A 72,089-nucleotide genomic window follows, 5' to 3' on the forward strand; every position below is an offset into this window, starting at 1 on the left:
GAAGCCTAACCCAGTGCAGTGAATAAGAACAACAGGTTGAGCTAGCCTAATAAAATCTTTAAAAAACTCTGTATAATTCTGAGGCTCAGTATGTCTCACTACATTGTTGGTTTGAGACAAAACTGTGCATTGATTTCTTGTAATCTGACAGAGGTTTATGGCTTATTCTTTTGTCCTTCTTCAAAACTTCAGTCTTCCTGAATGATATTATAAAAGCATATGTATCAGCCAATTCTAACCTCTTAACATGCTTTTAATAGCTGCCAGAGGTAGCATGTCTCTTCCACTACTTGTCATTTCTTGTTTCTACTTACTGTTGTTGCCAATTTCCAGCTGACAGGATGGCTAAGAGGAGAATTTGCTACCCTTGCTTCCTATTTTGTTTCAATTTTTTCTGGTTTTCTCACTCATTGCTTTTTAAGCATTTTTGCTGTGGAACACAGCTATTTTTAATTGTTGAAGAAATATTCAATCAGTAAACACTTTGACCAGGAATCCATAAACCATTTTGGTTCTGTGTTCTAATTCAGAAGATGATCTGTCAGACTTAATTGAGAATGTCTTAATGTAATCAAGTCCAGTTCATTAGGCAAACACTTAAATTATTAATTTAAATACTGGGTAGTTCAACAGCATTTATGACAGTAACAAACACCAACGTATTTTAATTTTTAAATTCCTCCTCTGTACAGAAGTTGATGTTCTGTTATATCTATTGCTGTTAGACATAAATAGTTTTCACCTTGCAAATATTTAAGCTTTTTGGAGTTTGTTAAAGTATTCTGTTCAGAAAAGGTTTATGAAACAAAAATGTAGCTTTTTAAGCATAAGATGCTTAAAATAAATCAAGTCTAGAGTGTCACTTTCATTCTTGTAACTCTATTTTGGATCAAGTAGCATTACACCAGAAATGAACCTGAACAAGGAATTTTAGTGTCACACCATTTCGTTAATTTATAGAACACTTAAATTAATGTATAATTTTTTTAGCATAAATCTAGTATTTTAGAACTAACCATTCCCATTTCTTCAGTGCTGAGAAAAACATTTTTTTCATAAAATGAACTAGACCTTCTCCCATTTTTATTTGCCTTCTACCTCTATATTGTAGAACACAGAGATACCTGAAAAAGAAATAAATATGGAGAGGAAAGGGGAATAAAAGATGAGGGAAATTGTTTAAAAGGAGAGGAGAAGAGGTAAAATGAATAGTGGTGGCTGTGATCTGATGACATAGCAAGTCTTGAAATGGTTGCATTCATTCAACACGTTTCATAGAATCACAGAATACTTTGGGTTGCAAGGGAGCTTTAAAGGTCCTCTAGTCCAAGCCCCCTGCAATAATCAGGGACATTTTCAACTGGATCAGATTGCTCAGAGTCCCATCCAACCTGGCCTTGAATGTCTCCAGGGATGGGGCATCTACCACCTCTCTAGGAAGCCTGTTTCTGTGTTACATCACCCTCACTGTAAAATTTCGTCCTTGTGTCTCATCTGAATCTACCCTCTTTCAGTTGTCAGTGTTCAGTTTAACATGCCCTACTCAGAAGTCTGTCCCCATATTTCTTATGAGAACGCTTCGGGTACTTTAAGGCCACAATAAGGTCACCCTGTAGCCTTAATTTCTTCAGGCTGAACAACCCCAAAATTCTCAGCCTGTCCTTGTAGCAGAGATGCTCCAGCCCTCTGATCATCTTCGTGGCCCTCCTCTGGTCCTTCCTGTTCTGAAGACCTTGAAGCTTGATGCAGCACTCCAGGTGGGGTCTCACCAGAGCAGAGTAGAGGGGCAGAATCTCCCTTGACCTGCTGCCCACACTGATTTTGGATGCATCTCAGGATACAGTTGGCTCTCTGGGCTGTGAGTGCATGTTGCCAGCGAATGTCCAGCCTTTCATCCACAAGCATCCCAAAGTCCTTCTCTGTGGTGCTGCTCTTAGCCCGTCTTGATACCAGGTATTGCCCTGAACCAGGTGCAAGACCTTCCACTTGGCTTTTTCTGAACCTCATGAGGTTCCCATGGGCTCACTTCCAGGTTTGTTTGGGTCCCTCTCCATGACATCCCATCCCTCAGGTGCATCAACTGCACTCCTCAGCTTGTAAATCTGTAAATTTGCTAAGAGTGCACTTGATTCCACCGTCTCTGTCACTGATGAATATATTAAACTATTAAACAGTACTGGTCTCAATTCCTACTTTCTGCTCTCTGAGTTGCCTCTCTCAACAACCTTAGCAACGTTTGTGGTACAGAGTTTTGAGTGATTATTTTGGTTATGTGCACCTTAAAACCATTCCTGCCTCTGTGGAAGTGAGAGTAGAGCATCTGGGGCAGATGTATCTATTTGTGAAAACAAAGGTACAGTGAGTAAAGAAGTGACAAGTAGCTTTACCTGGTATTCCAGGGCCATGTGCCATACCAGGTTCAGAACTGACAAAGGGTATTCTCTTCACATAAAACAAATGGAAGCTGAGAGGTGTGCTGCAGTAATTTCTAAAGTATGTTAACTGATGGGCTCAAAGGACCTGTTGTAAAGCTATTGTCTTGCCATATGTCACCTTTACTGCACTTTGTTTCTGAAATTATTTTTATTGCAAGACCTTAACTTTGCATTCAGTTATAAACCTTTGTCCTCGGTTTCTCTTATCCTTTAAATATATTTACGTTGTATGTCCAGTTTCTAGTCTTCATTTTACTAATTTCAAAAATTCCTAGGTTTGTTTGATCTAGTTTTTATTTTTTAGACAATTATAGCTTAGTCAAGTATGGCATAGCCTATGGTTAGCATCCTTAATTATTGAGTGTGGCTCACGTTTTTTCTCTATTCTCTGTCTGGAATATTAAAAATATTTGTTTAGTAGTAAGTCTTTGCTATTTTTCAAATTGTAGGTTGTTTATATAAACATTTTATTACAAGAAACAGGGTCTTTGCTCCCATTGTATTCTCCATTATTGGAAGAAAAATAACCATCTGAAAAGAGAAAGCTTCACTTAATAAATAGTATTTGCCGAATTAAAGAAAAAATCTTTCAGGCTGAATGTTGCATTTCAAGTAGCTCAAGATCAGTAAGAAATACTGAAGAGACGGATTTTAAAAATCCTTCCAAACAGAAATTTATGCCATTGGAGAAGGCAGAGAAATGGAGAGTAGTTTCACAGATACCTGAGAAAGCATTGAAAGTAGAAAGGTCTAACCAACTGGGCAAAAGCAGCAGCTCAGCATTTGATTGAAAAACAGGCAAACTGGGTCCCACCCTATTAGTGTGAGCATCACTCGCACTAAGCCAGCTGGCTTCTGGCTTGCACTCCTTCCTTTGGATCCAGTCTCACATGCACTGCCTGAACAACTTGCTGATTTCTGCATACCTGAAGAATCCACGTGCCAGGGCTGGTCAGGAGTACATGATGTGAGGCCCAGCAGCAAGACACAGGTGGCAGGGCTTTGCCACTCTGAGAGATGCCTCTCTTAGCAGGATGCACACAGAACAAAGCTTGGCAAAAAGGTTTGCTCCCCAAGAGGGCTTACACTGCAAAGTCCTCTCCTGTCACTTGATCCAGCTCACACACATACAAACATGCATGGAAGCACCCTTGACCACATGGCTCAGCACAAGTGGTCAGCTATTAACTGACCTGCCAAGCATGTAATTTTTGCCTTTTTATTTTCATCATTTTATGTGAGTCACATATTTAGATTAAAATTTACAATATTGTCCTTCATCTGGTAAAAATAATTAAGGGGAGGGGAATTGAACAAAAAAATACTGTGAGATTTCTGGCTTTTTGATCAACTGATTTGTATGATTCCGTTACTGGAAATGGGATCTAAAGCCACCGTAGAAGCCTTCTTAGACGAAGTGTTTTTATTTAAGCCTTATATTACTAGTATAATAATGCCATGTTTTATATGCCTACTTCATACTTTTGCAATTCTCTGATAAGATTTCTGCCAAAGAAATGCAAATATTTTTCTTTTATGGCCTTTTAGTCTGTATAGCAAAAGCAGTTCATAGCTACATCTGTAATTTCTGTTTTCTCTTGTCTTTCTTAAAAGCTAAGTGTTTAATGGGGAGAGGGCTAAAGAGACTTTATTTCCTATCTTTCCACCATTAAGCCTTCCTTCCATTTCCTTTTGACAATGGTGTTATTTGACCTTCGGATGTAATATGGCTTCCCTTCAAAATCTGAATGAAGACAAAGTCAGTAAGGTGGTAGTGGGAGCTTAACCATCTATCTCACGTGTTTCATACTTCTGAACAAAGAGGACAAATTTAACTGCATAACTTCAATGAGTGGTAAAAACATTAGCACTGAACAGCAAATAGACTAAACATTATGAACAATCCGTGGTTCAAATGTTATTTGTGCTTTTCAGGGTGTGTGGGCTCTGTATTTGAGTTGAAAAGCACATAAAGTATGACAAAACTAACTCATTAAAAGAAACAGTTTTCAATTTTTTTGGTCTCAAAAAATTTCCTAAGAAAGATTTCCCCCCACAATCAAAGGAAGTAAAGAACATGGGTTGCACTAGAATTTATGTATTCACAAATTCCATTGCTGTTTGAAAACATCTAGCATTTGATATTATTTTTAGTTCTAATTTAAAAAATAAAAAAAGGTTTTTTTTCTTATTATATTACTACAGTTCTATTAGAATTTTTGACGGTTACAAGACCTACAATTTCAGTGATGAAGTCTGAAAATTTGAATATCCTCATCTAAACTTTGCATCTTCCCCTTCAGACTGTTTGTAGCGTAGAACAAGATAAGCTCATTATCACAGCAGCTTTGTCTCGCAGCAGTCTGCAAATATTAGATGACCATCACAAGAAATGTATAAAAAAGTTGTTGTTATGTATTATTAGCTTTGCAGATGAATAGATGTAAGTGGAGGGAGGGCAGTTAATTACTTTGCTGTGTTTACAGAGCACATCAGTGTCAGTCTTAGGAACAGAACTGAAAGGTCCTTGGTCTTAAGCACAGTACCTACCACTTTCTTGAGTGTTTCTTGAGGCACTACTGTACATGCTATTACTGCTTTATATCACTTCAGTTCTGAGTTGTCTGATGTACTGAATAATAAAATTAAGGCTTGTGTAGAATGGCTGAACCACAAAATATCCCCTGGGGTGAGTTTACCTTTAATAGGGTTTTTTTCAGGGGTGGAGGGGCAGAGGAAAAGAAAAGAAAGACCTCCACCTTTAAAAAAAAAATAAATTTCTGCAATAGAGCCAAGATCATCCTTTTCTCCCTCTCACTTCCACTTCCTCCTCTCTCCCCATCCCCCCCCCCCCCGTTTACCAGTATTTTTCTTGTGTGATTGAAAAGCCCTTAGTTTTGCTCAGGGGAAAAGCCTCATGCTGAGAAGTAAGGGATCCCAGTTGTACACTTAATCAAAGTGGCATGCTCCACACTTTGTTTCTGAGTAATTTCCGTAACAAACGCATGTGATCTCTGTGTTTCACTTGCATGAATCGAGTATAAAGTTTGCAACTGACTCAGTTGTTATTCCTGCTGACAGGCAAAAGGTTCTTTTGGGGGAGGCGGGGGGATGAGGTTCAACTCAATTCAGGTTGCTGAAAGGAAATGAAAAGGACAATTTGAAAACCACAAATACAGGGATGAAAGATTACAGATACCGAACAATAACTGTTCATGGTAAATTGTTGATTGGAGTATCTGTACTAGGTGATGTTTGTAGTCTCTACATGTAGTATGATGGAAAACACAGATTATGGCAGTGAAAGTAGAACAACAATAGCGTCTGATTCTTTGTTTTCACTTTTCAAAGGCTTTTTTTCGCTTCTTTCCTTCTTTTTTTTTTCCTTTTCTTTTTCTTTCTTTCTTCTTTTTTTTTTTTTTTGATAAGGCCCAGGAAATTGTTAGCAACATGCTGGTGGGAACCTATGGAAAAGAATACACGCTGTATCAATGGTGTGGTTCTTATCCCAAGAGCTGTGTTGGTGGGTGTGGGAATAGTGCGTTTTCAATGTGAGCTGCTGCAATGAGATAGCATTGAGAAACCAGGGCAGAGAACAGCACAGATTTAGTCTAGGGAACCAAGGGCTTTATCCAACAGTAATGTGTGTAAGGACAGACAATGTAACACTATATTTGGTTTAACAACAAAGAACTGTAAAAGGATTTGATAGTAAGGGATTGGCAGAAAAGCTGAATGTATTTGCACAGTACAGTAAAAGTATTTTTTTTTAAAAGGTATTTAACTGATATAACTTAAAAGGCAATATTTAAAGTTTTCATAACAGACATTATTTTAGAGTAGGGTCATTTAACAACAGAGAAGGCTTATTGAGTAAAGGACCCAAGAGGGTATTTTGTTGTAATATGGAAATAAGAAGCAAGAAGAGGCACATGTGGAAAAGTAGAACTGACAGATCTTTTTTACAAAGGTCTGTTTGTTTATTGCATTTGATTTCTGAATACATTTATGGCCAACATCACTGGCAATCCACTAACAATTTTTCAGCTCTATCACCCAGTCTGTATATGGCTGTTTTGTTTTGATGTTTGAATGGTAGCAAGTTTTGGCTGCAACTTACAGCAAGACCCCACATTTTCCTTGGAGCTACTTGGGCTTAAAATGAGCATATGGCTTTATGAACCCTATATGGTTACAGGGTGACTATTGAAACAGCACGTGCATGCTGGCTGTCCTTTGGAATGAAATAGCGTTTCTTTGTTTGCATAGCAGATGTCATGACCAGTGAAACTTAAAATTAGCTTTGTAAATTCTCAGTGTGCCACTGCTGGTATATTTGGCTAAAGGTGTTAGTGATCAAGGGATCCTGTGTGTCAGTAGCAGTTCTGCTGCGGGACAGGTTACTGAGCAGGAAACTCAGGATGGAACTGTCTTTTGCACTTTCATCAGGAGAATTTTCTAGCACAGGAAAATATTCTGGCAAGACAGGTAAAAAAATCAATTAGGGATGTGGGCAAATTTTCATGTTTGGTATTTGGTAGATACTGGACAGAGCTTTGTGAGGATCCCAGCAAAGACATCTCTGACTAAAAAGTCACACAAATGGTTGCTTAGGGTAGAAGTATGTAGATCTCTGCTGCATAGATGGTAAAAATTTCTGTTTAACTGAGAGTGATGTGTAGCTAACCTTCTCTGCAGTGTGTGGACCTATCTCTGAACTTAAAAAAACAACTGTATTTTATGGGGTTTTGACCTGCATGTCTTCCATTAGGGAGTGAACAGGAGCATCTAAATCCATTGCAAACTCTTAAACGGAAAGATGCCCTTAGGAATCCCTCCTGTACAATTATGTGGTTAACATTTTGAAATCTAAGTGAATGGCTGCCACTCTGTCAGTACTTTTAGATTAATATTGTATAAAATGCTAGCCGCATTGTCAGTCTCCAGAACAGTGCATTTTGCACATCTGATGTTCCAGAATAATACGGCATCTTTCTGACCCCAAAATAGCCTATAGAGGTCTTCAGTCAGCTTGCCCAACATTGAATGTTATATCATTTATCAGGTAAAATACTTAAAAACAAGAAATAGAGAGATTCTGAAGGTTCATTACAAACTTAAAAGACAAAGATCACAAATTTTAAAAAAGCAAATGTGATTAATAAAACTGCTTTTGCCTACATTTGCACAGCAAAACTGAAGAGTATTAAGTTTTCACATTGTCTTGTGTGCATTTTTAAATGCACCTTATAGAAGTATTCTGTTAATTCTCTGTGAATAAACAGACTACATGATGTATGTCTACATTTCCATAGCTTCTTGTTGGACATTTACTGCTTGTCAGCAGACAGCAGAGAGGCTAAATAAAATTAATGAAAGAAAATGCTTTTGAATGGAGGAGAGGAAGGGTTAGAGGCAAGATTAGGGTGAGTAGTCTTCTTAACAACATGTTTCCATTTATTTCACTGTAATATCTTTTTTTTTTCTGACTGCATACACTTCAAAGATAATACAAAATTGGAATTACGAATATCACTGCTTTGTAGTGAATGTATTGCAAGATTCTTAAATAATTAAATTATTCCAGTTCTTAAAATGGAGTGTAATTAGTCATTAATGAGCAAAATCTGTTGCTGTGCAGAGTTGATATACTCCATGCAGACCATCCTTAAGTTTTACACGATTTGGTTTAATTTCTAAATGCATATGTGTGGTAAAAATCAACTGTTGTATATCTCATAAGATAATCACTAAATTAGCTAGTAAATTACATAACATATCAAATATTTAATTTTTGTATAATAAATTATAGATTTGTCAGTGACTCAGTTTTCTGCTTCTGTTTAATGAGAAGCTTGGCTTAGAAGCATGGTAAGGAAAGGTTTGATACTAACTGGGATTAATACATTTAAAAATGATAGGCCTGGCACATGAAGATGACAGCTTTTCACTCATAAACTCACAGTTCAAATTCACACCACACCAGATCTGCATGAACAACATGGTTGTCTAACCACTGGATATACAAATACATTTAGCTGCATCTTGTTCTAGTGGGATAATACTGAGTATCAGGGGCTATTTTCTCAAGTAAAACTAGCAACTAAAAACTTACCTTTGAAAGTGTATGGAAGGAGTGGAATATGATGTGCAGGGAGGAGGTCAAGGCAGATGCATGTTGGAGACACTGCTAGAAATTTACATTTCTGCTCTTTGAATAGATGCCCTAGCACTGAACTAAGCAGGTGTCTCATTAGAATGAATGAACAACTCCCACCCCTAAAAATCTTTAGGGTTATGTACCTTGCAGGATTAAGCCAAGCAGTAATGGAAGCTTCTTTCAGTTGTTAAAAACAATCTTTAATAAGCAACAGCAGCAAAATAGGAATAGGATCATAAACCATTTCATTAGGAAAACACACATTTTCCTAGTGTTGGCACTTCTGCAAAATACAGTTAATCTTAGCTAAATAAATACCATGTGTTTAAAACTGTGGTTAACCTGAATAAATTGTAGGAGTTTTCTCCACAAGCCAGTCATTAAAAGCTCTATGCTGTACAGCACAGACTTCACTGAGCTAATTAAGACTGTTGCAAAGATGAAGAACTTTTTAGACTGGTGCCCTACGTTTTGTTATTTTTCATCTCATTTTCTTTATTGTCAGTGGGTCAAATCCTTTTCCTAGTGAAGTGCTGAACTTTTCCTTTAGTCAGTCACACAAATTAGTTACAGAAGTGAAATGCTTAAGACTACACCATTTAATTGTTACAGGGGCTCTCTGACTCTTTAGAGAAATACGTAGTATATACTATAAAAATAGAAATACTTCATACTCAGATGACTTTGTTTGATGTAATAATATGCTCTCTTTGTAGTTCCTTAGGTCATGATTCAATCTCAGTGACAGTAGGCAGGGAATGATGCTAATGCTGCTAAAATATTCTTTATTTTATATTGAAATTGGCATAACAGTAGTGGCTAGTGCACAGCAAATGTTTCTCATCAGAGGTAAAGGAGAAAAAAAGTGTGATCATTTTCCTTTGTTTCTCTTTCCTGAAATACAGGAAATTTAATTTAAAGGCAAGACTTTTACATCGTTTGATTGGTTGTTTGGAGTTTTTTGTTTTAAACTGAGAGAGTGGTCACACACTTGCACAGGTTACCTAGAGAGGTAGTGGAGTCCCTGTCCTTGGAGATGTTCAAAACAGATTTGGAGATAGATCTGCTATAGTTTACTCTGCTCTGCACAGGGTGGTATAGAGGTGACTTCCAATCTCAACTGTTCTCTGATTCTCCAGTTAGAATGAACATCTGTGAAATTATTGAAGATAGAATTGATTAGGAAGTATTTTTTTCTGTTAAAGGCACCAGCCTGCATAAGGGACTGAACATTTTAAAATGTAAACATAAATTCAGCTTTATCAGTGAAGAAGAGAGAATAATAACCAACATTTCATCATTCCAAAATATCCTTGGCGGGATGTGCTGACCAGGCACACTGTGATTGGTTCATGCACTTCAACATAAGCAGACAAATGAGGAAAAATTCAGAAAGATTATGAAAGAGAAGAACATGTAAACTTCTACAACAAAAAATATTAAAATTTCCAAAATAAGTTTTAGACCAGATAACAGAAAAATTATTTGATATGTAAAAATTGTGGACAGAATTATAGGACTGATGTGGGAAAATTCAGGAATTTGCAAAAATAGGAGTTAGGCAATGTAATGAAATGCTAAAAATACAGGTGAATGATTGTTTCTATAAATGAATAATTCACTTTGGCAAAGAGAGACTCAGGATTCCAAGATAGCTTTTGTGTTCTATTTTTCTCTAGTATTATTTAGATTGCTAATAATAAACACATAGACAATATATGAATATCAAAGGTCTGATCTGTGAGTGCAGAATAATCCTCAGTATGTGCTTTATGATTCTTAACTTCCATAATCTTCATGCAGGAACTTTCCTGCTGTAAAAGAGGGTAATATAGTCTCCTTGCACTAGAGGATCTTTTTTTTTGATTGGAAGGTGCTACCAAGTCCATCCTTGCTCTAAGAATTTGAGATCTCATGTAAGGGATAAAAGTATATGGTGGCCACATATTTGCTGGATAAATTCCTTCTTTGTTCAGTCGAGGTAAAACTGCTGTGCTGTTTGTTTTGCCTGTATTGTGTTTTTGTTTCAACTACAGTCAAAGTCACGTAGAACAGCAAATGGAATTCCTTTCAATATGTTTGTTATTGGACATAATTATTGTTAATTAATCAATTCAGTTTTAAAACTTTTCCAAAGGCTCCGGTGAAAGTCACTGTAAAAGTGTAAAGCATTATCATTCAAGTATTTAGTAATGATTGTAACTTCAGTAAAAAAATCTTCAAACTCTGAGAAACTGGCAAATTAGCTGTTTTCTGGGCAGTGTTTGCAAAACACACATACTATAAAATGACTTGTTTTTAAATTTATGTTAAACTGGTAGTAAAAATACATATGGTTGCTTTCACTGCTGAAGATGTGCTGCTGTGTGTTGATCATCCTTTAGTGCATTTTGAATGATAGTTAGTCTGTGGGGACCAGTGAAGACCTCCAATTAATTATTACTGGAGAACATGAAATCATAAACAAAATTCCTTGTAATAAATTTTTAAAATGAGATTGCATGTTTTATTTACGGTACTGGTCCATTTTGGGGCTTTAAATCTATGAACGAAAACAAACATGCTTTTTATCAAACTGAAATAAAAAATATCAATAGTATTTCTTTCTTATCAAAGTAGGACACAATATATGAACTGGACTTCTAAATAACTGCAGGGAGAAAAGCAAGGAAAGAAGATGAAAAGATTTACTTTTCTCTAATTCATAGAAAGAGATTGAGAATACATATAAACAATATGGAAAATAACAAATGCTTCCAAATATAGTGAAGTTTATTAATCTTTCAGGTAGCTGATATGATGGAATTATTTTATAGGAGGTATTTATTAAAGGCATAGCAAATAACTTAGAACTCTTGTAATTGTCACATGCTTGCAGCAGAAATTGGTTTTAGTTTAGACAGAGGGGCAGCAATGCTGAGGATATGCAATAGTTTCAAATAGGTTTGGTGACAAAATCTGACCCAAACACACAGCTAAATGTAGTTTTTATCCTATAGGGATCACAGTTGAAATTATAAAACAAAGAAGGAAATGTAATCAAGTAATAAAATAAGAGCTAGTAATCACCCATATCTTTCACTAGAGTCCTGTATATCCCTTATTTTTAATTTTTTTTTTTATTCTCACTCTCAATTGTGTTTTAGATTTAGTTTCTGTCTGGACATTGCAAAGTACACAACAGATATGCTGCAGTTTAATGGGCAAATATTAGTAGATGAGATTAAGGTCTTCTTTCATTTGAAAGGTATGGAAATTCTATAGTCTGTTGGTCTTTTCCCTTGCCATTTTCCTCCTGCCTTCCTACTACAAACAATATGTCTTCTTTCCTATGTTCCATCAAGAGAATTTACTTCTCCCTTCAAGCAATCAAACTGTTCACTTTCTTCACAACTCTGACTATCCACTTAACCTATATCTTCATAAGACATGGATATTTCAACACAGTTTCTGGCTCTGGGAGTTGTGTAATGACACCGTGATTTCAAAACGTGTTTTAAGCAAAAAAACTTTATCAGAATGATAATTGCCTACTGAAGCCTGCAGACATTTTGAAGAGCTTAATCCAAATCTACAGGTCTTGCAGCTGGGAAATTGCTGGTCCAAGTGGATCCAGTAATTCTTCATCAAAGGGTTATTTGGGCTCTTTTTCTAATGACATCAGTTTCTGCACCAGCCATATAGACAGCCACGTCCATGACCTATATTGCTGCCTCTCTCTTTATTCATATGGAATTATAAAGTTGTAGCATAGTGCCAGGGCAATGCTGTGTCTCAGTTGAGTTTTCTTAAATTCTTAATTCCTTTAATGTCCCTGTGATACAATTCTGTCTAATTTATGCAATCCTTTTGCCCTCATTAGAAAGGATATCATCAAATCATTCCCAAGTTTCCCATAACTTTCTTCTAGGTGCTGCCTTGCCTTACTCTCATGCGTGCATCTGTGATTACCTATGTCACTATCTTATTTTAGTCTCTTAGTTCCTGAATCACAACCAGAAGAAGAGCACAGTGTAGAAGCAAAATTTTGTCAGCTCTCTCTGATGATGGGATAAGCATTACTGGAACCTCTCCTATGAAATCTTTACTCATCACTGCAAATGTCTTCCTCCTCCTCTATGTCATGATTTTATATTTTTCCAAGAATGAGAGAGGAGTGGGCCACATGCAACCTTATTACTAAGTGCTGCATGATACTTGGTAGCGGTCAACTCAGTCACCCTTTCTCATATTTGTTAAAGACGCATGCATGTTTCTAATCTTAGATGATATTGTTCAGATCACAGCACCACCTGAACACAGGTCACTGCCATTTTTCACAAAGTGCTGTGGAAGTGTCTGAGAAAGTGCCACAGAAGTACTAATTCAGAATCTGAAGAGGAACTGCCAACAAGCCGAGTTAATCAACATTCAGACCTTCAATACATAGAAATTCAAATGCCCAGTTAGGAAAAAAGCCAGGCAAAATGCTCTTATCTCTGTGTCTGAAAAGTGATGTCCTCGTTCACTCTGTGTTTTGGTTAACAAAGGGATTTGTAGAATAGAATTGCTATCAGACACTATTTAAGCATAGGGTTACTGGACAACATTTGCATGATAATATTTGGAAGGCTTTCCAAGATCTTGAGCATCACCAGATTCTTACCAAAAGAAATGCCATTTTGAATCAATGCTAGTATTCCATGAGTAGTATAAAATAGTGGAAAGGGCCCCATAGAAGAGGAAGTGGTAATGAGCTCAAGCCTGAACATCATAATCAGGGTCATCTTACGCAACCTTAGTTTTCTAAAGGCTACTTGTCTCGCACAAACTATTCTTCTGGACTCCTTTTGTGGCCAAGAGAGGTGAAATACGTATCTACAGACAGGAAAAAATTCTAACTGTGTTAGACAGCTACTTTAGGAATAAACGATCCTCTGGGTGAATCTTGGCAATGGAATCAAAAAACTAACTTTTTAACTACTAAAGATACCTAAGGTGTCTGTAAGAGGTGGATAAACTCACGCATTTATTTGAAAGTGACAGGAGAGGTTTTGGAGTCTGTACCCTTGAAGATTTTCGGAAGCTGACTGTGAGTCCTGAGAAATCTGATTTGGCTTTGAACTTAACCCTCCCTGGAGTAGGTGATTAGACTAGATGGCCTCCATAGGGCCCTCCTAACCTAAATAATTTTACAGTTCAATTAATTCCAACCTGGTGCTTGATTTCCATTCTTCTTTGTCTAATCCTAAAACCTACAAGTTAAGTAATAATATCTACAAGCCTCTTCTGTGCTGTTGCTTTGAAAAGTTTAGGGTTACCCTACTCACAATGAGTAATAATTTTTCTTATTCTCTTGTATCATATTGATGTGTGCAGAATCTTAAGAAATATGTCTGTAGAAAATAATTTAGATAGGATTTATCAGGGTAAACTTCATTTGCTGAATAATCTACTCACCTTACACTCTAGCAGTGTTTCAGCCAAACCTAAAAATTGGAAGCCTAATGGAAAATTTTCCAAAAATCTTGCAGGTAATACCATTCTTGTGGGATAAAAGGATTTTTGTTAAAAATATATGGTGTTTCTCGCATTCTTTTTTAATTTTGTTTTTCTAATGCATACCATCTCTTTTCTTTCTGCTTCCACTCTTTTGAAATAATTCCCCTCATATGTTACTTGTGCTTTATTTATTTTGTAGTGTATCTTTTCCTTTTAAACCCTAGTTAGTATTTCTGTGACACTCACCTAGAACAACTTCCAAACTTCTCTCAACATTCACATAGTGAGTAACCTATTTAGCTATCAAATCTTTATCATCCAAGGTCCACTGATGCAGTTTCACTTTGTTGTTCCTCCGCTTTCCCAGACTTTTACCATCCTTAATGTGTATCCTTTCTCACTTTGAAGATATCATGGCAATAACTCAGCTGCTCTTCCTTCTTAATCTAGATTTTTCTTTCTTTGTGTTCTGTGCTACTCAAAGTCTGAAAGAAATTATGTCTATATTCTTACAAACTTTCAACAGAACAAAACTGGATGATATGTTAAGTTTTAAGTGTTTATTATCTTTAATGACTAAGAAAGCTTGTAAGCAGGCTACTGAGATACTGGTAGCACCAAATATCACATGAGACTTCTCAGGACCAAACCTTTAGGTCAGCATTTTCTGATTTAGTAGATGAAGATGAACCTTTGTGGCTATAACTGCAGCACCAATGAAACCCTACATGAACAAGCAAATGTGCCTAAATAAGAATTGTAATAAATATATCTGAGTTTTAGTAAAGTGGTTTAGATTAGGCTGAGCAGTTTTACTACCATGTCAGTATCTGAAGAGGACTAGTACACTGAGATGGATACAGAGCACGTGTGAGAAACCACAACATAGGTGGTACCCATGTGATGGACTGACCCCCCAGGTAGTCAGTGTCTCAGCCTCCTTCATTGCCACAGAAAAGTGGTCAGATGAAGTCACTAATTTTTATTATCTTTCTCATGCAGGCGAGTTCCTCACACTCTTGTTAAACCCATGTTACAGAAGTGTGTTTTCCCCTCTGCCATCCCTCAGTCTATTCAAACCTAACCCTCTAGACTTACGCCAGTGAGAGGGAATATGCTGCCAAGTCCAAACTTCAGCAGTTTTGAAAAATTTCAGTGTAAGAAATCCACTTTCTCCTTGTAAATTTCCAACATCCTTTCAAAATTTATATTCAAAATAATTAATGTTAAAAAGCTTTCATTTATATGGTTTTGGAGGGTGGGAGAAATAATAAGACGAAAAACGTATTCCTTTGTGGTAAACATTTGTTTTATAAAAGTAAACAAATAAAATATTCCTGAAGCACTTAGCCATCAGTATTTGAAGACCTGTGGCAGCATCTGAAAGACAAAAAAGGAAATAATTGATTAGTGGATTTTGTTTGATCTTCTCAGGGATCAAAGGGACAAATGCTGTCTACAGGGATGAAAGGGTGGAGAACTACTCTCCGTACTGCCTCAGTTATCTGGTTATTCATATGCTCTTGCTACTTTAGCAATGCCTGTACCTGACCCTCTGTCATGCCTGAGGAAAAAAAAAAGGAGAAAAAAAAAAAGAAAAAAAAAAAAAGTCCCAAAAGTATACTACACCACTGTGCTGGAATTCTGAAAAGTTTCTCAATAATAAAAAATGTAATTTAAAGTCTGTAAGATGTTACCGAATCTGGTTTTCAGTTTGTAAGCAGCATTGACTTTAATTGTCTGTAATATAATTATGGCAATTTTTTTTAATTGCTAATAATATCACCCCCTTCCCAAAACGGAGTATTCAGAATATGGTTTTGTGATATCCTAGTGTACCGTAGCAAACTACACACCCATTTTATATACTGTATGATGATACAACACTTATCTCTTGTGTTCTCTCTGTAGATATTACTGGTTTGTTTTGGTGTATTCTTGTAGAAGACATATTCACCAGTTGATGTACTTCAGAATCTTTTTTTTTTCCTTTTAAAGGTCTCAGTTCCTAATTAAATTCACTGTTAAATGTATGGATATATACTACATTAGTATGAATCTGTGTACCAAGTGGTGCTTTTACTAAATATAGCTCCATTTATGTTAATTTAGAAGTTATTTGGTTATAATATACCTTTGGGTAACATTGCATTTTGTCAGGTATTTGTTTTAACAATTGTAGTTACCAGCAGAGAGGAGGAGGGGTCTCTGGGCACCATCAGACATCCTGGAAAGATCACTGAGGAAAATGAGCACATTCTCAGGTGTCTGCTTGTTGTCTAGGAATCTGTGCCTCCCCCCCCAAAAAAAAAACCTAGTAGAACTCCAAAGCTGAGAAAAATCACTTGACTAGGCCAACCTTTTCAGCTGTATTTGTACATAGGATTCTCAGTCTGTCTGATCCAATGTTGTATTCATTTGCTTTGAAGTATGTGTAGACTTTTGCAAAGACGGAGGCCAAAAAACACTTGAAAAGACACTGTTCTACATTTAACAACATTTCAGTTCCAGCATCACTATCATAAAGCCTTTTTCAAATTATGACATTGTCTAGGCTATTCAGTTAAGTAAATGTAGCCTCTGACTTTCACAGCTGCTTTACAGTTGAATATTTAGGATACTACACAAAAGCCATGGCAGTTATTTGGTACCTTTTCTGATATCTAAGCCAGAGGCTGAAGCCTAAAACTGTGAGAACAAGGACAGTCATTCCTACTGGCTTTTGACTGCAGTGCACTGTCTGCTAGTGTGGAAGACCTCTGGTACCTCTACCAGCAGCCCAATAGCTGAACAGAAAGCAGTCAGACAGCTATATGTGGTATGGAGATCCTGTTGTATCTGGAGCACCTTTATAAATGAAACATAGCAAGGAGAAATGTATTCACATTCAGTTTATTTAGGATTCCCAAAACCATGTAATCCTCACCCTTTATGGTGCCTCACCATGCTACAGTTTGTGTTCATTTTTGAGTCATTGGAAACATGTTATATTTATGCCACTTTAGTTTATACATTCTCCATACTGAATGAGATCATGAGGGAGACAAAGCTTGATGATGGTCTGATTACACCACAGTGCCAGTCTTCTCCGTCAAAGTTTTCTTGTAGTTATCCCCAGTTCTGAAACACAGGTATCCTCTTTCCTCTCTGATCCAAGATTTGAGACTTTTGGAAATATTCATTTATTCTTTCTTATACAAATCTTTTCCTTGCTGGTTGAACCATGAGCCAGAAAGCTACTCTTGACATGTGTTCTGCACAGGATCTGCTTATTCTGCATAGAAACTGCCTGAACAGATGTCTGATGCAGATTGCCAGATCACCTCATAAAACTTCCTGGTAGCTGGAAATCGGGAGAAGTCCTAAACTACCCTGGATTAGAACAGCTTTTGCAGATCTCATAAAAAAACCTTTACCTATTTCTTCTGCTCACAGATAAAGAGAGTAATAGCTAAATGACTGGGCAAAAAGTCTTCCTAGCTTCTCTCACCACATGCAGGTTATTCCAAATATCCCACTTTTATTAATTATTAGGTACTCCAAACCTTTGGTATGGAGTCTGGTATGGAGCTGTGTCAGGGGAAGCTCATATTGGACATTAGAAAAACGTTCTTCACTAAGAAGGTGGTCAGACACTGGCACAGGACCACTCCCCAGGGGTGTGGTCATGCCACCAAGCCAGTCAAAGTTCTAGGAGTGTGTGAACAACACCCTTAGTCATATGGTTTAATTTTATCTAGTCCTGTGAGAAGCAGGGAGTTGGACTTGATTACCTTGTGGACCTCTTCCAATTTGAGATATTCGGTGATTCTAAGGTGGAAAATAAGTAAATCCGTCACACAGAAACTTTGTAGAGTCAGTTATTCTAAGTGAATGTTCTGCAAACATTTGACTGTAGGTTGATCACCTCCAGAGTGCTTCATTTCTTTTCTCAGGTCCACCAGTAATGTCCACTTATTCTTTCAAAGCTAACGTTATTATAGATATAAATAGATATCAAATTTCTACTGAATTAAATTATTTGATTAAAGAGGTTTTTGTCATTGTTCAATTATATCTTTCTGTTAAAAATTAAAATCTGTCCCATAAAATACATCTTCTTTTTCTGAGTAGAATATAGTTTAATATAAAGAGAACAAAATTTGAAGTACTTTTATTTAGGAGACAGTGTCTTCTCTTCTTGGTAAGTTTCATTTTGATGTTTTCTGTGTTTGCCTCCTCAATCTCTCAAAAGTTGAGCAACAGGCTTTAAATATAGTCTATGAAGACCTGAGTTGTAAGTTTTGAAGCAGGTCATAAGAGGTTAACAAGATATGCAAAAAATATAAACTGCTCAACTCTAATGAAAGCTTGTAGGAAAGATTTGAAAAAAAATTATAGATTAAATATGATTTATCAGGTCTGGGTAGCTAATATGTAGTTTTCCAAACCAAAATATTTTTAACTTGATATTCAGATAAAATTCAAATATTAGTAATATATTTTATTCAGAAGCAGTGTGTTACATCTTGATGCATGATGTTTTATTAACGTCATTTATTTTTATGTTTTATTGGAATAATGTTTTTTGTTATGCAAACCCATGAAACCCGCATAGCAATAAGGCACAGTTTTATCATTCTCTAATTACAGACAAAAAAAATAGAACAAGTCCTCTTAAGAGGAATTTTATTATTCTTAACTGAGCTCAAAACTATTTGTCACTGGTCAGAAAAAAATGCAGCTGGTCTGCACTCTTGACCCTGCAGCAGTAGCTTACTGCCTAAGTTGTTTATTCACTGAAAATATTTATGCAAGGGATATGCGTGGAATAGAGGCTGAACAGAAACTTTCTGATAGGATAAGGGTAAATCTCATTCTTTCTTGGAAGAATTTGTCAAGTAAGGAAAAATTCAGATTTATTTCATCCTCTTAACCAATCTAAAGCTCTCCTTTCCCACCTTCCTCTCTAGTCTTTTTAAGCATGCAAACAACACATATCATGTTTGGTATTCTTAGCAAGGTCTTCATCCTTTGTTGACTAGGTAGGATAGCCTTAATGCTAAGCCTCTACTGATACAGAGGAGAATATTCTGTTTTATTTAGAATTCACATTCCTTCTGCTGTAGCTTGTTAAGCCTCACCTGTAAACTTTTTGTGGTTTGGGTTTTATTTTTCAATCTTTAAACAAACATGACAATGAACTTCATATTTCTGAGCCCTGTAAAAGTCTCAGTAGGATGCACAGGAATTTGCCCTTAATTAGAGCTTTTAATAGAAATGTCAGAAGGGGATGTAACTACTCTAAAACATGATACAAAATTAGCAGAAACTTCCATATTTCTCAACAGCAGTATCTTTTTATGTAGAAAGACCACATAAATCAGGCCACATCACCAGGAAAAGAGAAGAACTCCAATGTTACTCTCAGATAGAGTCAACTTAAAACAACCTTTTTCTTTATTACTTTTTTGCTTGGCTTGGGTTGAAGCTGTAATTTTTGGGGAGTAACAAAAGTGATAACTACCACATATTAAACACAAAGTTCCAAATTACCTGCTTGCATTTAATAGTAACCCCTTCAAAGTGCTACACCCGTAACTATCATAGTAAAACGTGTATTTAAGTACAGACCCAAGAGTCAAATAAACCTTTCTTACATAGTCATTTCAAGTTAAGTGTGGTTTTTTAACTAGGGACAGAGGTCTTAAAGAAATAAAAGGAAGACACTGTGTCTTTTGTTTACATCTGTTCTTTCCGAGGCCGATTGAAACACTACCATTTTCCCGTTGTGACAACCTATGAAACTTTGAGAATTTCCATTTCAGTAAAGGAGCTACTTGTGAAAGGAAATAGTGCCCTGTCCGAGAGCAGAGGACTCACTAATCCTCTGTGGCTACACTAGTTTATTTCCCAGAGGGTACAATGGCATAATTTCCATTACTGGTTGCAGAGGATGGTCATGAACATACATAAAAGTCCACAACTGGGATTAATTTAATGTTAGGATATTTGTTACAACATAGATATTTGCATGTGAACCACTCTTTATTCAGTGGAGAAAAAATAAGTCCTTTCAGGGAGCGATTAATTTCATCCAAAAGAACAGTGAAAATAGGTGAGATGACTCATACCCTAGGAAGGCCTACACCTCTCCATTGACTGTAGAGATAATCTAGACATCTTAGCTAGGGAATTGACATATGCAACGTGGACATCTGAGCTTGGATGAGAATAATCCCAGTTCAAATGAAGACCTCACCATTTTGTCTAGAGCTATTAGGACTGATCTTCCATAATTTTTGTCAAATAAGAACTCTAGTTTGTAGTGTAATGTGGTAAATAAGTCTGGAAGAAAAAGTATGCAAAAGGCAAGTGCTATGGTTTTACAAACTAATTACATGAAAGTGAATTACATGAAAGAAAGCTCCTCGATATGAACTATCTCTCTGTTATCTCTATGACATGAGCTCTGGAGGACTAATAGTAGAGATTATGAAGATAAATAAAAGAGATAATTTGCTTTATGACAATTCCTTTGAAATAACTGACTGTAGCGATTATTGTAACAATAACCAAAAGCGTCAGTGTTGATTGTACTGGATGTTACCTATAGACAGAGGTGGTTAAGGTACAACCCACGGTGGAAATGCAAAACAGTTTCATTTGCTCCTGTTAGACATGCAGTGTCTGTGGACAAGTAGAAGTATCTGTCACAGCTCTTTATCCTCTACTCCAGTATTTTGAGTTAAAGTGTGGTAAACAGAAGGAACATCTGGAATTAAGTCTGTTTCACTTACTATATATGAGTAAGAGTGTTTGAATAGATGGAACATTTTAAAATGACTTTTTAGTGAACTTCAGTGGCAATTCTGGATTCTCAGTAACTCAAATAAATTAGTGGCACCACAATTCAGGAACTGCAAGAGTACTGCATTGCAGGTACACTGTGATGAGTTGTGAATCAGTAGCAGATTCATTGATCTGGGGATATAAACATCTATGCCTAGAGAATTAAATAATTAAATTTATTGTTTGTTTGTGTGTGTGTAGAACAGATAAAAAACACCGAAACCAATAAAAAGGGAAGGATAGAAATGCAATGGGATGACCTCATCAGTCAGTATCTTTAATGAACATCCATTTCCAAAAAAAACTACCTTTGAAAGAAATGCAGATTCACCACAAATTTTAAATCTGATTGATGTCTGAGCCCTGACTTGGGCACAGAAGTACCTGCTTGCAGGTGATTGGGTAAAGAAAGTGTGGTGAAGATAGAATCAGTAGGTATAAAAAGTAGATTGGTTAAAGATTAAATGGTATATTTCAACATTTTGGGCAAAGTGCGTATTTGACCATGTTATACATTAGGAAGTCAAACTGCTTTGTAAACAGTTTTTATCTCATGTAACATCAAACTTTTAACTTCATGTAGCTGGTAACATATTTTTTTAACTTTCATACTGCTTCATACATTCTACTGCTCAGGTTGCATAAAAAAACCAACTTGGAAAGACATTATGCTGCATAAAACATCTGAATAACTTCTATCACACTGTAAAGCCCAGGGGACTTTCATTGCCTAAGAAAAATGGGAGATGTCTCCCAATAACATTAGCAAATTACCTGCTTTGTTTGTTATTGTAGATTGATTTTTATTTATGCAGTCATACAGTCCAATTTTCAGTCCAAGCTTCCAGCTTTTACATCTGTAATCCTATCTTATTTTCTCCTGACAATTTATTAGTAGTGTGAGATTGTGGACACGATTCTCTGCGGGTGAAAAATTGCACCTACTAAAGAGTAGGTTTGAGAATCGAGCTTCTATATGCATTGATTACTGTAGAGCACAATGGGGTATAATAGGTGAGAACGAACTATGGTTATAAAGATCAAGTCTATTGTAGGTACAAAAGCCTATTTTATGTACATTAAAGAGCCTTGATTATTTAAAGGCATTTGCGCTGTTGGTTATTTTACACAGGTTATTTACACTGTTGATTAAATTGCTTGCAAAGCAGTCAGATTTCCATACACAAGTAGTCTAACAGAAATATTATGCAGCCAGCAATTTGCCAGTTGTCTGTTGACAAAGACGGAGAGTAAGCCACTTACTACTGTTTTTATACAATGAATCATTTTTGTAAAAATGGAGCAGTCTAATGAAAATTCAAATGTATTGCTTTTCCCAATTCAAACAGAAATCCAAGCACTTCATATACTCTGCAAATAAGCCTCATTTACCACAGTGTATCAACTAACAAGCAATTTCAGTTCTACATGCAGATTTTAAATAAAATTCTCCAAATTTAAACAGGTAGTTTAATTTTACTTCCATAAACAGATACTTTCAAAATATTTAGACATCTGTATATAATACTGTTTAAACTGTTTGTTCTAAAACATAAATAGCTATCTCAGTGTTTGAGCTACCACCTGATGTCTTTCTCATTTAAGGGTAAAACATAAAAAATAATTGGGATAACTAGAGTCAGGAACAATGCTTACACAGCATGTCAGCATCTTTTATTGTGTCTTAATTGTAAGACCACTTAGAGGGGAGCTGTGGGTAAACTGGCTCTGCAGGAGAGGCAAAACGCCCGATCTCAGGGAAGTTACTGATAGCCTTGCTAAGGGTTTCAGCAGTGCTTCTGTGCTCAGCTATCATATAAACGTGTAGGATCTTTTGAACCTCTGGTCTGTGCTATTGTAGCAGAACACTTTGGGATGATTGTCTTCCCTACTTACCACCGTCACCACATCGTGTCATTTCCATGGCATGTTCCATGCCACACATGTCTGTGTGTTGCATGTCTGGGTTGTTGCATGTAGTGTATACATCTGTTACATTGCATATTTAGATAGTTGAATTATTACAAGCTACAAGTATTTTCTAATAGGTAGGTATTCGTGCCTGAGATTATATTCTCTTTTTTGCACTATATATTTTGAAAGTAGCCCAGCTCTCTGTGAAGTTAATAGAAACTGGATCAGGTCCTGATCATGAAAGCTTTTGTCATGTGTCAGTTGGCAGAAACATTAAAGATAATTCAGATTTCAAGTGTATTTATGTATAAGTGAGTTGGAAAAGATTTATGGTATATTAAGAATATAAATTTTAGAAAGGTGTAGAATTCTCTTGTTTAATTTGACCTACTTCCAAAAGAAAAAATCTGTCTGGAAAAAAAAAACTGTACTCAAAACTATTATTTTAAAATTTTCTCCAATGTGATTTCTGTAATTTATTTACTGTATATTTTGAAAAATTATTCTTTTCTCTGAGTGTCACAAGGTCTTTCACACAGCATGAGAGAATACAAAGACTTCGAAAAGTGTTCATAGGATATGTGAAATATGATTGAAAGTTCATAGAAACTGGCACAAGCATTCAGACATAGATACAATATACTTGAAACTGCTTTTGAATCAGTAATGGGAATTGACTGGAGTATCAACTGAATGTGTCTTTTTAAAAAAAACAAAAAACAAACATTGAATACATTCAGCATATTCAGCAGCAGTTCATTTTAAATACAGGGAACTCACTTCATCACTACTGTAGTCTTTGGTAAAATTTTCCCTGAAGTGGAGTGCAATGTATTTTCAACCAATATATGTAGTATGCAATAAATTTATAAAATACATATAGTAAACATAATAGAATCATCACCATAGAATGGCCTCCGTTGGAAGGTACACCTCCAGGGATGGGGCATCCACAGCTTCTCTGGGCAACCTGTTCCAGTGTCTCACCAACCTTCACAGTAAAGAATTTTTTCCTAATATCTAGTCTAAACTTGCCCTCTTAGTTTGAAGCCATTTCCCCTTGTCATGTCACAACATGCTTTTGTAAACAGTCTCTCTCCATCCTTCTTGTAGGCTCCCTTCAAGTATTGGAAGGCCACAATTAGGTCACTATGATGCCTTCAATACATGAATAATAATATATAATATAGTAATATATACAGTGTGTATATATACAGAGAGATTATGTATTTGTCCTCAGAAAGATTAGCTCATGGTTAAAGTAATTTTGATTTTATGATCAATTAATAACCTGCAAGCAATAAAAGAGTATCTATTGTCAAGGATAGCCATAGGCCTCTACAAAATTATGGAGAATGAAATACACTTGCTAAGCAATGAATTTCAGTTAAATGCAGCCTGTGAACAAACCTGTGTTCCTGGCCAGAAAATCAATTTAACATGTGCTTAGGGTAAGTGGATTGTCTAGCATATTGCTGAGTCAAGTTCCATGTAGAAATTACTACTCTGGATGAACAACAAGTTGTCTCTTGGCATGGGTTGCATTGCATTTCAGCTATCTGCAAACTTGAAAAATGTCTTTTTAAAAAGAAATTAGGTAGTGTGTACTGTTTTGTTTTTTTGCTGTTTATTTTTTTTATTTTTGTGAGAAACAGCAGAGATTTGGTCTTTCATTTTTGAAAAAAAAAATCAGTAGATTCCCGTATTTTTTTTAAACACATTACATACCAATTTTTGCAGTTCACTCTAGACAATACTATCAGTCAAGCCAAGGTGTAGAGACTTATTTCTATTTATGTACATAACACACACACACACACACATATATATATAAATATAATATCTGTTATGCCATTCTTTTAGCTAATTTGAGATATATGACCATAGCCTGTCAGAAATTAAAAATCATAACTGTATTATTTTTGGAATATTTTAGCCTGTAATCCTTTCATAGTCTTTTTTTTGGACTAAGAAAAGCACATTATTAACTATGTGCCTTACAGGAAGAAATATATAATAGCTGCTGCATGTGTGGAGAGGAAGTGAACTTGAGCATTGTCATGAAGACACTGTAGCCATGTGCTAAGCTTGATTTGTAATTTTTCGGAAAAAACAATAAACCAAGTCATGTATTCATGATTTATTAATAGGATTCTTCAGATGCTGCCCCATGAAATGCCATATGGTTCTTTGACCACACTAAGCATACCTTTTAGAGATATTTTTATACCTTGAGAATTGTCCATTTTGTGAGTGTAAGTGAAAGATTGAAAACTGGTTAACTCTGTGTTGTTCTGTGTATACATGTAACCCTGTTTCAGAAGGTTGCATGCTTTTTGTATTATTGACTTTTATTCCTAAAATGGCTTAAAAAGGGAAAAAAATCTGCTTCAGAAAGATTTAAACAGATAATTTTGAAAAAAAAGTAAATAATCAGCCTTTATTCTTTTTTTCTATAAAAAGATTTCACAAAAGTACTCTGGCTTGTGCTTTCAAGGTTGAATCAGGAGAGCAAATATTTTCTGAAATGTACGTATTCTAGTATATTTTTTTTTTCAATTATTCCCTTTCATTTTAAAAAGGAAGATTATTCTGCTCACTTCTTGTTCCAGGATTTTGCAAAGCAGCAGCAAGCCATATAATGCCAAGCCAATAATTTGAGAGGGAATTGTTATTATTTGGATGTCTCGTTTGAGAATATTTATCAGTGTTCTATTGAAGTAAGATGTGCATTTTCCTTTCACCCACGTGTCTATGTATCTTTCAGTTAACTTTACCTGAATAATAAGGATAGAATAAGGATAGAATATTAGAATTAAAATTTGGAGTCTGTCAATGTTTGTAGTGGTTCCACATAAAAACAAGTAGGGTGAGAGATCCTGGATTTCTAGGTCCATTCAGGTGAGATGTATGATTTTACAAACATCTATATGTAAGAGGAAATGTGTGTGTGCTTGTGTGTATTTTATAATACATATTTCCCCTTATATGAAAAAATTTATTTTGGAAGATAAGCACTATTAGCTTCCACAGAAATATCAAGAATAAGAAAGCACTCACATTTCTGGAAAGAGTTCAGGGCCTTGAAGATTTTACACATATGTGCAATATAAAAATTTCTCTGAAAATTTTCTGGTAACATGAGTAATTTTTAAGGCAATACTTTTTAGTCGTTCTTAACATATCACTTGGCTAGTACAATCCCTCTGTGGATTATCATGAAAATTAATTATTTTATTACCCCCAAAACTAATGCAAATCATCTGCCAGGAGAAAATTGCTTTTATGTTAACCATTTGTGTTTTGCAATAGCATAGAAACATCTATGTGAACAGTATTGCTTTCAATGTATCTGTTGCTTATTTGCTTTGATACTGTGGTAGCAACATTTCAATAGAGTCTATAGAAAAAAGAAGTCTCATTTGTAGCTGCCTAAGAAATACTTAATTTATTTTTTAATGAAGTTCATTACTTAAGACTTTGTATGATACAGTATTGCTGGGAGCTGGAACCTGACCCCACTTTGCTTTTTCTTTCTTCACATATTTGCTTTTATCATGTCAGTTTTACTCAAGTGACACTGAAATATGGAGATTTTTTTTCCTTTTTTTTCTCCTATTTTTTTTTTTTTTTCCAGAAGGAGCTTATCAGTTGTAAACCCTAGACTGTGAATGCAAGCTTTGATGTTAACAGCCCCAGTGCCTTTCTTTTTTTATTTGGGGCATTAAGTTCAATTACATATTCAAAGTATCTGTTCAGTCCTTTTGCTAGAATTTTTCAATAATTAAAATAACTGAGCTTTTTTAAAGTACACTTTCCTTAGTGTTTTGATCTTAGTACAAGATGTGATGCAAACCAAATCTTGTTCTATCTATCGGTTTCACTGATTTCCAAGTCTCTGTATTGGTGTTCACAGGCCAGTGTACCATGTTTCAGAAACAGCAGTTTAAGAATTTGCCTGAAAAACAGCCAAAAGAATATTTACTGTCTTTTGGGTTGTGCTGAAAAAAAGTTATACACTGATAAAGAACTGCAGTTTAGAAATTCTTACTCCTTGAAAAATATATTAAGTTCATTCTGATGTTTACTAACCGATACAATGAGAACTTATAAGTCACTGTTTCAAAGCTGTTGTCCCTTATGGAAAAGCAGCAATTACTTCATATGTTTTAAGACATGGGGGAAAAAAAGAAACAACAAACCCCAAAAAAACAAAAAACAAAACAAACAAACCAAAACACAAACAACACCAAAACAAAAAATCAAAGTAATTTTAACTGAACGACCACATGTAAGTCCAGATTTAAAAACTGCCTTTGTTCACTAAATTTTTTAACAGGACTTTTGTGATCCATTTACAGAGGTCCCTTAACATGACAAGGTAGCATATTTTAAAGAGAAATTTCAAAGCAGATGCAAGAGCTGTGTGAGCCTGCAGATACTCTGTTTCCACTTCAAGCTCTCCAAGCAAACTCAAAGCCTAGCCAGTTTGCCTTCAAAGTCGCCAGCTGGGAAAATAAGGTCTTGAAAAAATTATGCCTCCTGTTGTTATAGCCAGACAGATATTTTTTAAACTTAGAAAAGATTATCAAGCTTCATTTAAATCCTTTGGGAAGATAAAAGAGAATACAGGCAAAAAGCAGAAATAGTCACAGGAAAAAGAAAGTAACAAACATATGTGGCACTTCTGCTTAATGATAATGTGCTGGTAGAATAGACACCAGAGTATTAAACAAAGATTTTCTGAAATCAGTGCTGCTGTTGATGCTAGCAATGAGATTGATGTTTATTTGCTCATATTTTTCCATGCTATGTCTTTAAAAATCTTTCCCAACATTTGCCACGTTTTCTGGACTTCTGAAAATCACAATATTTCTGGCTTTTTTGTATTTTAAACCTTTGCAACCACATATGACTTTAAAATGTGTTTGAGTTTTACATGTTCCAGGCCAAGAGTCAAACAGCCACGGTTCCTTTAATTGGTACCGTGTTCAACAAATAGTTCTTTCTCAATTAGTGTAGGTACTGTAATGTTCACAGGGTAGGAGAATCCGATCATAAATGAACAGGTTAAAATATGCAGAGGGGCTGAAAGATACATGAGTGCAGACTGTACTGAGAAATATTAGAAATGGGTCAGAAGTGGAACACTCCACTGACACCCACTAGTGCCAGTTTCAGTGAGTCAGCCAGAACAAGCACCTGAACAGGAATTCCGTGTTTCATCTTGGCGTGGAAAAACCGAAAATCCTGTTGATGAGATTTTACAAAGCCAAACTCCTGACTTTCTCGGGTTATTTTCTCGGGGGGAAAAAAAAAAAAAAAGAAGCCTGGAGTGTGGAAACTACTGTCTAGTATAAGCAGGTGAATATACAGTTGTAATTATAAAGTCAGGAAGCCAGGCATGAAACACAGAAATGAAAGTGTTTGAGAAGATGAGATAATACATTCAACAACTTAATTGAAAATTAATGTTTTTGTCACTACAGAACAAGAGCTTTTCAGCTAATATACTGTGAATTAATCTGACTACTCATCCTATGGCATTGTATGAATCTTTTCCATGCTTTTAGATTTATTGTTTTAAGTAAGCTGCATGTTCTGTAGAAATTGTGTCTGAGCCCAAATCAGTGTTTCTGTATTTTGAGGAAGGATAGGGGGTTAAAATTATCTTGGCAGGAGAGTGCAAAGTGTTATTTGGATTTTATCCCAAGGATGTACAGTGGCATCAACAGGGAAGGATGCAATGGCAGAGCTTTTAGGACATCAAATGTCAGCATCAGAAACAGCAGCAGCATGAGCAGACTGTGCTAATGGTGCTTCTTTCTTCCTCTGCCACTAGAAAGTTGGCATGTGCCAAAAGTTATCATCAAGTGGAATTCTAATTGCCGTAGTTATTTCCAATCCTAAATTTCAGAAAGAGTTGCCCAGTAGTGACAGACATTGGAACACATCTTTCTGGTCACTAGCTCAGAGCCACAGCATCCTGGATCAACACAGAAAGCAGAGACTTCAGTGGAATGACATCAGTCAGTGCCAGCTAGAGATCTGAACCATGCTCTATGATCCTCTGATGCCCTCAGAAGACACAAACTAGCTCCTCTTTCAGCCTTGAATATAAGGCAAAGAAGAAAAAGGTATGCAATTTTCTACTGCCTTCTAGAATGAGAGCTAAAATAGGTAACGAACATCCTCTTTCTGTGGAAAGTTTTGTGTGATAAAAAAAAAGTGGTAACAGTCTTGATTGTCATTTTGCTTGAAAAAAATCACTAAAATATTGGAGAGGGTGGTTGTAATTATTAAATAATTTTTATTTGCTAAATATTGCATAGCTCTTCCCTGAAAAGTCTTGAGAAACTTGTCTTCTATTAATGATTTTGCAAAAACTAATAATGCTATTCTTTTGCTATTTTAAGTAAGTTTGATTAAGTGATTCTCACCAGTTCTCTTATAAACTTTTATGACGCCTTTTAATCTACATGATGCTTAGGTAAATACACCCAGAGACAACTAAGATACTGTGGTTTAACTAAATATCTCACAGCAGAGTGCGTAATTTATCTTGTAACAAAGAAAAAACCAGGTAATTTGTTTTAGTTCTTTATTGATGTATGGTACCTCAGCAGAGCAAAAAACTACATCTCTGAGCCTCATGTCTTTTTGCATGTATATTCTATCACCAGTGAAATTACTTTCGTGAGTAGTCTCATTCTCCTCAGTGACCTGCATAAGCTGTGGAAAAATCACTGCACAAAACTCTTCATATACAGTTTCTTCACGTAGCCATCTATGCATGTTGACACCTTGGGCCCATTTAAACCAGTGGAACTTGAATAAGAAAACACAGTGCTACAAAAATATGAAGTAACATTTTGGAAATAGGAAGATTTGCAGTATTGTGATGACACTACTTGGACACTTCTCATTTTTGGTAGCCAGGAGTAATTAAATAGGTACCTGTCCTACTGATGCTTTTTTTTCCCCTCTCTATTCAGAAGCTTCTTATTTGGGAATATCCTTTTTCTTTACTAGAATTACATTCTTTTTACCAAATCCAAGCATCCCATATTTTTGTCACAGGTGAAGGATGAAATAACAAAATCGGCACCCTTTTGGATAATGGATCTGACTGATATGAATGGCTTTTGCAATAGCCTGTAGTGCAGTCATTGGTTGCAGATGAAGTTTTAAAATCTATGGGCTAATATGAAACCCTGAAATATCAGCAAAGTAAAAAATTTTTTCATAAGCCCTCTAAATGTCTTTGTATGGCTTACAAGAATTATTCTGACACCATGACATTTTTGGTAAAAAATATACCTGTAGCATTTACAAAACCTTTCAGTGTATATTCATTTTGGGCAAAAACTGATAGATTAGAATACAGGTAATATGTATTGGCAATATTCTGACCAATTCTTATTACTAGTGTCTTGGTACTTGGATTTCTTTTGACTTCTTCACATATGCAGGCCTGTTTGTGATTGTTTTGTCAAGTACCTGCAAGATTAACCCAGTATTAACTAGGTGATAAGTAAATCTTTTGTGTGGGCCCGTGGGCTCCCATTTTAAGCCATTTGTAATTCAAAAATTTAGCATTTCTGAATCTTTCTGCTGAGGCATTGTGATTTAACCCCAGCAGGCCCCACACAGCCACTCTCTCACTCCCCTGCAGTGGGATGGTGAAGAGAACTGGAAGGGTAAATGCTAGAAAACTTGTGGGTTGACGTAAAGACAGTCTAATATGCAAAGCAAAGAGCTGCACACTCAACCAAAAGCAAACCAGGAAATTCATTCACCGCTTCCCATGGGCAGGCAGGTGTTCAGCCATCCCCAGGAAAGCAGGGCTCCAGCACATGCAACAGTCACTTGGGAAGACAAATGCTATCACTCTGAACACCTCCCCCTTCCTTCTTCTTCCCTCTACTTTTTATACTGAACATGATGTCATGTGCTGTGGTATATCCCTTGGGTCAGCTGGGGTCAGCTGTCCCAGCTGTGCCTCCTCCCAGTTTCTTGTGCACCCTCAACCTACTCCCTGGAGGGTGGTATGAGAGGCAGAAAAGACCTTGACTTTGTGTAAATGCTGCTCAGCAAGAATGGAAAGATCTTTATATTATCAACTCTGTACGCAGTGCAAATCCAAAACACAGCCCTGTACTAGCTAAATGAACAAAATTTAGTCTACCCCAGCCAAAACCAGCGCAAAAGGTGAGCTGCAAATCTGTCAGCAAATTGTGAGAGTAATGTGTGGTTTTGTATTATTTAATGCCTCCCCAATCTCACCTATTAGTAACTCAAAAAAAGAGAAAGGAGATATAATAAAACTCAAGTTTATGTCCAAGTCTATTCCCAACAAAAGTCTTTCAGTATTTAAAAGAAAATGCAAGAATAATAGAGGAACAAAACAAAAGGAGATTATAGAGCAGCAGCACACCTCAAAAAATCTCAGTCATTTTAACAAAGTTCAGCACAAGGTTAATACAAAAGGTTCCCTTGCCCAAAGGATTTAGCCTTTCACATGGGTTTGGAGAGTAGGAAGGGGCAGGACAGCATTCACACAACAGCAGGAAAAACATAAGACCTTATTCATAAGCAGTGATGATTGGAAAGATTTCAAGAGAAAGCTCTCTCCAGGTCCAGACATACTTTGTAACCTGGGCGCCTTTTTGGAGTTGCAGTAAGTTGATTAAAAAACAGAAGTTGCTCATTACTAATGCAGTTGCAGAAGATTTAACATGATAGATAATATATTTGGTTAGTCTTTATATCATTTTTTCATCTAACTTAATATTTTATGTTATTTCCACAAGCAATACTGTACACACAGACAGTCCCTCTTAAAAAAAAGTAAGGAAATCATGCCAGGCTGACCTTTTTCTTACCTACTCTAAAGACACAAGAATCTGACACAAATATCACATTTGCACTACCAAATCAACACTAAATGCTCTGTGAAGTGAATTGAATGTGTTTTTTGTAGCTGAATACAGCTTTCTTTGAGTTTTTTGGGGGGGCACATTGCCTTTGGCTAGACTGAGCACAAGTCTCGATGGTTGGCAGGGTATTTTGTGATTCTGAAGTTCCCTTTGAAGACAGTGTCTAGTCTGTCCACTTCTAAGTACACAGAAAATTAAGAAAAACAGGACACACTACATTAAAACCATGCATACAGCTCACCTCTGAAACAGAGAAAAGTTTACATGGAGTTGGCTGCTGTTGCCTTTCTGTGATGTTTAGAATGTGAATGTGAGTTTAACAAGATAAGCATTTTGCTTCCTCAAAAAAAGGGAAATCATACCTGACCTTCCACAAAAGTCTCTAAAGCCATTTTAACCTGTAAACTGACCTTAGAGACAGTGGTACTTTGTGATTACACACTCACTGCATTGCACTGATTCCTCTAGTGCAGCATAGGAAGCAGCATTCAAGAACCAGAATAACAGGAACATACACGAACTGAACAGCATTCCTCTGAGTAGTAGTGACCCCTGATGAGTGTATGTCTGTCTAGGCTGTCAACACTTTTGGTTGTCTTTCAGATCAAAAAAGAGGAACATAGAAGGGGCAATACCCTGGGGAATTGTGCTTCTAAATGCATGTGCTGTACCTCTGCATAGCTTTGCTGCATGTGAAATAGGTAAGTTTGACATACCAACCAGTGCTAAGAGGGCAGGGCATGGGCAGGAGGACAGGAATTTATCAGATATGGTCTTTTCTTTCCTAATCAACATAAATTTATGTCTGAATTTTTTGACTAAACAGCCTCCATCAGTAAGTATATTGGGTTTCTAATAAAGTGAGACTAAAAATGTATACTTGTATGTTAACTGTAAAACTGCACTGATTCCCTTCACATACAATTTGAATACAATTTTGTGGTCCAACTGTTGCCGTTAGTTGTATCACCACAACCAGCCTTATATTATTGCCTTTCCAATATCAGCTTTGGTGTTCATTATAATGGAGATACTTGTATCAGAGACACTTTTCTTTTATTTTCAAACAAGCTGGAAGGTAGTGAAACTACCATTGTATTGTAAGTCCACCAGATATTGTTAAAAAGTTATTGTTTTGGATAGAAGTGTGTTTTTGAAAGCCAAGAGTAATTAAGTAGGGACCTGTTTGACTGGGGTTTTTTTCAATGGTTTTACAGGCTAGAAATACCTCAGAGAAACACAGAAGGAATCTTTGGTTTTGTATTCATGGACAACTCAACCTACCCAATTTTTTCCAAGAAGTACAAACATCTATCTGTAGGTAAAAGTCTCTTGGCTTATAATAATTGAGCTCAGTGCTTCAGCTCAGCTCCATACACTGGAATCCTGTCACTATTCATAATGGCATATAGGCAGATATAAAATGCAGTCAACGCTCTGGACATATCCTGGGCAGCAAGTCTTCTGATTTTAGTTTGTTTATGAGCAAATTGCTTTTAGAAGTCAAAAATATGCAAATCAGCTGCCCTGCAAAACTCTCTATATATTGACATGATCTTTAGATAAACAAAACTCTCGGTGGTACTTGGAAATACTGTCCTGTGACAAGAAGGTAGCAGATCACAGCAGCAGGAGTTTCAAGTGTGAGGGAAATACCAATGAAATTTTATTTTTTTTTACCAAGATGTGAAAACTACACAGTTATAGAAGTGAAGTAAGGGCTACAGCAGCTTTGTCCTTGTAAGAAATAAGATGACAATAGCTCAAGAGCTTGCAAGCAGCACTATCCCAGCCCATCCCCAGTCCACAGACAATATTGCTTATGAGTTGCAATGTCAGATGTATGAGAACCGAAATGTTTGACAATATTGGCTGTTAGTATTCACAGAATTATTATTTTCCCCTTCCAACACATAAAAGAGCACTGTGCTTTGGGGAATCTGACATGACTGAGAATGCTGGTGTCCTGCTTCTGTATTGATTCTGTCAGACTGATTTAATTACAGCAATTTGCATTCACAGGCTTTTGGACAATGTAGTAAACGTTGAAATGATACAACTTAATTGGAAGCCTAAAACCTTCCAAGCCATGTGAAGGGCAACCATAGGTACTGCTCCCTTATTTGAACTGACCAGGAATCTGTCAGATGAGTCATAAAAAAAAGGTATAGGTGGCTGTTTCAGGTGGATCTTGTTCACATTGCTGTTTCCACAGAAGAGGCAGAACTTTTTTAGTGTAGGTACCACTGTGCATTGGGTTGTCTGTAGCATTAGAACCAGTAGCACTTCATGTCCACAGGTGAAAAAGCACATGTGGCTACTGTGTGAATCACTGTACCTTGGTGTTGAGGTCACAGTAGCTACAACTTTTGCATCACTATTTTTAGGACATGCATTGGATACAGCAAGGTGAACAGGCTGTTGAGATCATCATATACAGTTCTTTCTGTATCTCTCTGGTTAAATTACACTATCTAGGTGGAATGGGCTTGGATAAGATGCAACACCGTTGTTTTGATCAAAGTGAGATTTAAAATGCACTTTCTCAGGTCACATTTTGCTATTGCATTCAATGACTAAATAAAATCTGAAACCATGTCTTTAACCAGTCTTGATACATTAACGATATCTTCACATTTTTGCCACTGTTTGTCATCAACAAAAATTACTGGTTTTTTCACTACTCTGGCACCTCTCCAGTTAGGAAAATACAAGCTTAAAGTGATATTTTATAACACCATAACTGCTTCTAGCATCATTACACGGAGAATCTTTCATTTCACATGTTAACCCCAATCAAATTCTCACACTTTAACAACTCCTATGAGTCAGTAACAATAGATAAGTATTGTCATTTTCATTACGAATCTCATACTTCCATGCTAAGCACAACTATTTTTAGACTAATTATATTCTAGAATTATAAACACGTTTAGGATTAATATTATGTGGTACCAGTAACATTATGATCTCTTACACAATCCTGATAACTGTTTTTACATGTTGTTCCTCTAATATAACTGGGAACTGTGAACTCAAAGAAGTGTTTGAAATAGGTAGCAAGGCAAGTCATGGAGTCTCAAATGATTCTAAGAAAAACATTTTTCTTATAGTCAGTTACTTCTTGGGTCCTAATGAAAATGCCTGGGCAGAAGTACCTGCTTTCCCCTTCAGTTTACCCAGTACAAAGGAAATGGAGTCAAAAAGAAGCAAAGTAGTTGTACTGTAATTCTTGGATTGAAACTTGATGAGCAACTTTTACAGCTTAGTTTGTGTTTGGTTGGTTGGCTGTTTCATGCCCCCCACAGAACTACTGTCTTTTCAGGTTGTTTTATTGAGAAAGCATTCAGAACTGCTTGTTATTTGAATTTGGGGCCAGATTTTTCACCTGGAAGTGTGTTGTGCTTTCTTCCTTATCCAAATGGACATCTAGCTGGATTTCTAATTGTTTAGAAAGTTTGAGTTTATTTTTTATTTATTTATTTCTAGACTGATCTTATTAATCACATACTAGTCTCTTCTACCATGTCTCCAACTTTATTTGTATAGCTCTGATCACCTAAAATATTCAAGTGAAGAGATTATCACCTAAAATGTACTGAAGGAGAAAAGTTTTGTGGAAAACTCTGTAAGATGATTATCTCAAGTGTTATCTCATTTGACACAGATACTGTATGTGATACAAGTTCACTTTCTGGTTAAAAAAATTAAGAGAACAAACTTGTGTGGGTTTTATTATTAATACTATGTGTGGCACTGCTTAACAAATGCAGATTTTTATGAATCATTATAATTCTGTCAAAGTCTTTATTGTTTTACTCTAACTAAAATTTTATAAGAACTTCTTTTGAACCATTCCTAGCTAATGCTACAATGAACCACTACTAGAAGAATATCTAGTAAGATATAGCAGCAACAGTGTTTCATCCATTTTTAGACAGTAATTCTTGTTAAGCAATGGTAATGATGGATCTGCAGGCTCAACAAGGTTAATGTTGACAATGAGCAATTATTATTTTTGACAAGAATACCAAAGGGTTTCAAGATGACTCTTCTAACTGAAAGCAGATTATGACTTAAGTTTTATTACTAACTGTCAAGCATAGCTGTCAAGCATATAAAAGTGTGATATAAAGGAAGATCATTTTATTATAGTAACAGACAAAGCAGGGATCGAATGATGACCTTTTTTGTGGGTTTTTTTTTCAGTTACCCACAGGAAGAAGGAGGCCAAGTCCTCAGCATCTTAAAGAGGGAAATGGGGGAAGAAAACATCCGGAGAGGACACTTTCCTACAGATAAAAAACTGACAGAAAAAAAAAGCACAATATGATTTTAATGAAGTCAACATTTGCGGATGTCTGTGGGTACTGGTGTGTGACTTCCGTGTCTTTCTTGTAGATATAGTGTGATAGTATGGGGGTGGGACAGTGCTCCTCAATAACCTTTCAGGGAGCAGTTCCCTGGCTGACTGATAATCACAGCTACAAGAGATTTTTCTGTTTGGTCTTTAGCTGAGATATTTCCCCCTCTGGCCTGTTGGTATGTGTTGCAGTCTTGATCTTAGAGATGCTGGTCTTTGTCAGAACTGTTATTCAGACCACACTTCTCTGATGAAAGACAGAAAATATTTATTAAAGGCAGCTCCACCTCTCATTTGTTTTATATGTGGCTGTGACAATAGCTGTTAAGTTTAGTTTCTGTTGAGAATTAACAACCTTCTCTCTTGACCAGGGCTGAAGCATTTCTTTGACTCCTTACTTATCACATTCACTGAAACAAAGGCATTTTGGATCAAAACACTTGAACTGAAATGACCTAGATTGCATGAATGTTGGAATCTATAACCAAATTTCATTGCTGACTTTAGGTGTAGAACAGTAGGAAAGTATGACCCCTTGTTAAAACAGCTTTTGCAGATGTTACAAGGCAAAGACAAAGTTCGCTGTATTGTTACTTGCTCAACTCATCTTTACATGGAAGGGAAGTAATCTGTGCTTTTCTATGGGTGGATTTGACAAGTATAAGTTGCGAGAAGTCAGGTACATAACGCAAAACAGCGTCAGAACTTCTTTGAAAGGATACAATGATTAAATTGGATGTGCCAGAGATTGTGCTGACACCTTTTGATTCCATTCCATTACTCTACTGGAGAAGCCAAATCTCCTCTCCCTCTCCCTCTCTCTCACCCTCTCCCTTGCCCACTTCCTCTCCCCTTTTTTTTTCTTTTTTTTTCTTTGTTCTGACATTTAAAGAGCCATTTCCTGTTTATGGAAAACAAAACTCAATTGTCAAAGAAAGACAAAAAAAACCAGAGATGACATCTTATAGAAACAAACATTTATACTGAAGCTGAGTTTTTCAAAATTGCAAGAATTAATGTAATGTGTGCTGAGGAGCCAGACTCTTCATGAAAGATTTTTTCATCAAATCAAGGCATTTTCACAGTCATTGAATTTATGATAAAAGTAGAGCAGGTACATCGTGGTAAAGAGAACATGTCCAAAGTTTATTATTTTACTGCTATGATTTTCCAATAATTCTTTTGTCTACAGAGCCTTAGTACCCTCAATTGTTCTTTCAGATGTGCTATATAGGAGCTGATCATAGTAGGATCCTTTAAACCCACATATATATCATATATATATATATATAATCATTAAGGTTGGAAAAGACCTCCAAGATTACCAAGTCCAACCTTTGACCGAACACCACGTCAACTGGGCCACATCACTAAGTGCCATGTCTTTCATTTCTAGAACACCTCCAGGAATGATGACTCTACCACCTCCCTGAACAGCCCATGCCAATGCTTAAGTATCCTTTCAGTGAAGAAAATCTTCCTGATGTCCAACCTGAACTTCCCCTTGATAAGCTTGAGGCCATTTCCACTTGTCCTATTGCTAGTTGCCTGTGAGAAGACCCTAAAATATGCCCCACCCTAGAATAGGATCTTTGAGATCATAATCCACCTAAACATGCTTCTCTTTTAACCCTAACAGCTTTAGGGGAACCAATTTAAAGACATTTAAAATAACAAAAATCCCAAAATTATTTCTTTGAGTTTGTCATATCTAGGCCCAGAAGAGCTAGAGGGATCTGCAGAGCCAATTTCTTCTCAGCTTCTGCTATAAGTTACAGCAAAAATGGATAATTCTCGTCAGGACCATTACAGTAGTTTCTGGGAGACCTCCATCTCCCTGAAACTGTAGCTGCCAAGAACACAAATGGAACCAGTTGCTCCAGGGCTCCTATCAGATTCAAAAATGCCAGGAGGTGCATTGTCTTGTATTACTGAGATTATGTTTGAAAGCATTCATGAACTGTGCAAAAAAAATCTGCTTTTATAACACCATCAGCTAATAAATATCTGTTCCACTGCTTGCATGCTGATTGCCACCTCTAGTCCTTCCTTGCAAAGGATGCCCAGCACTGTCCTCTTATAACCTTTGCCTCATCCTCAATTTGCTTATCTATCACAATGTTTAAAAATCCAGAAGGATCCAATATATTTAGAGAGTTAAATGATTTCCAAGCAGGAAAGCTAGAGGTGAGAAGCTGTCTGTTGCTTATTGAACTGTAATAAAAAATACTGCTCTGGTCTTTCAGTGTGGAAGGTGCTCAGATTTCTCTAGCGCTTCCTAGACACTGTAGTGTTGATTTCATGTCTCAGAGACATCAGTGATCATCTGCTTGGAAGTTCCTGGTCGAAACATAAAACTTAAATAATATTTTTAAGTTTTTCCATCTCTTGTCATGTTCTGCATATTCTTGCCAGGCAGAACAGGCTTCAGACGTCTGAGTGTCATCTCTCTTGGTTTTTAGGCTGTCAACAGGCTTCAATTGTGCACAGAGGAAAATGGCGAGGACTAGATTGAGAGGGTTCAGAAGAGTATGGTCTCACATTAGATGAAGGCAGAATCGTGGGATGGTCTGTCTACCTCAGGCAGGTAAGTGGAGGAAGAATGAACTTTTGCAACCCTTCCTGGGCAAGGGGCTGCATTTCGTTCTGTGTTTGGATATTGAAAGATCAGATCAGATAGGCTCTGGAGAGTCTTATTATAGGTCATTCTGAGCTCGTGATTATGCTAAAGATCCTTTCAAGAAGGCACACCACTTGTGTGCCTTGGTGACTTGGTAAAACTAAGTGGAAGCAATTCCCCAGCTCTGAACTCTGTGGTCTTTTTAACCTTTGTCCAATAGTACACTTCATGACAAAAGCAGTAGAACATTAGATAAATTTCTCAGATTTTGAAGCAGTAATATTTCCCATCTCTTTCCCCCAGTACACATCCATGTGCGTGTGCGCATGCACACGTGCAGACAACACAGACCTATGTATCTCTCTATATATAATCTTCAGCGGAAGCTCATGTATAGGGGAAATTCTGGGAATAATTAAGAAAAGGATACTGCATGCTCCAGCAGACGGAATACATCTTTTTCATTTAAAGCATTTTTTTTCTTTCCTTTACCACCAACTTGCTGCAATTAGGAGGTTGCTGGAGAGATATCAATTGAGATTTGGAAACTGTTTTCTGGAAATGTTTTGAATTAAAATCTAATTGGTAGCTTTCTTTGATAACTATTTTATTGTTGGGTGCAGCTAAATGGAAATCAACCACAAAGGGAACTCAATTTTGTTTGTCATTAATTTTAACTTGATTTCACAAATGATTTACATATATGATATTTTCCCTATTTGTTCTGTACCATTTCTGAACTCCTGTTAGCAGCATTTAAACTGATGCAGTGTCATTTTCCCATTTATTTGTGTTACTTTAAAATATTCTGCATTACCTCAAGCATCAGTATCAGCAAAATAGTGAAGGAGCAGTAACTGGACCAAGTTGAAATTTCCTGCAGTTTATGAAAACTGTGAAATTAGTGACCCTGAGGACTAAATTTCACTGGTTTACCTAAGATATGTGTGAGTGTTGTGATCAAAGGAAAGTAGACCTGCCCTGCAAATATATGATCATAACAAAGCACAATTTTGAAGAGATCAAATTGCTAGTAACAATGAGAAAAATCAAGGGGCAGATACACAGTCAAGTTACTCCCGTTAAACATGTTACCACAAGGACATGGCCATGTGTGATCACTAAGCAAATGTAAACATCAGCTAATTCAATGCACCATATGAAAAAGACAGCAAATACCTGCAAATAAGTATCAGAAAGTTTACCGAATAATTTTATGGAGGGAAGATGGTGTACAGGAATGACAGCAGAATGACTAACAATGAATGCTAAGTAACCTAGACATGCAGGACCTCAGCCAAAACACACTTGACCAGGTCCAATTGACTCTATGGACTTTGGACCATGCCCATGAAATGCAGGAGAAAACAGCCACTTGTGGAGGCCAAAATCCTTACGATGGAGACATAGTTGGTATTTGCCTGTAATTAATTAAGACTGTCATTAGTACCAGAAAATACAGGTAAATAAGGGTTTGTCCATGGTGAAAACATAAATATTGAAAGCTTTTTCTCTTGAAAATTGAGTTAACAGACAAAAGTATGATAGAGGTTTCTTTCAGTGTTTGGAAAGAGGAGGATGACATCCTGCTAAATCACTGTATGGGACCCTAGCATTCCCCCTCTTCTGATTGATTTAGGAATAAAGTAGAGTTCACTTAATTGGGTTTGACAGCTGCAGAGATGTACCTTTCCCAGGAGTACCTAAGTAGAATCCCAGTACACTGCTGCCCAGTACACTCCATCAATATAGGGAAGCTGGCAGGAAGCTGGGATGACACCATGCGTTGCATTTTCTTAAGTAACAAACCAGCCACACCTCCCCTGCCTGAGTTGTGCATGGTGCTGCCTGAAAGCCTGTTTAGAGTTGTAGTTTGGTTCCTGCTGTCATAAACTTTTGGCTCTGCAAGACATTAATTCATGTTAGGTTGTCTCCCTGCTTTCTTTGGAGATATTTGCATTGTGGTTCCACTCCACAAATGTTTCTATAAAAAGGCAATCTCTTCTCTTAGCAGATGTGCCCTGCAAGTGCTTTAAGTCAAAGATGTTACTGACTCTGGTGACTCAGATATTTCTTAAATTCTTTTTAACTGTGGCTGCATTGCAAGGGGGATTTGATTTGTGTGTCTTCTGTATATCATCAGTACTTATCATCAGGCTTATATACATGAAATTGAGGCTAAAATTTGACCGTGAAACTTCTTTTTTTTTTTTTTAATACTGATAGTAAAGTATAAGAAAAGAAACAAGTGGTTTGAAAATAAAGTCTTTTCACTTCTTAAATAAGGAGCTATAATTGGGAAATTGCTTGAGACTGTAACTATGAACAGCAGTCATATGGTTTTTATACTTCTCAGATGGAAATTATACATATCAATGTTGCCTTGCATTAACTTTAAAAATATTTGTCTTTTACAAAATATCTTTTTCAGGATGTTTAATTAAATTGAAATGGATTTCATCCAAAAAAGGGATTCCTTTGATAGTTTTATAAATTCCTCACTATGAATTTCAGAATTAGGAAGATCTCAAGAGCTTTGAGATTGGCATTTAAATTCCATTTACACATAGGTTTTTGCTAATTTTGCCTGTGCTTAGGAAGCATTTTGCCAGTATTTCTTGATATCTATATTTGCTCATCCAGTGCCTCTTTTGCCATTGTATATATATATAATCACAGGTTAGAAAGGCACTATTTGGTTAAAAGGGTCACACTGTGAATGAATATCCAGGTTCTTTCATCAGTTTCTGAACAGAGGCTCTTTGTTCACAGTAGAATGTGATAAGTGTTCATCTGTACATTTTCTTATGTAAAGGTACCACTTACGTGACAAAAACTGGGGCTTGGACTTGCCTTTATTGTAGGAAATTACGTGTAGCAGAGAAAGGCCACTGGAGAGGTACCCATTGTCAAGAGGTTCTCCCTGAGATTTCTCTGTGTAGGCTGCTTTGCAACTCAGACCATTATGGCCAGAGTATGAAGAATTCTGGAGATGTACACAGATGCTAAAAACCTGATGGAAAATAAGTGTGTTTTTTAATAAAGACCATTAATGAAAGTTTGGTCAGCAATGATAGAGAGAAGGCATTTCTAAACAAGACTATTTCTAAACAACATTTGAATAATAAATCAGGTATTGGGGAACTTAGGCCATCTGAGATCTATTCTAGTAATCTGAGTAAGGTTCTTTAAGCCATTTTACCTTGGTCTGTGAAAGACAAATCAGGACAGACATCTGATTCTGTACAGGTGGCAGTTCCATATTTCTGAATAACCTTTGGAATGGGTAGAAAAGACTCATCTTTGCAGAGCTTTATCACCAAGAGGTTTTTTAGAAAGAGGGGGAAGTCATCAACAGGCCCACAAACCCCACTGAGTATGTGAGGGATGGAAAACTCTCCATGGAAGAACTCTACCTGGTAAGTAATCATGGGTGGTTGGGAACTGAGAAGGTTATTTCTGTTCTTCTCATAGTGACTTTATAAGATCAGTTCAGGCCTGGAGTCAATCTCAGTTTGCTATCATGCTTCCCTCCACCAGGGAGTGCCAACTAAACAGCCTGTGTTCTGCTGCATAGGGATACTACACAGTAGTAGAGTGTATAAAATATACAGTTAGTCCTGAGTGCTTTTTTTGCTCAATTCATTTATGAAAGTAGATTTTAAAGACCAGTAAAGTAATATCAAGTATGCACGCGACAGGAGAAAAAAAACAAAACTGTATCCAGAGTATTTTAAAGTAAAGAGTTTTAAAAAAAATCTGTGCAGACATGCTGGCTTTCTACCTCCTCTTGTTTTAACCTATGACTGATTCATCAGTTGAAGTGTAAAGAAACAGATCTTCTTATGGTAATTGATTCTCAGGGGCTATTAGTGTAAACGTAAATGCTCAACATAGATGTTACGTAGGTGGGTGTTAGAGAGAAAACATAAATTGTCAGCAATATAAGGCAGTCTGTTCATACCGTAGGGTGAGAAAGTGAAGAATGTTAGAAATCAGAGACTTAGAAATACCTCCCAGAGTTGGCTGTCAGTGCAGTCTCCCATTGTGAGTAATTATAGGAAACATACTGTGCAAGAGTCGATTCTGGTCCTTTAGCTCAACAAGCAAAACGCTTTCCTAAAAATAACAGAGGTTTCAGGTAAGATTTACAAAAGAGCTTACCAGAGTTAAACGCCCAGCTGCCACTGACCTTCTATGGGATATGGGCACCTACATTTTTAGGTATTCCCAAAAAGTGTTGAAACTTTATATTCTTCTATAGTCCTGGACTAGAATTCATTTATGTTCAAAGCCACTGTGATTTTTAAACCGCAGAGAATAAGCATACATAGTACATAGAGAAAGCCCAAGACAATATTCTAGTTGAACTATCCCATAAAAAATGGTAAGATTAACTCCAAAGTAATAGAAGAAATAATAAAAATGTTGGTTCTTGCCTCTTTTGGTTTTGAATCCTTACAGTTTATGTTTTCCATCTCTTCTTTGGAAGTCTAAGAGCTTAAAACATACTTTTTTCTTTTAACAAAGACTAAGATTTTATATAATCACATGACTCCAGAAATCAGATCTTCCAAGGAAGCAACAAATAAATTTTAGGACTTGTGATAAAATTAAGAGACTAAATTATATTGCATTTTTAAATCCTCTAAACAATCTGGAGAATACAATCTGCATTTTTCAGAACATGTTGTGTGTATGAGCTGCTTTGTGTTGCATCTGTCTGGATGGTGGCAGCAGGAGGATGGCTCTGACACAATCATTCCACCACTGCCCAGTATGAATGTCGCATGTGCATCCTGACAGAGGCTATGCCAGAATGCCCCTGCACTAGAGGACAAGAGGAGGACAGAATCTTTTAAAACTCTTCCCCATCTAGCGTAAATTCACAGTCATCTTCACAAAGACCCTCAAGCAAAACTCCTGGGCACCACAGGATCAAACCTACTTAGTAGGAGATGTTTTCTTTCCTTATTAATTGTGAAATGTCAGTTCCCAACAGCAAGTACATTCTACTATGTTGCCTTTTTATGAAGATGTGAGAACCACAAGGAGTCTGGGATTCTAAATTCCTCTCAGATCCTTTGTGCAAAAAAAAGTCCAGATGTTGCACAAAACATTTAAAGAACTTTATTTGAAAAACATTTTCTTTCTAAATGGCAGTTTATGCAGAGTACAATTAAACATGTTTTTCTAACTATACATACTAGTTTGTATCTTGTGGCAGGGAAAAATAAATATGTAAAAATAAAAACATTCTGAGACTTGCAGTTAATCGTGTTGTGCGAGCTTGAAGTAGATCCCCCAGTGAAAGGACATGCATTTTCTCCTGCTGTAATCCCGAACTCCTCAACTTGCCTCCAGGACCAATGTCTTCAAACTCAGTCCTGCATTTGAGAGGGAATATATCTCAAGCTTCTTAAATTCTGCTGGTCACCACTCTTGCAAATTGTGCTCCACCAATCCACTTTCATCTGTGAATGTACCAAGAAAAATTATGTATCCTGTAATTTCAAGTGTAATTTTTTGGAACCAAATATTGATTTCTATGTATTTAGTTTAGGACATATTACGTTTTCCCAGCTTTTTGGTACAGACACCTTTCTAAAAGTCAGACTACTGGAAGGTCCTTTTTCCTCTGTTTTAAAGAGACAGTTATTGTGTTTGCCTTCTCCAGTCCTGTGGGACTTTCCCCAGCCTTTCCATATTGTTGAAAATAATAATTTCTGGTTTAGAGTTTGCCCTGACTTGCTTTAAAATAACTTTAAGGTGAATTTTCTATCAGGTCCTGCTGACTGGAATGCATCTAACCCATCCAAACCCACTTTAACTCAGGAGTTTCCCATTGTAGACTCTGCACATCTCCCAGTATTAAAATGAAAAATCTTGGCTGTACAGCTAAACTTTTTGATGAAGAATGAATTAAAAAGGGCAGAAAATACCTTGGTCTATTCTGTGGCACCTACTTTTCTTTCTTTTTTTCATGTTCAGTAATGGATGCTTCCTTTTTCTTTCTTCATTTGTCATGAATCAACCTTTCTTATCCTAATCTCCTTTTATTTGTTTTTATACTGATAAGCCATTTTGTACTTCAGCTTTTTTGATCTAAGCCTTACATGTCAATCTATTTCTTTATACACATCTTTAATCAACAGTTTCCATTTTGTTAGTCTTTATTGTCTTTTGACTTATACTATGAATTCTACATTGCTTTGTTACATTTCCTTTTTTTTCTCTCCATTGAAACATTGAAGTCTACTGTGACTTTAATATTTAATTGCATAACAATCCCTTTCTCTGAAGTCCTATTTTTTCATACAATTTATTGACAAAATAGTCTATCTACCAGTTCCCTGAGCTGGTCTGCTGTCCTGTTATTCCCACCACCTTTTTTTCTTGCATATCATGAACTCTTTTGGTTTACTATCATGTTCACGTTTGACCTGTCACTCCTCATTAGTTAGAATCAAGTCTAAATTGTTGATCCTCTGCAATTCCACCTTCTGAAATATGTCTGTACTACACGCCAAAGTGATCTGCTTCTGACATGCTTTTTTGTCACACATAGTAGGGTAATTAAAACTCATCTCCCCCCACTTTTGCCATCTCTATTACCATAGTTCTCCCCGCTCCAATAAGTGATGTTATTCTCCTCCTTCAGATTAAGTAATCAGTGATCATCATGAAAAAAAGCCTGTCTTTTTCCTGTTTTGTCTTTATTTCTATCCTTCCAGGACTACAGGAAAAGTGCACTAATTCTTGGCATAAGTTGAAAAGCTTTTAATTTCCCCCTTCTCCCACCTTAAACCTCACCGTTCTTGATAAGTATGGTTACCCTGTGAGGTGTTCATCTCTGACTTGCCATTTAAGTGTCCATTTCGTTATCCTACAAGGTTTCAGTTTGTTCCTTATTACTCTTGCCTTTTGAGAATCAGCATAACAGATATTTGTCAGGTTGTTGTGATAATACTTTTTGTCTCTCTTGTGATTCAACACTTACCTCCAGGATCATATTTTTGGCAACAGATATATTTTTACCACCACCTTATTTCAACCCTTTTTTGAAAAGTTTTTAACTAGACTATCAAATTGATGCCTTTGGATGAATTCCCTGAATTGTCACAGCAGACAGTTTGTGGAACAGAGTTGTTGTTGAAGATAAAGCCCTGGCATCAATATGGTCTGTGCCATTCATCTCTTTCCCTGCTTATTCTGCTAATTGTTTCTGGAAATCACTGGGAAAAAAAAGATGTTGTAAACATGGATAAGTTCAGTCTACTCAGTTTCAACCATGTATAGCTGTGCAGACACAATACCACAGTAGTGTGGTGAGGAAGCACGGAGTGGAGAGTGGAATGACAACTTCTTAAACAACCTCAGTTAAAAAAGATCCATAAAACAACTTTCAACAGTGTTTCGAGAGGCAGGTATTTCCATTCCTAAATTCTTCTTGTGATGATAGCTGAAGATATATAGATGTAACAGTTTAAAATGCAGTGTAACTTGCCTTTCCAGCTGCCAAGGGTTTTATCAAGGGGTAATGTCTTACTTTAGACTGTATCTGGAAAACACACACAGAGGAGATTTTGAGTACATTTTTCTTTTGTTTTCAGCTATAGTGGTGGATACCTTTGTATAATCAGGCATAGTTTACTTTTGCTATAGCTTGCTCTCACATTAGAAATTTTCATGTACTAGTATTACCTGTGGGTCATCTGGTATATCATAACAATAACAGTGGGAAGTTTCTGTTGAGGCCCTTATGTTGAGTGGATTTAAATCTTGTAAGTATCGCTTGATCTCTTCCAATGTAAGGTTGGATGTAGCTGGAATTTTTTCAGTCTACTGAGAAACACACTCTGAATTTACAGATGACCATCAAGCTGGAAGTGTATTTTGTTTTGACAGAATAGACCAACAGTGGGAAAGAGTTTTAAGCAGTTTGAAAAATTTAAATGTGTGTCATCTTTTAGAGATTATTAATGTATCAATCTGATGGAAAGTAGCTGTTTTCTATCGTAACTCCTATACCCTTCAGTTTTCATTAGAAGCCCTCTTATTATAACCAAAGTACTTTTATGTTTGGTTCCTGAGAGGATGATGTGGAGAGGATGTAGTACAGAAATACATATGCAGTTTTTATGTTTCAGTTTCTTTGTCAATTATTTTTTTAATCTTATTTGTATTCAAGTTGTCTTTCTGTACAAGCATCACTTTTGCAACCATTGCCTTCTTTTATTGGATTCTATTGTGCTGTCAAGCCTGGTTTAAAATACAGTAATCTCATAGATATTTACAATTACAAATATCTTCTGAATTCACAAACATATTAAAGATGCGTAGGTAGGAAATTAGCTGAGAATCTCTACAAACTGCACTCACAGTAAATATCTTCCTTTTAGAGATGCAGGATGCCTTTAAAAGTCAACAGTTGTTTTGGAAGTACTCTATCACATTTATGAAGCACTGCATCACATTTATGGTACACAATGTCATGATAAGTTGTCCAAAGTGCCTGTCAGCTTGCCTTACAAACTGAAAAAAATGGGCAGCTCAAAAAATTACCTTAAAGAGTAACAAGCAATCTTCAGATATTTTTTTCTCCACGAGACTCAAGCAGTGTCATTAAACTTTCTATTTCTCCTGTTTAATTTTTTTCAGTGCAGTTTAATGAAAATAGACTATTTTAATTTTCAATGATGAAAAGTCATAAATAAAGGCATTTTAAAAAGTAAATAAATTTTAGGAGCATTTTTTAAAGCATGCAGCTGTTCTAACACAAGAGATCTTAGTTAGCTATTTTTTTAATAAAAACCACAAAGAGGTCAAAGAATCCAAATTTTTTTTACTACCCATTCACATTTAATGCAAATTCCAGCAATATATTCATGTTATTTCTTTAGGCACCTTCAGAGTGCCAGCAGGTAATTGAGTAATCTGAGCCAATGCTGCTTATATCAGGAGCCTAAAGAAATACCCTGAGGATGACATTTGGAGCTGACATCCTATACTCCTGTTTCACAACTAAGAGGGAGATGAAACCAATAGAAATGTAAGAGAAAAGTGTTAACAAAAACACTTTTATGCTAAGAATTTTGAACATCGTGAATCTTCCAAAGGAATCTATTTTTATTTGACCAAAACATTGTTAATGTGTACTGCAAACAGAGTATAACAGGCAATAGGATGACTTTTCATAGCATCAAGAAAACATACTTCTTGGGGCTATTAGTTCCTAGAATCAGATCTCTATTTTTTATTCTGCTGTTGAAAAAAAAAGCCTCTATCTCCAGGGTTGAAAAAGGGGTTTAATAGCAGATTCCAGAAGTTAGCCAAGAAAAAAAAAAAGTAGTGATTTCTGTGGCAGTGTTAGCCCAGAGAATTTTGACGTGTGACTTATTCCTCCTTTAGCTGTTAACATGACACAGCAATGATACCATCAAGAATAACACTTTTTTATTATTATTTGCAAATCCAAATGAAAAAGATAGTAAAATGAAAGTCAAGGGGATTGGTCTCCCAGGGTAGGAATACAAGAGGTCATAAACAGTTTTAACACAAAAGACTAACAATTTAATTTGCTGAAGAAGGGCTTCAACTTTCTAAGATCATGCAAGTGCTTTTCTAGAGTGTGTCTATCATAGATGCCTGTTCTGAAACTGCTGTAGTATGGTCAGCCCTGACAGTTGCTTCCTACATCGTCAGCTGTTATCTGCCCCAAAAATGCTGTTTCTTACCATTTGAGAACATGTGAATCGATTCCTCCTTTAAGACATGGATTTTATCTGAGAAGCTTTGCCTCTCCCTGGCACTCAAGATAGATACTTGAGGTTGCTTGGTTCTAGCCCTTCGTATTGCTACTTCACTCAACAGTTTAGAGTCCTTGCTATCAATATCTGGGACTTTTTTTCCTACCAGGAATGTAATAAATGCTTTCTATACAAGGCAGGTGGAGAAATGACCCCCTTATGCATGCCTGTGTGCCCAAGCTACATGCACCAAGTTAGGAACCAGTGATTAATCTGGGGAAAACTTTCCACAATATTTCCTAGGAAACATCATTTAGCCAAATGCATAAAGAATCAAGAGTTATCTTTGGAGTTTTCCTACTGCCAGCCTCTTCCATTGGAGGGGCAACAACACAAAATGTTTTACTACAGATAAAGTCTTTTAGGTCTGACTTGCCAGTGTTAAAGACCACATCACAATTAACGCTTAACTCTGTAATTGCTCTTAGAGCACTTCGTGGTCACACTGCTCTGCCCTCTCTCCTGGCCATTCCTGTGCCTTCCTGCTCCATATTTACATGCACCTGTCTCCCCATTAACACCTCGTTAAGGCACACACCTGCTGTGGTTTCACTTAAACCCACTGCACTGCAGCTATTAACCCTGTGTGTTTCATTATGAGGCACTCAGCACAATAGAAGCACTGAGTAAGGGTCACTAATGAGTCATGAAGCCAACAAAAAATGGGTTTGTATGGGTGTCTCTTTTTGGTTCAATTTTTTCACACTCTCCTATTTAATAATTGATTATATATTAAGTATATTTGCAGGAAAAAGTACATAAGTGCACATGCATTAAATCCAGCTGAAACAGCACAGTTTTGAGACAAAACACTAATGGGTAGAAATCCAATACATATTTATAAATTCTAAGAAGGGCAACATTGAAACCACAGCTCTAGGGTGTAGGAGACCTTACTTTTATTCTGAAGTTTGTCAAACATCTGCAGCTTCACCAGCAAGTTGTATTATCTATCTGTGCTACATCCAGGAAATTAAGTGTACCAGTGTATATACTTAGGCCAGGATATACATACACAGCTCACCTAAAAAGAAGTGCAAAGCAAAGCACAAACCTCTACAGCATCAACTATGCTGAAAAAAATCCAAAAGAAGAATGTTCATTAGTATTTGTAGCAAAAGGAAACTTCTGTGGCAGCAGCTAGTAAGATTGATAGAAAGTTCAAAATCAAAATTGTCTTAGTGACTTCTCCAGCAGTTTCACCGACTTTGGTTCAAAATCTTCAATTACAGTGTGACTTGACTACGAAGATAAACTGCATACATAAGCTGGATAAACATGGTAGGTGATCACTCCCTAACTGTGTAATCAAAAAGTACATTATTTGATCATAATCCTGTGAATCTACCACAAGGAAAATGTAAGCTTGGAGCTTCTTTTGTGTCAAAACCTCATCCCCTTGTTAGTCAGCTACATAAAACTATTGAATATGGTACTTTATTAGCACAGTAAGAGAGACCCTCAGATGTATCCATATATTTGATCAATGATTTGCTGCAAATTACATTAAGTGGCCACAGATCAGTATTTCTTACTAAACACCCATACAGAAGGGTAATTTGCTGTGTAATTGCTTTTCATCGCTTCTTTATCATGTACTATTGCTTTCCTTGGTCAAATCTCTGATACTTAGAACACAGAAGACACAAGAGTTGCTCTTTCAAATTTCATAGTACTTATATTGCTTAGTAATATGAGCCTGTATAAGTGCATAAACTTACTGTGTGGGAAACTCAGAACTCTATGTCACTTGCATTGAAATTCTAATTGCAATTCTCATTTTAACAGAATCAGATGAACTTTAACAGGAGGCCTGGATTTTACAGGGATCAGCTCAAAGAGGTAAAAATTCCTAAAACTGTAGTATTAACATTTGTTTTAAAATACTTAAAATGCCCATTTTTTCCTCTGTATTTTCATAACTGTTTTACCCTTGGTATCTTACTCTCTCATGGCAATCTCTTTTTATTCTTACTATTCACTTGACTGGTACCAATTTTGTTAGTGATCCTGGAGGATTTTGCAAAATCAAAATATATAGAAAAGCCACCTTACTATACAAAAATGGTGGTTATTACTGCACTTCTCCTTCCAGATATTTACTTGGAATGGAGAAAATAATCCTTGTAAATATTGAAAATACTGATGTGCAGTGTAAGGTGACCCACATATAAAACAATCCATTAAATCTGACCATAGACTTTACACATTTCTTCAGCAGGGAAGCCCACCAATAGGGTTTTTTTAATAGGCATTGAAAGCTACATTTTATTATTCACTGAATAGAACTGACATTGGATTTGATTCAGTAAGGAGCACTAACTGCATAAACAGATGTCAACTGCTATTTGGTCTGGTGGCCATGAACTGGAGAAATAAATGGAAAATCCAACAAGGAGGACAGAACTAAAGACAGAGATCTTCTTCAAACGACAGGAGGATGAGCTTGTTAGCAAAGTTTCCAGTATATGAGGTCAGTCTCTTTCAATGTGCATCTGGAAAGAAGAAGATGGTGGGTGGCCTTCTCCCCGTAAAGGAGAAATACAACAGTAACACACCTCTCTTTAACTGTTTCTAAGTAATACATAATTCCCGTTTCATATATCGTAGTCAGTATTTACTGATATTCATCAAAGAATGCTGTGCAGGTTACCACACTCATTAGCTACCCGGAGCATGCAGAAATAGAGCCCACTGAAGTCAATGGAAAAAGTTCTATTGAACTCCGTGGACTAAACCTCCTGGCCTGGCTAGGTAGGGCAACAGGGGCAGACTGTTATGTTGGCAGTAAGTCATGCAATCCATTAACTTCTAGTGGCAACTCTGCTGCTGTAGTCAGACAAATGTTTGCGTGCTAATATGAACATGGGATTATGATGGGGAAAACATACATAGACAAAGGTTGTGGCCTGTTCTACTAAGCCTGTTATAAATATATGTTGAATGATAAAAATCTTCCCCAAACTTCTCAGTCCTAGGCTTGTCCCTGAGTGCTAATCCATTCTTTTCCTTCTCTGATGACAAAGAGAGAGGTATCACGTACTAGACAGAATTATCCCCTATGGAACATTTTGTTCCACATTTCTGGTGGAAATCTAACTGTAATGCAGAGCCAACAAAATGCTGAGTGTCGAAAGCAGGGAAAGGAGGCTGGACATTATAGGTTAGCTGCTGGAGGAGACAGGCAAGTAGAGTGCAGTTTGGGGTACAGTTTCATATTATACCTAACCCAGTGTAGCTGTAAGCTCTTGCTGGGAGCAGCAGCCCTGCTCTCCCCTCTCTCCCTCTGCCCCAGCTGACTGCACAGCAATTCAGTTCAAATGAGTGATCGAATTGAAAGTGGCGTGAGGAGGGCAGGGGGAAATGAAAAAACAATAAAATCACCAATCTGGCAGTTGTATGACTTACAATATAGCCACAGTCATTTGACCTCATGTAAAAGACGTGTAAGCCTGTTGGCTGGGAGCAGCCAGGAGAGCGGGATGGTGCAGATCCATTCCTTTCAGGAGCCACTCACAGATACACCAGAAGAGGAGGAAAGTAAACCAGCAGTCTTTCATTTATGTTACAGGAGCTGCAGACCAGGGTGCCGTCCTGAAAATGCATTACAAAAACAGGTAGTTTAAAGAGAGCTTTAAAACCACTCATGGCCCCAACTCTCACACAAGGGCAGAATAGTCACTGAGAATTGCAGTCTTTTATTTCACTCTTGCTCACTCCCTGAGTCTGGAGGATCATGAGTCCCTTAAACTTTCATTTAATTCAGCAGAAGCTAATGACATGCATAATATTGGGACTTAAAGCTTTAAAGCTTGCTCATACTATAAAATACTCTACTTGTAACCAAATATACTTATCATTATTAGGAATTATGTAAATAAAATCCAAACCACCTGTCAGACAGTTTTATTCTGGGGAAATAGAGTCTCTATTTAAAATGGCGTTTTAAAATTTATGCAATTTAATACTACAATAAATTTCCATTTTTCCGCTTTTGTCATTAAGAAGCTTAAAGCCAGTTCCATGTGTGGCACCTACTTGCATTTCACTCATGGGTTTATTACAATGAGCATCACTTTAAATTAAAACCTTCACATTTTCAAAGGAAAATAAATAGTTAAGGGTTTCGGAATTATTACTCTTTTCCACACAATCCCATAAAAATTTCCCAATGAAAAAGCTAATAAACCAATGGCGAGACACTTACATATGCAAATATGTTTCCGTGAAAGAGTTAAAGTGCTTTATAATATAAATTTGCTTTCAGTGCCAATATAATTAGATTGTAACAAGCAAACCCCTGCAACATAACACAGTGAAAATTTGAAAATTTGATTCTGCCTGGCAAACAACCAAGTCCCTGCGTGTGCACAAACCTGACATTAATAAGCTACAAGAGATTACATGATTTAGAAAAGAAGCACTTGGTGTTACAAAATCAAATAATAGATCTCTAGGCTATAATTAGGAGAATTGGGATTCAACAATGAAGTCATAATAATGTAATTTAGCTGTAAGTAACAGAGCCATGGAGTCACATTAGGAGGTGTGATCACATCTTTCAGCAAAGCTCTGCTGTGTAGACTTATTGCTGTTCAGTTTAGTCTAGTACACAGCAACCTGTTGGCACAGAGCTCAGGCTGACAGCCTCTTGTTCTCTAGGTGCAGTATGGCAAAGTGCCACCCATGCATTTTTAATTCAGTCCTGTGACTTTTAAGTCAAAACAATAAAATTATATATACTGAGTGCAGAGTTGCCTGTGAATATTTGTATAAATTACTGCACAGCGTGGGTTTAGGGGCCGTTTAAGAACAAATATATTAAAAAAAAAAAAAAACTGCTGAAGCAGAGTGTTGGGTTTCTAGCAGGCTTGATGAACATGTACTGTTCAGCTACTTTATTCATCTATTTCTGTGGTTAGGAAATTACTTCATATCAGCAACTTATTGCAACTGTAGTCCTGAGTCTCTTTTGCTTGATTCATTACACTAGTGTGGAATTGACTGCTCAGCTCACAATGCAGGTGTTACACGGCCAATAGAAGCGTCTAACAAATATTAGTGCAGGATGCACCTCACCAGAGCCCCTCACTCAGACACAAACGCTGCCCTGCAGCCCACCAGGCATGAAAGGCAGCCACGGCAGCTGGCCCAGCTGGAGGGAGGTGCCAGGGAAACTCCAGGCAGGCACTGTGCAGCTACTCACATTGGTGTTGACAGGACATCAAACACAACTCTACAATTTTTGCAAAAGTTACCATTCGATTTAGGCTATTGTAGAGGAATATATCTTATCAGCAGCCCCTCTCCTCCACCTCTGTATTGCACAACTAAGGCCCTTTCTTTGGCCTTTTATCAGTTTAAGCTCATTTCAAACATTTTGGCCACAACTGTTTCTTTGTCATTCTCGTCATAACTAATGAACCAGACATACCACATTAATTTGTTGATTTTCTCCTTTAGGAGCTGGTATCTAATTAGAAATTAAGTCCTACCTGTTCAGTCATTTGTTAGCTGATTATGTTCTTCTCTCCATGAACATCTCATATTGCTTATGTTATCATCTTGGGGCTGTCTCACAGAGCCTTTTGTCCTATCTTGCCTTCTGCAGGCCTCTAAGAAGCATCTGAACTAGTCTCCCTGAACTCACTCCACAGCACAAGCAGAGCAACTCCAATATCCCTGTTTGAGTCCAGGCTTGAAATCTGACTTCACTCACAAAAGACACATGAAGAAGTTTAGTTGATTGTTGGCTTCTGAGATGTTTAAATCAGCAGTTTCGGCTTCAGGGAAAGGGATGTTGGTGGATTGATTTGCTTTTTTTAAATTTTGTAGCCAACCAAATAATGGAGGAAACAGGCTTTGACTTTGCATACAGGCTGCCAGAAAATTCAAACATGTTTGGAATAAAACTTTGAGATGGGTTGATTACTTCTTCTTATGGTCTCACAAGCTGGGGCTGGTGGTCCAACAGCATTCCCATCTTTTGGGGAAAATGCAAAAGCTTCTGCTTCCACTCAGTCTTCAGTGTAACATGAGCAGTCACCTGTTGGTCCTGTTAGCTCAATTTTATTTTTATTTGCAGTTTCTTCCAATTACTGTTTATTTTATTAGTTCTTTATGGTTTTGCCATTTTTTGTTTTGATGACATTTTGATTTGTTTCAAACTGCCCTTTATTTTAATTTTCTTTCCCAAGCATGTTGATTTATGGCTGTTTCTTTATTTCTTTTATGCTTTAAATGATCTGTTTGTTTTATTTCCTTTATTTGCATAGTACTTACTTTTCATGACCTTTTTGTTGCTGCAGCTGCTGCTGCTTCTGGACTGCTGGTGTTTTTCTCCCTCTTATCCACCAGGAAACATAGAATGAAAGTAAACCAAATCCCTGTAAAGACAAGTATCCATACAGAATTTTTTTTCTGATATGTATTTATTTTTATTATTCTGCAATCTCCTAAAGGTGTTGGGAATTCTCAAACTGTAGAATTTAAAATGAATTCTTTCTTTTTAAAAGAAATATACTATAGGAACTCTATATATTCCTATCTAAAGATCACATCCTACCAACTTCCTTTGGGCTGGTTTAACATTTTGGTAGCTCTTCCAGAAGCAAAGACTTTCGTAATAGAGGTAACATGAAGAAAATTCTAAATTGTAGTGGTCTATCTGCAACTTTATTAGTAGAGTCCTCACAGATGGTATAAAATACTGTATGGACGTTTAAAAATTAATATCCTCTCAGTTTGTGAAAAGTCTCATAGGAAATGTCTTTAGAACATTTATACTTAATCATGGCTAAGGAGTGTGTGCTACCTGTCAGGTATATTTACATATTGCACACTCATGGAGTGTTTGTGTGTGTGTGTTCCTGCCTATAGGCTATGTACATGTATTTGTTTTTATAGACATTCACACATACATGTTTATGTAAAAATTATACTTTTGTCATTGGGTATTGTCATCTGCATTGTTTTAGTTACCTAACATGAGAATCTATACATAGGGCCTATGCCCATTACATATAATGGTATTTAAATTAAGGTATTAACAACAGATGTGTTTGCAACACATCCTTTCGGACTTAGTTGACTTTTATTCTGCAGAAGCTGATGCTGCTTCTGAGATTTCTTAGTGAAATTATTGGTATCAGAATTATTCCTGAAGTGGATTCTGTCATTCACAGTGGGAAGAAAACAGCCACTCCATTTCTTTTAAAGCTGTTGTTACTATTCTTTTAACAACAACAAAAGTCCTATTTCATTTCATGCCTCATTTTATGGTGCTGTGTCACAAATTGACATTTTGCCAGGAAAACAAGAGTATGTATCAAATCACCATCTTTTATTTACATGCTAGTGACCTGTTGAATGATGCCTGCATTAGCAACATGCTTCTTGGATTCTCTTGCTGCCCCATTTAAAAGTTTCTTATTGCTCCTTCTAGCATTGGTGTTTGCACTGTTTTGTGTTTTTATGTGTCCAATATAAAATGTATATATTTACACCCTACACACGCCTATAATGAGCCAAAACCAGAATAGCCTCTGTCTCAGCTTGTTTGCACGTTATGCACATTCTAGGGAATGAAATTGGAATGCTATTCAAAGAGAAAGCGTGTGACTTAGCCCAGGGGCAGAAGAAAGTCATGTTCAACAGGTTACATGATTTTACATAACTTTGGGTGAAAAAAGAAGCACTTCATGTCAATGCAGGAAATATTTTAGGATACTTAAGGATTAAACTGAATGTTTTTCCTCACTGCTTCATGCATGTACTGCAGTGTACTTCAGTACAGTATATTGTTGTTTTCACCGTAATTATTGAAAACTTTTTCTCACCTTCCCTAATGTAATCCATCACACATACATACACATATACACACGCAGAAAAAAAAAGGAAAACCTTTTTTTTTCTTATCTTTAACTGCTCTCTTAATTTCCCGGGTTGGCATGGGAAGACTTTAAGGGGTTGGAGAAAAGTTATGCCAATGAGCTTGTTTTGTTGTGTGTGACCACTTCCTCAAGACAGCCTGGGCCAAATCAAGCAATTTTTTGGAGAGGACACTTTAGCTTGCAGAGGGAGCCTCACTGCTCTAAGAGCTTCCTACCCATAGCACATCCCAAACCACTGCCTCATGTCCTTAGCTAACAAGTCCTTGCCATTGGACTTAGGAGGATCCTAAAGAAGAGAGCAAAGGGATTACACCTCGACAAGGGTCATCAGGAAACAGATATGGTCCCTGCTAGCATGGAGGAGATGACACATTTTTAAGCTGATTTTTAGCCCCTTTTTCTGGATACTTTCTTCTCTGCTCACAGGAGAAAAGCTAGAAGTGGTGGTGATGGAATGATGTCAGAGAATGTAGGAGGAGTTAGGATCTACAGTGAGTTATGCCAGAGTTGTTAATTTTGCAGAAGTGCAGAGACCTATTTCAGTATCCTCTAGCATGTGCATGGAGTGGATCATACCATTTTTAAAAAGTACTATTTCTATCTTTTGTATCATAAAAAAGCCTGAGTCAGATTTCATAATTCTCCTTCTCTGGAGAGAATAAATGGGGAAGGAATTCCCACCAGTTAGATGCTGGTTACAGGCACTGGGAAGAGTAAATGAACCCCTCTACATAATAGCATGTCTGGGTTTGATCTCTTATGCTGCTTAAGTAAACTCAACATTAGAAATATACAGGAAAATATGTTTGAAGTTACCCAAGTATTATAGAAATGCAAGGCAAAATGTGCTTCAGGAACATCCACAGCTGTAGAATTCATAGCCATGCTATAATTTGCCTCATTTCATGCTTGTCTGAACACTAGTAGTTCAGTCACTTATCGAACTTCATCCAAAAGTCAGATGTCTGTATCTCTTGACTCAAATGATGTTTAGTAAATGCCTTTGTCACACTGATCACATTTTGCTAGAATAGTTCATACACCACTGCTTTTGTTACTAGTTGATTTTCTTGGTATTGAAGGTAGCATTGCTGCATCTTTAATACTAGTCTCATTTCAGAGCTAGCTGCTACTGTGGCTTCTTTGAACCTGGAGCAGGATCCTGACTGGATCTTATAAGTGCAGCAAGGGCTTTCAACTCCTGGAGGGAGAGAGCATATACCCAAGTGTTACCAGTTCCTGCTGCACAGAAATAAGTCCGTACAGTCAAAAAGAACCTTCAAATTGGAAATGTAGAAACACAGATTGGGTTGGGCCCTCAGGGGAAATTGGAAACAGAGTGAGTCCTGCCTTCATGTCTCTGTAAAACTTTTGCCAACCTAGAAGCTGTTAAAAACAAACTAACAAACAGACAAACAAAGAACAGGAGGAAAGGAACCAGGTAACTCATTCTCATGTGACCATCTTCAGAGGTTACAAGATCACTGGAGAGTAAATAGGCATTGCATTGTCTTCCTTCTCTCTCCAGGTTCCATGTTCCACTCTACCAAGATTTTTTTACACTTTCTTTCTTCTCTGTTTCATCATTCTAAAGAGGATGTTTTACTGAATACCACATGCCTAACTTGTGGATGTTATAGTTTGTGTTAAACCGTTTTTGTTCTTTATTGCTGTCTTCCTGCAGTGTGTTCCTTTCGTCTACTTCCTTTTCCTCTTATTGCCCAGATTCAATGTATCATCTAATTATGTCTGTGTTTCTGATGTTTCCTTATCTTTCAAGAGTCAAAAGATGGTATATAGTTGATTATGACTAAATGATGGAAATATGAATTTATACAAGGTAGGTTGTTTCCTTTATTCACTTTACTGGGGCATACATATGTGCTGATGGAGCACTCTGAAGGCTTGCTCGGGCTCTATCAGTCCCTGGTTATGAAAAATGCCAAACAATGCAAACCATATTTTAAGAATATTAGCTTAATATGAAAAGGACATCTCAAGTTGGTGGTAATTGTACTGTTGCTCCACAGTACCTTCCATTTTTGTCCTTTGCTTAGAGAAGAGATGTCTCTCAGCCCCATGCAAGTCAATAACCTGTTGATGTACAGATTTTGTACTTCCAGAAAAAAGCTTCTCAGCTTCATTGAGCTAAAAAAAATTTTAAAAAATCATGTGAGTTGGGGGGTTCCTATTCTGTCCCAGTATCATGAATGGCTAAAAGCTGGACCTCTAATACAGGGAGAAGAACCTTTATGTCATATTGTCCCTACCTCCATTTCACAGAATCATTAGAGTGAAACAATGCTACAACACTAAACAGAGAAAATGTTATGCAAATCTACCATTTTCAAGTTTGTGGGTTTATTGTTTGTTCATTTGTTTATTTTTACTATACATACTCATTTGCTACACTTAAATGTCTAGAATTCTTCTTTAAATTTAATCATTATCCCATTTCCTTAACTTACTGTTGGGGATTTTATGATCCTCGGAGAGTGATCGTTTCAACTTTTTTAAGTTGAAGGTCAAAGAAAGCAAGGAATTCAAGCGGACTCTCCAATGAAAGTAACCATGTCCCATGAAAGGCAGCCATATTCCCAAGATACAAAAGCAGCACTTTATTAGATACATATAGTTCATTACAGAACAAAATCTTTTGTTCACAATACAGTCTTTTAAAAGAAATCCATCTCTTAGCATGTTGGACCTCAAAGATTGTTTTTTCTGGTTTTCAGTTAATACCAGTTTGGACAATTAACAAAGACCTTCAGTAATCTCAGAGGGAGGTTAAATTTAACAGCATTAGGATATAAATATTTTTTACAATAACATTTTAAACATTGATCTTATGATAATCCCACTAGTGCAATCCACTCTTTCTTTCATTAAAACCTGCACATTTTACAGAGTTCCTCAATGACAGCAAGGTTTCCAGGCTGAAATCCCAGCAGGCAATGCTGTCAAGTGCTACACTGAAAAGGGAGGAGTAACAAAAGTTTGGGAATGGGTTTCCTGCAGTTCCTCCCTTGTCCTCTAGGCATTACTGTCATTTGGTATCAGCCATTTTTACCAGTTTATTCAGCCACACACACACTCTCACTCCATACACCCCTATACTCTCACAGATGACATGTAGTGATTACTATTTTTGAAGTGCCCAGAACCATTCAAGGCCTTTTGCCAAATGCACAACCTGAAGACTGCTGCATACACAGAGCTCAGATTCTGATCCTAATATCCCCACCCGAGTCTCTTAAAAATGAGCTGAAAGACTTCTTTTGATAACACCGATGTGGAGCAGGCCTGATTATCTAATGGATCAGCTCATGGTCTTTCATGTCTCTCTCAGGCTGGGTACCTAAAAAAGGTAAAAAACACACCTACTGCAACACAATTCTGCATTCCAAACTAGAGTTCCTAAACTGAGAGTATGTCCTGTGTGTGGAAAAAGCCCTTATGCAAAGCTCAGACTGGTTTGTTTTTTGGGTTTTTTTCTGCATAGTAAGGGCTTCAGAACATCAATAAAGCTGCCATATGGCTAACTGAACTCCTATACTATTCAGCAAATTAATTTTACGTATAAATTATTTAAATTTAATCTGTGATTAGATCTACGTATGATTTCACTATAGAATAAGTATTTTCTTTTTTAAAGAATTGCAGTATGATAAATAAATTAATAAAGACTTGTAGCAATGTATTTCAGCACATATGCTGAGAAGCCTTCTTACCAGAAACCTTAGAAATCACAATATTCCCTGTGGTCCTCCTAGTCTGCATAACTGTAGTCATAATTTTATTTTTTTTTCAAAACATGAAATGCATTTTATGCAACAATGCCTCAGATGAGGCACAAACTCTACAGAGCTTACAAATATTAGACATTAACTCTTTTCATAGCCTTGCTTCAGCTAACAGGACTTATTGGTGACTGTAGATGCATTGATATTTTGCAAACCCAGTTTTTTGATTAAAATTCATGAATGATATCTCACTTGCGTAAATAAATCAAGGCTGCAAAAAAATAAAGTTTAAACATCTATACACTATTACTATCATTTTGCCAAAATGACACACTGCATGACTGCAAATTTTGCTGCAATACAGTAATTGGGAATAAAATTTGCCTTGTTGTATTGCTGGAAATGGGGTGAGTATGTACCCATGGACTTAATAGCATATTAAAAATTCATTGGCCTATAGTTTTAGCATTACTGAGTACTCACAAATTCTACTGGATAGTGAGCTGCCATATCACAGTGAAAATGTCTCACAGCTAACTGACAGAGGTATTAATGCCTGTTCCCACTGTAATAGGTGAGCCAGGGCAAGCCATGTGGGGAAGGTGCTACAAGTCATTTACTCTGATCCATGCACATATATAACATTCATGACAGAAATCATCACACTGAATTTGCTAATGCTACAACATGCAGATTTAAGAAGTAAGACTTAACCTGTCTGGAACACTTTTGTCATACAGTGCTGTTTGATCAATACTAAAATTTGTGAGGGGGAAATCCTACTGATTTCCTCAACATTTTAACTGAAATGTCTATTGTTGGATTTCCAGTGGTGGTGAGAGGAGGAAAGAGAGAGAAGAAATGAAGAAATGTGGTAAGTAGTGCTACTACATTTGCCTCAGAATAGCAAAAATATTTTGTGTTCTGTAATCTAGAATATTTTATATTGCATTCAGTAGTGTCTGACCTACATCTTGATTCCTGAACGTATCTCACCCTGATAAAAGTGAGATCATGTTTATTTCTGAGTATTACCACTCACTGTGACCACTGAAAACTATGTTTCTTTTTGCCAGTGTGTGCCCCTACTCACCTTTAGGAATATGTATATGTTTACAGAAGCTTAGGATCCACTTGGTCTTCTACACAAGTGACTGCCATGTAGAGCTGTGTGAAGAAATAGCTATGAGTATTTGCTAAAAAAACTAAAATTACTAAAAATAGCTATGGGTAGTTGCTACCCAGTTTCATTCACGAATTACTTGTGAACAGAGTCACAGTTGTTATTAGGTTGCAGATCCAGAACAGGAACAAATAGATAAGCAGCTAACATGTAACAGACTGACCAGTCTAGTTTATGAATAGTCAGGAAGTTCACTTTTAAAGGCCTAGCTATGCTAGTCTCATTCACAACGACAAATCCACTTTACAACCTCTCTTCATTAATATCAGAAAAGTAAGTACTGAGAGTAAATATCCACACAGGAAATACATAAAATTAAAACCCAGAATCTCTAGATTTCTTTTTAATTCTATTGATAGCCTCAGAAATCTGCTAAAGTGTCTCAGCATTTGCAAAAAAAAAAACAAACTGGAAAAAATGGGGTTTGGACTTGCACATAAGGATATTCTTGTCTGTTTTTCATGCTGGGTGTGATTCCACTAACTTGTTTAGCTGATAACCTCAGATGACCCAACAGGTTCATTTCAGAATGACCCCATGGATATTTTTTTTCTTCCTCCTCTATGCCAGCATTTTCTTGATTCCTTCTCCAGTAGAGCTGACTTATTCAAAAAAACCCAGACTGAGCAAACTGTAAGCCTATTCCTTGCACGTCTGCTTACCAAGGTATTAGGAGAGGATTGGTGGGCTTTTTTGAGAGGGAAGGCTTGGGGTCAGAGTGAGGTGCTAAGGATTTTTGTTTCCAGATTTTTGCTTCTGCTTTTCTAATAAGGATTTATCTGCAGTAATTTGCAAAAAAAAAAAAATCTCTTGAAATGTCAAAATTACAAACTGATGTTAGCAGACAGGAAGAATACTATTTTTGTGCAATTCAAAACCATCCTGCAAGAAGGGCTTGCTATATGCAATACTTTTCTATCAGCAGAACCATCCTACAGTGCAAGCATTCACTCTGTAGTGGGTCTGTGAAAGTTTTTGAGAATTTTTCTTCTGTGCAAACAAACCTCATTGCTTCTCTGAACTTGCCTGCAAGTAGTTGACTGGTAGCTTTTAAGTAATTTTTGTTTTCTAAAAGAAAAACAAATGTTGGGGCTTTTTTAAACTGAAAATTGAAGTCACCCTTAGACAGATGGAAAGTTTACAGAGAGTGGTAGAATTATAATTTCAGGTATATTATTGTACTTATAGTAGCTGTCAGGCACCTGAGAGCATTTCTTGATTCCCATAACCTGAGTGAAATTTTTTGACCACTGGCTTGCTACTGCACAGAAAAGGTGTGAACTTTTTCAAGCACATTGCTCTATGACTGTGCTTCAAATCCAAAGCCAATGGATAAGAGCCCTAGGAAGAACAGTATATGCCATCTAGCAGTTACTGTTCCCTCCATCAGGAGAGCAAAAGGATCTGTTCAAAGGTTGTAAATGTGTTTGTGTCCATTAATGCAGCTAGTAGTTTGTCATCACATTTTGTTCACAGGCATCAGAACAGTTGCAAAAGTCTTTAATTGGTTATTACATTAGAGAGAGGAATCAAATTCTTCCCTGATGCTGTATGAATTAATTACAGCTGCATCCCTATGGCACATCAGTAATGACACTAGGTAATTTCACCTGAGATTATTAGTTTGCAGGTGGATAACTGTCCACAATTGTGGTAACTGATGATCTAGCAAAAGACCTGGAACAAGAAACATTTTTCAGTTATTTCACATTAAGACCAAATTCAAATGAAGAAACCCTTCAGAAACATTGAACAACTGGTAACTAAAAGAATTGCATCAGTTATTATCATCTCAGTTATACCTATTAAAGAACTCAAAAATACTATGATTTTACACATTTAAAATTAATAATTAGCCAAAATATTCATAATACAGTTTCTGACCCGTAAAAGTCCAACCCTCAGATCTAGAGCTCATCTTACTATTTTTTTATGATAGAATCATAGAATATGCTGAGTTGAAAGGGACCCACAAGGATTATCAAGTCCAACTTCTGGCCCTGCAGAGGACACCCCAAGAATCACACCATGTGCCTGGGACTGTTGTCCAAACGCTTCTTGAACTCTGTCAGGCTTAGTGCTGCAACCACTTCCCTGAGGAGCCTGTTCCAGTGCTCAGCTGCTCTCAGGGTGAAAAAAATTTTCCTTATATCCAGCCTAAACCTTCCCTGACTCAGCTTCATGCTACAATGGTGATAGGTTTCTATGCTTGGTCCCATGGGCTGTCTGCCTATGAACTATATCACAGAAAATGATAGATGAGTGTATGCAAAGCACTCAGAATAGAAAGTTACCCTCTTACATAGCTGAGATATCCAAGAATCTGATTTTCTTTTAGTAGTGTTTCTCAGAAGAGGGTTCCATTGGAGGTGTGAGGAAAAAGAGAGTCAAACAAGATATATGTATTCACCAAACTAAAATTTCCAAGTCTGAAAAGTGAATGTGAATGAACAGCTGTGATGTGTGCAAGACAGCCTGGTACTAATGAACAGCATTGCCAATACACTGATTTCCTGTGCTGAATGTAGCTATTGAGAAGCTAATACATTAATGGTGAACTACTAATATAAATTAAAAACTAAAGACATACAGCTTTCAGTCTGCCTTTCATTCTGTCACTTATTTTGTACTGCATGAGTGAGTTATTACCTTCTTATTTCCCTGAGATGTTGGTTCACAAGGGTAGAGTGAGCAGACTCAATTTCACTGAAAGTAATGGAGTGAGATTATCCAGAATTATTTCCAGTGGGCTGAGTTTGTTACATTCCTTCTGTTGTGAGAATATAAGTAAACAACTAAACACCTTTACTGAAAGCTGAGAATCTTCATAGTCATCACCTCTTCCTATTTCCTTGGATTAGTCCAGCATTTTGGGTTTAGCCATGCTCAATTAACTCATCCAGGAATTGGTCCAGTCAGAAACAGTTGATTTAAGTGAGATAAACTGGGCATCTGCCTGGAAAAAAATGATTATCCAAAATATGCTTTCATCATGAGAAAATGAACTGTGCTACCTCCATATTTAAAAACATATGCCTCTAAATAGATTCAGTTCCTTTGAAAGCTTAAGAAATAGAAAATAGTAACATTGAATCTGAAACTGAAACAAGCAGGTACCAAGTCAAAATTCAGTAACCAGTGTGTTAACATTTTAATGTACTGAAACTTGAACCTGGTACTAGTACCTTCATCAAATCTCTATATAAACTGTATTGAATTAAAGCGATTAAAACTGGCAATAAAACCAACCACTGCAGAAGTGATTGAAATATGTAGGGTGCTTGCGTGTGTTTGTACTGGTGGTAATAAAAATACTGCCATATTTAGTCACTGATTTGCTTTAGGAAAGAAATAAAATCAGCTGACAACACTTGCCTGTTTTGTTTCAATTACTGAAGACTTTTTTCTTAAAAAATACATCTAAAATTAGAAACATGGTTAATAATTAAGAGGGAACGTCCATGGCATTGGAGAATACAAGGCAATAAATATCTTTTGTGGCTGATTAAATGATAAATTGAAGCTGAAGGTGATGATAACCTCAGAAGCTCTTTATTGCAAGTGAACACCAATGCTTCAGATATTATTACTGTGATACTGGAATACGAATCAAGACAATAACAGTGAAAAAGAAATCATGGTTTGTTTTAGATTTTTTCCTAATCTTAACTGCATTTGAAAATATTTTGCTATTACTTTTTAGATCAATGAGACTAATTAGCTAATATATATATAATATATAATATATATATTATTATATATATATAAAATAATATAATATATAGCTAATATATAATTACCTAATTAATATGCAGTTAACAGCAGATCTAAAATTCTGCATTTTCAAGTGGGCCTCAGTCTAGACTCTGAGCACAGGCACACATGGGTGCAATGAGTAGATTTTAAGTTTCTACATGTAACACTTCAGTTACTGGTCTTCCTGCTGTTCAGCTTTGAACATTAAAGTCAAGAGCTGACTGTACTCTCCAAATGAGACCAGTGATGGAAAGCCATGTTGCAGATTTGACTGTTTATATCACTTAAAAACACCTGTTGACAGATGTAAAAGGGTGTTTTATTTTTCGGGATGGTCAGATAATCATATCATAAAATATATTTTCATATAATCACATTTTAATATACCTATTGCAAATGGTTAGGCCTCAAGTGAATCTCACATGCTATCCAAAGTACCCATTTGCAAGTAATAAAGGAAAATTTGCTAATAATCTGTGGTAAAATATGAACGGTTCTGCTAATTCAAGTAGCACAGATGCAGCATGTGCCAATTTAGAAAATACATAAAGCCAAAAGGCTACTAGAATCAATCCAATTTGTGCTGAAGTCACGGAAATGTTGGCTTTAGATGTAGCACAGCTATGTGCAGTTTACAAAAGAAAATAGGAGCTAACCAATCTATCAGGAGCAGACATCCAAAATGGCCCTTAATGCTCCTCATGGAATCCAGATACAGAAGAAGAAAAAAATAAAAAGAAGAAAAAGGATGTAATAATAGATGCACAGCAAACCAAATAAAGTAATTTCAAAATTACTAGAGAGCAAGGAGTAAACGAAAAATGCCTTTGGGTACACCATCTGTTTATCCATTCCATATTATACCTTTTCATCACAATTACCTAAAGTGGTATATTTGTGTTTCTCTAATGTATGGAATTCATTACATAGTTTTGCAATGAAATTATCACACTGTGGCTGGGACATCTGCACCCTGTCATATATCATTCTATTCATTTCTAGTTAATTTAATCCTAATATCTGCCTACATGACAAGACAGATGTTCAGCTATACTGTATCTTCCATAGTTTTCTGCCTTGAAGAAACTTTAAGTCACTGAAAGAACTGACATCTTTCAAACAGACATCTTACGAGTTTGGGAAGAATGTGTGTGTGCAGATGCGTGTATATGTATGTTTGTGTTTATATGCCATGTTCCTTTTTAAGAAATGTGTTTTACAAAACAAAAATTTTCCACAGCAACTTTTAAATATAAACATTTTTCATTCCATGCACATAAGTTTCTTTTGAAAAATGTGCTTTACTATTATTTTGGTATATTTGTTTAATAATATTCATAAATAGAGAGTATTTTTTAATTAAGTTTTTGCTCTCTTGCTTTGAATAAGACAGATTTTTTTTCATCATTGTTGATTAGAAATTTTTTACCAGTGTTCCTTTTTGCCTTTTGAGCCTTGGCTCTCAAAACTCCACAAGGCAGTCAGGCTTTGTGGCCAATAGTGCTGCACGTCATGTAAGGAACAAATAGGCCATCCAGAAGCACATTGCATTCCATGTGTGTTAAAGTTTTTAACAGCATCGTGTGTCTGAGTCTGTGCCATTGGTCAGTGGTGGGATGCACAGAAACTTGGAGCACATCCATGTGGAATAAGGTGTAATGACCAAAAATGTAAAGCACTTGCTTTTCATCATTCCTGTCACAGTCCTCTTCAAGTGGCTGTCAAAGGGCTTTGCTGTGCATTCCACTTATTGCACAACATCTTCAGACCAGATTTACAGAAGGTCTTAGGCAGATTTTAATACCGATTCACCAGTCAGCTCCCAATTTACCACTCCTCATCTCAATCTTAACAAGGACACAGTAAATTCTTTTAAGCAGAGCAGCACCTAACAGCGTTTCCTCATTCTGACCTTACTGAAGTCACACTTGTGACTTTGTGGTTTACAAGTCTACAGCTCTGTCAGTCAAACACCTTTTTTAAGCACGCTCACACATGTTCCCAAAATCTTGGTGCTATCCTTTTAAGCTGTTAGCTGGGTAAATACTGTTGATATCATCTCATGGCATTTTACTATCTTACAGATGATACAGGCTAGTACAGGTGCTTAGAGGCTCCCAGATTGGGTAAAAAAGGTGTAAAATGTCCAACACAACTCAGAGAAAACAGAACTCTTTACTGAAAGGAATTACTTTCATGTTAACTATTTTCCAACACTTTTGAAGAATTTGTGAGTTTAAATTCTATGCCTGTAAGCTGCCAGATAAGCCAGAAGTAAATTATACCCAGCTGTTGTGTTGGATAACAGCAACAGATTGTGTAATGGACACCCAGATAAAAACAAACATGAATTGATTTAGAGTATTAATTATCTAAAAATGGCAACTGCTTTTCAAGTTGTTTGGCTGATGATGTGGAGGGTGAAATAGCTTACATGCACCTCTGGCATTAAGGGAATTTTAGGGAAAAAAGTTCTGGAATTGCATCTAGCCCTTGGAATGGATCTTTTACTCCCTTTACACTTTAGGATCATGATGTCATGATACTCCTGTTTAAATAAAAACCTCCTTTTTTTCTGGTGTTGCAACCAATTTAAAGCATGAATACACTAAACAGGGATATCAAACCAGAGACTGGCTAACATTTGTTAGCATCTATTTGTATTTTAAAAGGGAATGTTTGCTTCATCTATCTAAACCAGTAGACACTACTTTTCCTCTTGAGTCTATGAACTTCAGAGAAAAAAAATCATTGATTACTATGTATGTTGGTGGTTTTGTGACATCCTTTCCAAAGCTTCATAAAGATAGATTAAAAAAATAAAAGGCAAAAAGCTCCTGAGGTGTTTCAAAGTAAGAATAATGCAATGAACATCAGTATCTCTGGACTGCTCATTAATTATATAAGCCTCTCTGCAAATAATACAGTATGTGACATTTGCTAACAATTATCAGTTGTGTCTATTTCCACAGGCCTAGGAAAGGAAATAACTGTGGTATATGCTGGCAAATATAGGATGTTCTGACTCTGTGGCATAAGACCTTCAGTTTTCCTGTAGTGACCACTACATTTGGATGCCAAGAACATCCAAAAATCACCAAAGTCACCAAAAATCTCAGTAGTTACCAATGACTAGTTCTTAAAAAACCCAGCCTTCTCCCCATTGAAGAAGTGCAGGGGGATGACTATCAGGAATTAAGCCAAATTCCAGCACAGATCGGCTGCCTAATACATCTGAGAGGTTTTAGATTTCTAATATGGAATGGATTAACGCTGGCAGTGGGCCTAACAGCCTCGTGTGATATGAAACAGTAGCATAAACCCTGGGACATTTGGGGATTGTAAGATTATTTGTTTACTGAAATACATTTACATAGGGTGTTCTTTAAAGAAAAAAAAGGGGGGGGGGAGAAATAAAAAGAATAAAAACCCTTAAAGGAATGAGAGTTCCTCTCTAAGGCTGCTGCTCTACGATTTCCAGAATGGAGACAGCCTTCCTCTTTGGGATATTTTGGTCTGTTTCATGACAACATGTAACAAGGTTGCTCAGTCAAAAATATATGTACTTAAATGAAAAGTGAGATACTACTGGACTGAACAAAGAGTTTATGAAATCAAAACATTGAACATAAGATCAAATTATTAGGAAAGTGAATTTACAAAAAGATAAGCCAAACCAAAGTCATCCAGGGAGGCACCAGAAAAATAAGCATTTGAGTTTGTTAAACTGGATGGCTTAACTTGTAAATAAGACCCTAAATACTGAATAGCACTAATATTTTTTAATTCTACTGAATTGCTGAAGAATTTTAAGCATTACATTAGACGTGGTTGTTTTGCTAGAATGGTTCATTTATCTTGCTGCACTATTTGTGTTGTTTGATGGTTGAACTTGTCTGCTAAAATAAGACAAGGCATGACTGTAACTGGGGTCCAACTGATTTGGGGTCTGGTTGTAGAGCAGCTGTTGTTTAATCAGAGCCCAGGAGCCTTTATATATATTCTACAGAAGTGTGCATTTGGTGATAGATGTCAGTTGTCTTGATTCAAATTACTCTGGTGACAGTGCAGGCTTTTAACATCAGGGATGTCTGTGATGACAATATTTTGAGAAAGTTTTAAAAGTTGCTAAAAATCTTGGGTAAAAATTTGTAAGTTAACTTTTTGCAAGGCACAAAAATCTTTTATGCTTCAATAAAAATAACTTGAATTTAGATAACTGCTTCTCCTTTACTTTTATCTTTTTTCTTTTTTAGAAATGGTTTTAACTACTTTTGCAGTTGAAAGTTGTTTGTTCTTTACTTTAGAACCAGAAGGGAATTAAAGATCATGTTTTTCAGAGTTGATAAGGGTCTATTGTTTTTTTAAAATGACTAAAATACTATTTTGGTTTGCCTTTAGTATGTGTTATTCCCTCAGATATATATATATATGTATGTGAAACAGTGCACGTATTGCTTGAATAAGAAAACTAGAAATCAAACTTACAAAATTTAACCCTTAGACCTCAAATCAACCTATTGTGCAATTTGAGCAGATATTTATGTCTGCATCAACTTGTGGTGATGCTTTCATATTCTTGAAGATCCACAGAAGAAAGCTATCCAGACACAGGTTTGCAAAGCTATTTACAAACCTACCACATCACACAAATCCCAAGAATCCCCAGGGCACCTTCCTCCCGTGTGAGAGTTATAGAATGTTTATGGAGACCAAGTTGGGCATCAATAAAAAAAGACTGTCAGTGCAATATTGTAACACCTAGCTCTAATTTACCTCTTTAATGAAAGAAACTATGACCTGAGAGATATTTTTGGGGCTTGGTCTCACCAGGCCTTACTTAAGGACTTTTTAACTGTACATGTTTATTGGACAACAATCTAGTAGCTGTGAACCATAGTTGGCTCTAGGGTAGGCAGACAACTAAACAGGGATTTAGGAGAGTTTTGAAGCTGAAACAGTAAATTAGATACAATTTTTCCTGTAGAGTTAGCCTTAAATGTCTTTCAAGCCTGTTCTAAAGAACATTAAAATATACCTGAAAAAAACTCTAGTATTTAGACAACTCTTAAAGACTGGTAAGACAAAATAAGAAGGATCAAAAGGATACAGAAGATGGTTATGTCTCAGTCTGTGTGATTTATAACAATATAACAGATTAAAAATTTGACCTGCAAAAGTTAGATATTATAGCAGATCAAGGTTCTCATTCAGCCTTCTTCACCTCTTTGCTGAAGTACTGAATAATTAAAATTTAAAAATACATTATTTGAAGCAAATCACTAAATTAAATAATCCTGGATAAATATAAACACATCAGTTATAATTTTTTACATGTCTCTGTATAGAAAAAGGACAATTTTTTTTATTATTCCTTTAAATTTTCATCATTTTCACTAGAAAATAATCACAGAGACTTCTTTTCTACTAGTATGTGTGACTGTGAAGACCTGTGTGTAATTTGACAGTGATTTTAAGTGTCTCCTTCTGTACTAAAGCCCTGTGTGCAAGGGTCATTGGACCTCAGTCAGATGCAAGACTCATAACTTTAAATAAAGTCTGTTGGAAATGAATGCCCAGTTCTGTAAGAATCTAAACATTCTCTGGGGTAAAAATATAAATAAATCCACAAGGGTTACATCTAATATTGTGAGAAACATTTGTCGTAAAACTCATCTGGTTTCAAGCCCTTTTCTGCAAAACACAAGACTTCAATCTCAGACAAGATTCAAGTGAGCTGCTGTTGATGGATGGCTTTGATATATTACTAGCGAAGCACATGGTTATGTTTCTTCCCTCTCAGAGCCAAGTACAGTTTTAATAGCAAGGGACAACCTGGAGTGGCTTTGTCTTTTTAAAAATTTATAAAACAAATAGCACAATGTAACCTCAGTGCTCACTGGGACTCCACAAAGCTGTCACACTATCAGTGTATAAAAATACAGAATCGTGCCAGAAAACTTCTTTTAAGTATTGACTTTATTCAAACCTGGAAAACTCAACACAAATCAATGGATGAGGATAATCAGAAGAAAAATACTCATAGAGACCAAAATTTTATGTTATACTTGATTTAACATAGGTTGGCTGTTCAGGGCGGATGTACAAAGTTGAAGATGATATATAACAGCCTGAATGGATGCTCTATACCAATTTTTTGTGGCAACCCTTAGGTTTTAGTCTTTATTTTTAAAATGCCCAAAATAATAAGATAACTCATGCTTTTAAAATTCTAGTCTAAGTATTAAATATGTTCAGGACTTGCCCCCTATCCTGATTCCTTAAAGGCTTCATTTACTATACCTCCAAGTCACTTTATCTACCTCTGTGATACAAATGATTCCACTGACTGACTAGGCAATCTTTGATTACACTTGACTTGCAGGTTTCTGAGACAGTGGGTAGCTCTAAAAAAAAAGTTGAGGTTTCATCCTGACAACATGCAGCACTATTTTTTCCTCTTAGTTTTTATACATTTAATTCATTAGGGAACTCTGAATGCATCAATTTGTTGCCTCAATAGCATGAGGTAGTTACTAAATTTATTTGGTTTATCCTTTATGATTAAGGAAGACCAATTCCCTTTTCCTGCCCTTTGAGGGAGCTCATGGTGTTATGGGGGGCATGTCAGCAATAATTAAGAGATATCCTGGTACAAATCCCAAAAGATACATATTTTTATAAGTAATTCCCCATGGAAAAACTTTAAAAATGATGCACTTGTTCTGAAAATGCTTCAGGCCTTCTCTAAATAGATTATATTGCTGGTTTTTTTAAGAGTGCGTGACTTGAGGTGCACATTTTGCTTGTGACTCACAAAATCATAGCACAGTTATGTGAGGGAAAACACAGGAATAATGTGCAGTGAATTTCAATGCCTCACAAAGGATTTATCATTCAGACAATAACCCAGCTTCTTATTTTATTCAATTTTAATGCAATAAGCATAACAGTTTCTTAGGC

Source organism: Neopelma chrysocephalum, unplaced genomic scaffold (genome assembly GCF_003984885.1).
Source record: "Neopelma chrysocephalum unplaced genomic scaffold, ASM398488v2 Primary Assembly neopelma1_24, whole genome shotgun sequence".
In the NCBI taxonomy this organism is placed as follows: Eukaryota; Metazoa; Chordata; class Aves; order Passeriformes; family Pipridae; genus Neopelma; species Neopelma chrysocephalum.